Source organism: Phaseolus vulgaris, chromosome 1 (assembly GCF_051622355.1).
Source record: "Phaseolus vulgaris cultivar YP4 chromosome 1, ASM5162235v1, whole genome shotgun sequence".
Taxonomy (NCBI): domain Eukaryota; kingdom Viridiplantae; phylum Streptophyta; class Magnoliopsida; order Fabales; family Fabaceae; genus Phaseolus; species Phaseolus vulgaris.
In genome coordinates, this window is record NC_143498.1 from 38,016,794 (window position 1) to 38,088,882 (window position 72,089).

The 72,089-nt window shown below is 33.5% G+C and overlaps 1 protein-coding gene across 2 annotated transcripts; it reads left to right on the top strand.

Moving 5' to 3' along the window:
* The first annotated feature begins 18,189 nt into the window (after positions 1-18,189).
* Positions 18,190-47,631, top strand: LOC137813970 (ferredoxin-dependent glutamate synthase, chloroplastic). 2 transcript variants are annotated; one of them, XM_068616477.1, is made up of 33 exons: positions 18,190-18,857; positions 20,501-20,813; positions 23,812-24,254; positions 24,335-24,466; positions 24,706-24,804; positions 26,134-26,204; positions 26,848-26,944; positions 27,512-27,604; positions 29,230-29,375; positions 31,474-31,633; positions 33,114-33,224; positions 33,329-33,544; positions 35,732-35,889; positions 38,752-38,881; positions 39,494-39,552; positions 39,712-39,817; positions 40,496-40,592; positions 40,723-40,838; positions 40,923-41,120; positions 41,276-41,386; positions 42,173-42,412; positions 42,499-42,597; positions 42,714-42,809; positions 42,905-43,102; positions 43,190-43,264; positions 43,420-43,548; positions 43,648-43,746; positions 45,124-45,266; positions 45,347-45,440; positions 45,835-46,073; positions 46,363-46,441; positions 46,865-46,948; positions 47,082-47,631. In XM_068616477.1, the coding sequence occupies exons 1-33, from the start codon at positions 18,588-18,590 to the stop codon at positions 47,241-47,243; spliced, it is 4,863 nt and encodes a 1,620-aa protein (XP_068472578.1). In that variant the 5' UTR covers positions 18,190-18,587; the 3' UTR covers positions 47,244-47,631. The 2 variants fall into 2 exon arrangements, with proteins under 2 accessions (XP_068472578.1, XP_068472577.1); XM_068616476.1 differs by having other exon boundaries at positions 18,386-18,857; positions 20,486-20,813.
* The last annotated feature ends 24,458 nt before the right edge of the window (positions 47,632-72,089 follow it).

Sequence of the window (72,089 nt, forward strand, 5' to 3'; positions counted from 1 at the left end):
AACATACTCTATGAAAGATTCTGATCGGTCAATATTGTAGATCTCGCTGCCAGGAGTCCAATGGTGGACTCCAATCGTCAAACAGATGAGCGAGGAGATCGAGATTTTAGAGAGAAGGCAGAGGAAAGGAAAAAAGAGTTTTTAGAGAGATGATAGTTCTTTTTAAAATGAAACCTGAATAACTAAATTTCTATTTATATAGCCTTTTCACTTTAATAATAAAATATTCAGGTGCCACTTTAATTGTACCATTTCTACTCTAAGACTATTTTTCTCGGTCCTTACACAACCTTAGGTCTATGGCTTTCAAAACATTTTCCAATACAATGATAATTAAACAAGTATAGATAATTAAACCATGCAACACAAAGCACAAAGATAGAAAAAAAGAATAAGATAAGAAATATATTAAAACACATAATATTACATTCATTACATGCAATCCCAATAGATATGAGATTTATTATTCCAAGACATTTGGAGCACAAAAAGTGAGCAAGAAAATGTAAAGCTTGAAGTTGAACGTCCATTTGTTGCTTTCCACATCTCATACATATGCACTAAGCTCCCCACCAATGAAAAGTTGCTTCCATAGTAACAAAATCTTCCTTTTTTTTCTTATGTCCATAAAAACGAAGTTTGGATTTTTAAAGGATTTTCACTTAACAACATATTCATCTTGCTGGAAGAAAAATAAAAATTTGTTGTTCACTTCATGTACTAGTAGCTTAGCAAGACTCTCCTATAATGACTTCCTTCATCTCAAGTTTTCAAGCTCTCATTTTTTTACAAAAAAAAATATGAAAAAATAACTACTAGTTTAGTCAACAATGAATCTAGATGATTTGGTTATAATAGCTCACAAAATTAAGAAAAACTCATTTTCTAAATGTAAATAAAGAGGTTTAAAAAGTATTATGATATAAGTAATCACCATATATGTCAACCATGATCATTCACTCACTACCACCGTTGCACTACTAAACAACTACACCCAATAACAACTTATCACTGCATCATACCACTATCACCTTCTACTGATATTTACTACTAACCACCTAACACATCAAAACTTCCATAAACTACCACAATTTTTAAACCTTTCACTACACACCATCATTTATGTTCCCCAACCAAACCACTACAAACTATCTTCATGACACCCACAACCACCATATTTATACCATGTCCAATGAATGAAAACAATTCCTTTACTAACCAATACTCCCGCAAAAGAAATACTTATAGAGGGAGTTTTCATAACTAGTTACATATGTTAAAATTTCGGTGGGAGAAATTTTACCACCAAGCACACAATAAAGTTATAAGTTGTTGCATAGTCTTACCTACACAATATTTGGTTTTTTTCTTAGATGGAACACTAGGAATCATATATGATTTTACATTCATGTTACAAAGATGAGATGAATGCACTTCTCATACATCTTCGTAGCTATACTCGAGGATTGTTCTTTAATATTTTAGCATTTTGCAAGCACAATTTGATTACAAAAATTCATTATAAGACCTAGTAAAATCACTTTTCTATTGTTCAATAATTTCCATGAGATTGATCTAATTGAATTTAATGTCACGAGAATTTTGGATTTTACAAACATTGGTGGTTCTCATTGAATCCCTAAAAGTTGGAAATTTGAATATACAATCTAATTACTCATTTCTATCTTATGAAAAATATTGAATATGAAAAGTGATTTCACTAGCATTTAGTAGATTTTTTTAATCAATTTGTGCTTGTAAAGTGCTTTAGGGGACATTCTTCTATGTTCATTGATATGAGTGTCCATTAAGTAGCATGGTTGTCTAGTATTTAACATTGCCATCTAGTACTTTTGGCATCTTTCGTTTGATTCGCCTATTCTTCATTTGCTTAGCACTTGGAGCATATTCACATATTCTTGTTTTGAGCTTTTACGCATTTAGAATCTTCAAACTATGTATGCTCTTGATTTCTTATGTTTAAGAAACTTCATCAGATTTACACTTGGTAAACTCATTAGATAAACCAAAACTTGGTATTTCTTTTTATTGTCAAAACCTTGGATGATAGTTTAGGTAGACGTTTGGATGTAAACTTGCACTTAATCTTGTATAAATAATTTATGCCTTAACAAATGAGTCACATATAACTAAGATATCATTGATCAATCTTTTAGAAACCCTTTGAAGCTCTAAGAGGGTTAATTGTGCATCTATATCATGGTAAAAGGAAGGGAAAGTTTAGTAATAATGAGGTGACAACTAAATTGTGTCTTTCAAGCAAGATTTTTCAAATTAAAATGGAAGAAAATGATGTTAGGATAATCCAAGAAGAAATGAGATTAATTAAAATGATGTGGATGATTATATTACGGGACAATATGGTACCCAACAAACACATATCTAACATGACCATACCCAATTGTTACCTAACATATCCTATCTTAAAGGACAAGTTTTTAGTGTACATAAATGGGATCATTTATACTAAAATTCATCATTTTATCATTGATGAGCCAAATAAAAACCCAAGAACCTTAGGATCCCTTATTTTCATCACTATCTTGGGTCAGTATCATAAGGAAGCAACAAACCCAAATGTAAAGATCAAACTAAGTATTGATGTCAGTTATGTCATAAGTATTGCATCAACACTGATAAACACCCTCAAATGTAGCCTAAGGAATAAAAGCCTCAAGGACATCACCATCTTCGCCAGTTGAGACAACATAGAACCTGATCCTTGAGAGATTATATTTCTTATATGCAAACCTCCAGATATGTTTCATGCTCATGGACATATCCAAAGCAATTTAGCTAGTGTACTCACAATGGGACAAGTGAAAAAATCATCTTGATGAGAAAATGTGAAATTGAAAGCACACATATTTCAAAGATAAAAATATTTTGTGTTGTTCATTAAACTCTTATGTTGCATATATTTACATTAAATTTACCTGCTTTTGAAATGAATCATTTTTCTATGCATAAGAAATCGAAAAGAACTTTTTATGTCATTTAAAAAAAAATTATCTCAATCTTTAACATTTCGCAAAAAAACAGGAGAATAAAATAAAAGAATTAAAAAAATAGAAGCAGACTCGCTTGAGCAACAAAATCTCACTCAAATTAGAAGAAGTCAATTGTTTATGCAGGTACCTTGTTTGAATGGTAATCTAATGCTTAAGGAATGAGCGTCAATGTTTGAGCTCTAATTACCATATTCAAACACGTTATGAAAGCGGAATACATCTCACTTGATTCATGACACAATGCTTTTAAGTGGGGATCCTAAAATTCAATTCAAATTATGGAGGCAAATATCGTTCTCAACCATAAAAATGTAACACTCAAGTAAGGAGGGCTACCTTTAGATCCAAGAAAACATAACATTTGAGTTCTCATGCAACACTAGTGTTGTCCTTATTCTTCATTAAGAAACAAACACCTCACTTAAGTATCCAACTAAAAGTTCAAGCCAGGAATGAATGACAGGACACTATAAACAAAACTTGTTATTTTTGGAGAACACATATCACAGAGTTAGCATAAATACTAGATTAGTTTTCCTTTTCTCTTGTAATATTAGTAATGGGAAGTTAATGTCATGGCTTTATGCTTAACAAATATCAAAGAAAGTAGCAGAAGATTTGAGGAAGAATTCTTCTACTTACTTTGGTAATAATTCTTTGAATATAAGTTACTATTTTTTGAGATTAAATGTATTATTCTTTCTTAATTGATTATGAAAGTAATTTATTGTGTTTTCTATTTTGATGTTAATAATTTATTTATTTTTTTAATGTCTATATCTATGTGATAAATCTAATATTCTTAATTTCAATTTTTAAAGATAGATTTTGGAAAATATTTAAAATTATATTTAATTAAATTCATTTCAATATATTAAATTTTAATAAATATATTTTAATATATTCATTTATTTTCATTTTAATGTCTTAAGTCAGGAGAGAAACCCATAAATCTTCATGTTTTAAGAAAATATTTAAAAAGTAATTCTTAAAATTAGACTGATTAAATTCACTTAATATAACAAGATAATAAGAATAGATTTTAATATATTAATTACTTATAAATATACACATAACTGATATATTAGAACCATGATAGAAATGGATAAGTGATTTTCTATGAAAACAATAGCTACTACTTATAAAAAAGAATCTATAAAACAAATTGATACTTCTATATTAAGAAGACTATTTTTTTCAAAACTCTTCTTAAATATTACCAAAATGGGTATGATTTTATAAAATAAAAAATATTGCATTACTGCAAAAAGGTGTTTAGACTACATTTTTTAAAGTCTTTAGGTGACAGTTAATTTATACAGACAGTTGTCTAAAGTAATTTAATATAGATGACAGACTTGAAAAACCGTCACCTATTTATATCCCATAGCGACAATTACTTGATCAATAGTTGCCTAATGTGAATCATATAAAAAGAACTCAGAAAGCATAGACTTACAATATGCAAATCCATAAATTATAGTGATTTTTATCCTTTATTCACCTTTTAGTGTGTGTAACAACACAAAGACCAAGTGCAACATACAAAGTCATATTTTGGGAACTTATATACTCATACTAATCTAACAACATAAACACAATAAGGAAACACCACAAAAACAATCAAATGTACCAACGAATTATTATCCACAAATTTGAATTCGTAGGTAAATTAATCATTATCTACGCATATTACTCACAAATTTGAATTTGTATATAAATTCAACATTATCTAGGAAATATTACATACGAATTTGAATTCGTAGATAAATTCAGCATTACCCACGAATCTCTACCCGTAAGTAAATTTTACATTACCTACGATTTTATACATGTAGGTAAATTCAATATTATTATTGATATTAATAATTTTAATAATATTAATTATATGTGTAATATTAATAATATTATTATAATATAAATAATAATCATAACTAATATTCATAAATAATAATCATAAATAATAAGAAAAGATAAAAAGAATAATGAAAAAAATTGTAGAAAGATATGCAATATTACTTTCGAAATTGCCCACAGACTAGAGTTGGTAGGTAATACTTACATACTAAAATTGGTAGGTATTACCTACGGATTAGAGTTAGTAGGTATTACCTACGGACTGAAGTTAGTGAATATTACCTACTGAATAAAGTTGGTAGGTATGTATATTATTATCCACTCATTCACTTCCTCCATTATCACACCATTTTAGATCTTCCTCATCTCCTTGTAACTCTCATATTGTACCAATCTTGTCGCACGTGGCTTCCAATCTTTGTCTACTCTGACACTCCATCCCACTTGGGGTCCCCCATTACAGTCCACATCTACTCCATCATCAGTACATGTCTCTAGTGCTCCATCGGTTCATGTGCTCTCCCCTGGTATGTTAGTACAACCTATCGCGCCTACTACGTACCACGATATCCCTGATGAGGAGGTGCAACAAGATGGTAGTGGGAGGATAATCATACGACCAGTGGGTAAAGGGTAAGTTTATGATCACATTGAACTTTATTATGAATTATTTACTATACTTAATGTTTAACATTTTGTTTGCATGCTTTGTAGGTGGACACCTAATCATTATGCTATTAAGGCAATTGGGCATGCAATTAGGTGACAGTTTAGGGGTCATTACCATCACTAATACGAAACACCCGAGGAAGTCAAACTTAAATGGTGCAATGAATTTAAGGTGATATTAATATAACATTTTCACTCATTTCGATTTAAGCATTTATTGATCATCAAACTTTATTTAAATTTGTTGTTCTATTTACAAACTCAAGTGATTTAGGCCCCTCATGATGAGTGAAAAATTAGAAAAGTGTACGAGTTAAATGCAAGATAACGCCTTTGTGATATGCTTGGTAAAGCTAGGGTCAAAGCGACTAAACCTAGCTGGATTGGTGAACAAGCATGGATTTGTCTCTTAAACTATTGGGATTTTAAAAAGTTTAAAGAGAAATCAATCCAAAATAAATTGAATAGGTCATCGACTCGAGGTAGGGCATTGCACTCTACTAGTCGTAAATCACACCTCGACATTGCATTAGGCCTAGTAAGTATATATATTTCATTACATAAGCCTAAATTCAGTAGATAATACTAATGTTAGTAACTTTTTCATTTATTTCAAGAACGTAAATTTGGTCGATCGGTTGAACTCAGTGAGTTATTCATGGCCACACACACTAAGAAGGATTGGGTTTGGGTAGATAGTCGTGCCCGACAGAATTACATAAGTTATTGCTCTACTTTTGTGTACATGAGTTATATTTCTAATTTAGTATTGCCTCACTTACAATTTCCAAAATGCACTAAGAAACCTATCATGAGCAATTGAAAACGCTCCAACTAGACAACTCTGAAGGATCACCTTCCAACCTCTAACACATCAATCTAGCAACAAAACTTCAATGCTGGAAGGATGTTGCTAGAGGCAAAAGTAGACGTCAATGTTATGACACTGTAGATTTGGCTACCAACATTCGCCATGGAGTGTCTTCCCTACCCCAACCTTCATTACTTACTCCTTTCAGTGATTACTTACCTTATAATAAACAACTTCATCAACAAGTGTTGCAAGCAAATGAAAGAGTTGATCAAGCAAATCAAAGAGCCGATGAAGCAAATAAAAAATATGAAATGTTGGAGGATAAAATAAAGTTCATGGAGCAAAAATTAGTTATAATGGTGGAGTGAAAATAGGGTGACACCTCAACAGGAACAAGTCAGGTTCACCCTCGCTATGCTCCGAACTTTGATGATCAACCCCTGCCTTGAGTTCATTTTTTTGTTGGTAAAATTAACTAATATGCATATCTTCATTTTAATTGACTAATTCATAATTTTATGTGTCAAGTTCATAATCTAAAAAATGTAAACCATTGTGTAAATAAACCAATTTGGGTCTGTGCTTTGAGGGAAATTTGGAAATGAGAAAATAATAGATAATATGTAGAGTGAGACTAAAGTGGGTGATGAAGATGAAAACAAGGGTTATTGAGATTATTTATGCACCCTTTTTTAGTAGGAAACTATTATGAATAAGACTGATGGTGATAGAACTATCTTTTCTCATAAAATTTTCATGCTTTGGATGACCCTGTGTATTGTGGTAATTGCATATGTAGTAATTAAAATTTCATTTTAATTGTAAAATGACATTTGGAATGGTTGTTGAACAAATTTATAGCTGGTAGTAAATAAAATTTCATTTTGATTGGAAATTGATATTTTGATTGGTTGTTGAAAATAATTACAATTGTTATAAATGAAATTCCATATTAATTTCAAAATGAGATTTTGATTAACTCTTGGAAAAAATTACAGGTCTTGTAGTTGAAATCAAATATTGATTTCAAAATGGTGACTACTTGATACAACCCAACTCCACAAGCAGATGACTAGGGACACCACGAACACTTTACAATTAGGTCAAAAATCTCAACATCCAAGACAAGGCCCCACCAAACATAAGAACGACCTTAGCAAAAGAAAAACTGAACATAGGCCAGAGCATCATATGTTCTTTCTTCTGGTAAATATTTTTACAAGACAAGTTTATGTAAATAATTTTGTCTCTTTTGGGGGTCCAAATAGAAGAATAAGCTAGATTAGGGTGTACTTAGTAAATTGGGCTTGTGTCAAACTCACCTTTCATGACATGTGCATGTAGGTTTAGGGTCTCTTTGACCTACCTTCTAGAAGGTTTCTCATAAATTACGTCCCTACCCCTCTCAATCGTTCTCCTCAAGTCACTTTTTCCTATATAAAAGGTGTTTTGTCTCATGTATTTTATACATTGAATTTTGAATAGAAAAGAAACTCTATCAGAGTGTTTAGTGAGCTAAGTCTCCTATAATTTGGGTCTTATCTTGAGTGCACTACATATTTGTCTTGTTTAAGTTTAGTCATCATTATACTTCCATTTTGGTTTAGCTTTCTTTCTTTAAACTTTTCTTGCTTGTCTTTAAACTTTTCTTAAAGTTTTGTTGGAGTTCTTTGTATGAGCAAGTGTTAAGAGCTTTAACCTTTTTTCACTTGAAGTGTTGCTACCAAGTGTAGACCCTTTGGGGAAAATTACAAAACCTTTCTTGAGTGAAGTTAACATTTTTCCATCCTTTACCAAATAATGATAAATGCCTAATTTCAATAATATTTCATATTAAAATATAGGCACTTATGATGATTTATTGCTAATTTACATATAAAATAATCCATAATTTATGAATTTATACATTTATACATTTTTTATGATCTTTATTTGAATAAGAGCATTTTATTCCTAAATTTGGTGTTAATTGCAGGTTTCTAGGAAAGATTGGAGATTTGGGTTAAAGAATAATTATTTGAGCTAAAAAGACTAAGCTAGAAGGTCCCAAAATAGAGAAAAGCGCCGAAAAAAACCAATTTCGCAACAGGAGTATCTCGCTTGAGCGAGAATGCGTCAAACAGATTGGGTCTTGTTTATGTTTTATCACTTAGCCCATTAGCGTGACATAGGAAGCAACCTAACTCTAGAAAATTAGGTTAAATAAGGAGCTAGAGACTCAACCGTAGTGTGCCAGATTGAGAATAAACACCATTGTATGAATTGTAACCCAATTGGGAGAATGGAAGGTGCTAGAAGTATGTGTGGTTAATTCTACCCTTTGGGATTGGGAGTAATCTACTCAAACTCTTATGTATTGAAGTGATATCTTATATATTAAAATATCCAAATCTTGATTGATTATTGGTATTGTTGTTTTACTTCTAAATTTTTGTGACAAATTGAGAATCTTAAATCTGACCCAGAGGTATTTTTAGGGTTCTTACCTAAACCGCAATACTCAACATATTTGAGTGCTAGATATAGACTTGAAATGTTAATTGTCATTAACGTCTAATTGTAATTTCTAAGTTGTTTTTATAAGTATGCAAGAGATCGATACAAATGAATTTTCTACCGGCATCAGTTTCAATCAAAGAACTTAATATTGACATTCTAATCAAAATACATGAGAGTGAGAGAGATGAAACCTAATCCCTATTTTTCCAATTGAAGCAAACACTTTTTGATTTGTTTTCGTGTTAATTCTTGCCATTATAACAATTCTCAACCAAATTTTATTATACTGTCTTTATATTTAGCGAATCTTGTACTTGATAATTCACTGGTCCTTGTGGGATTGATATTCGTCCTTAAGGACAATTATTATTTCTGACAAACGTGGTGCATTTGTCGTAGAGAGTCATCAAATAGCCGAGTGATACACATGAATGAGTGCATTATTTGTTGTTAAAAACTAATTGTTTAATTTTTTTTGTGCGCAAATATGCATAATTTATCTTCAGGAGAATCTTCCAAACCACAATCTCCTCAAAAGGCGCGTTTTTTGGGGGAGCTTGAGGATACCAAAAGGAGTTTGGTCCACAAGGAAGAGGAAATGTGGCAACTAATGAAAAGGATGCAAAGGCTAGAGGATACACAAGTGAGACAAAATCGCGAGAGGATATGAGATCCTAGAGCAAATACAAGGCATTCATGCACTATGGAAGTCAAGAAGAAGAAGAAGATTGGAGAGTGCACAATTTTGAAGCTAGGAACCATCATCACCAATCAAAGAAGACCCTACCTTTTGTAAAATTACCTAGTTTTAATGGGGATAGTGACTCAAATGTATATCTAGGATGGAAGCTAAAGTAGATCGAATTTTTAATTTGTATGAGGTAGAAGAGGACCAAAAGGTTAAGTTAGTTTCCCTAGAATTTGAGGACTATGTCATGCAATGGTGACATCAAACTATAATGGACATTGGGCTAAAGAGGAGGTCAATCGTGGTCTCTTGGCATGATTTAAAGTTATGCATGCGCTCGCGGTTTGTTCCTCCTCATTATAGGAATAAACTCTTATTGAAGCTTCAACGGCTTCACCAAGGATCTAGGAGTGTAGATGAGTATTTCAAAGATCTAGAAGTAACTTTGACTAAAATTAATATGCATGAAAGTGAAAAGTCAACGATTGCTAGATTTGTAAGTGGATTACACAAGAAATACAAGATGTTGTAGAATTATATAAGTATACTTCTTTGGAAAAATTGGTTCACCAAGCCATCAAGGTTGAATCACAAATTTTGAAGAAAAAATATTTTAAAATACTCATAATGATGGTTTTTACAAATCATCTTAGAAGGACCAACACAAATTTCAAAACCAAGACTCTGCTTCCAATTTCTCAAAAGAAACAACCCCACATCATAAAAATTTTAAACCTTCTACTTCTACTTCTAAATCACCCACCAAAACCTCAAGTAAAAAATGTTTTAAATGTTTAGGTTTGGGGCACATTGATGCTAATTGCCCAAGTAAAAGAATAATTATAGTTAAAAAAGGGATAGTCATAAGTGACCATAGTTCCCAAAAATTTAGAACTAGCTCCCTTTTCTTCTTCAAAAGCTCCAAGTCAGGACGAGTGTGAAATGGCATGTGAAGGTGATTTATTAGTAGTAAGGTGCATGTTAGGGAAACTTTAAAAACCTTTTTATGAAAGTCAAAGGAAAAATATTTTCCATACCCGGTGCCTTATTAATAACAAATTATGTTCCTTGATAATTGATGGGGGGGTAGTTGTACAAATGTGGCAAGTACAAGAGTGGTGGAGAAACTTGGATTACCTAACATTTCTCATACTCAACCCTACAAATTGCAATGGCTAAGTGAAGATGGTGAAATAATTGTTAATAAACAAGTCCTCATATCTTTCTCAATTGGCAAATATAGAGATGAGGTGTAATGTGATGTTGTGCCCATGGAAGCAACCCATATTCTTTTAGGAAGGGCATAGCAATATGATAGGAAAACTTTACATGAGGGCCTAACTAACAAGATTTCTTTTCACTTCCAAGGCCATAAGATCATATTGAAACCTCTATCTCCAAAAGAGGTAAATAAAGACTAAATAAAAATGAAACAAAAAAGAAAATCTCAAAAAGATGACGAAAATAACAAAATGGGGCTCATCACCTCACCAAATGTGGTGAAAACCGTAATGTTAATCCATCCAAAAATAGATATATTTTTGTTTATCTATTCATAGCTCTAATTACATGCAACATTTGTTAGAGAAATGTTGAAATATTTTTCAAAATTCTTCTAAAGGTTTACACCTTATAAGAAGCTTTTCACACCAAATTCCCTTTGATCCTACTCATTCTCGACAAACATTACATGTAACTAGAACCATTCCACCCAAACTCCTAAAATTCAATGAACATAAGTTTGCTCCACAACTCATATAAAGAAATCAAGTGAACAAACTAACTATGATACTTAAAGAAGTTCTAAATTCGAGGTCGAATTCTTTCCAACTTGGAGGGCATGATACAACTCAACTCAACAAGCAGATGATTAAGGACACCACGAACATTTCACAATTAGGTCAGTCATCTCAACATCCAAGACAAGGCCCTCACTAGAGCATCAAATGTTCTTTCTTCTGGTCTTTTTACAAGACAAGTTTATGTAAATAATTTTGGCTCTTTCTGGGGGGCCAAATAGAAGAATAAGCTAGAGTAGGATGTACTTAGTAAATTGGGTTTGTGCGAAACCCACCTTTCATGACATGTGCACCTAGGTTTAAGGTTTCTTTGACCTACCTTCTAGAAGGTTTCTCATAAATTACGGTCTTGCCCTTCTCACTCTTGCTCCCCAAGTCATTTTCTCCTATATAAAGGGTGTTTTGTCTCATGTATTTTACACATTGAATTTTGAATAGAAAAGAAACTTTGTAGAATTTGGGTCTTATCTTGAGTGCACTACACTTCAAGTGACTGATTTGTATCACTGATCTTGGAGTATCCCACCCTCTAAGTCTCATGACAACATCTCATCTTCATAAGCTTTCTTCATCTCTTCACCTTTTTCCTTCATTTTCTTTGCGCCACTTTTCTTCCATTCCTTATGTTATTTGTTCTCTTTTCCTTACATGTTTTTCATTTCCGCCATCATCATCTAAATCATCATATAATTGTGTTTTCATTTCGTCTTTTTCATAAGCTTTCTTCATCTCTTCACCTTTTTCCTTCATTTTCTTTGCGCCACTTTTCTTCCATTCCTTATGTTATTTGTTCTCTTTTCCTTGCATGTTTTTCATCTCCGCCATCATCATCTAAATCATCATATAATTGTGTTTTCCTCTTTGTCCTCTAGAAGTAAACCTTCACACTTACTTAACCACTTGGTTAAATTCGTGTCCAATGAGAATCTTCTTTGGGTTTTTCACCATATTCTGCCTAAAACAATAACTCATAAACAAAGTGCAACCCATAAAATGTGTAATCTTAAAATCAATTCGCATCACTACTATTATGGTAAGTACAAGTGATGAAGTGTCAATTATTGCAAAGACATGTAGAGTAATGTAATTGTAGACTTAGTCGTTTGTTTTAAAATACTTCTTTAGTTTCTCATGTACAAGTGAAAGTTAAGATTGTTTCTGAATGACTGTCACGCGAAGGCAAAATTCAATCATTAGCAAAATTTTGATGAAAGTTATTATATCAGAATATCTATATATAGTTAGCAAAATTCAGTTTTATATACAATTAACTCATGAGGAGAATGAGTAACATTAATAACTGAAAACAACAACCAGAAATAGAAAACATGATCAAAACAATCCCTACACTCCATGTTATCCAGTAATGCCTTAATTATCCAGTAATGAATTATCCATGTTTTGGTTTTAGATGAACACAACTTAGAGGGTAATCAATTCGACGATAATAATGTCTTAAATGCTATGATTAACTCTTTCTATTTTTTAGAAGTTTTGTATGAAATATATTTTAATAAATTTATCCAAATTAGCAGCATTGAGATTAATTGCATAGAAAGGACGTGCTTCTTCGAATAACACAATCATATTTAGTTTACAAATTATCCTACTTAAGTAAGCTATAGACTTTTTTTATTTATTTTAAAAAGGTCTATTAATTATTGGCCCGTGTGCCAATGTCATACTACTACGACGTGAGTATTGAAAAATGATTGGTGGTCTCAATGTTATGTAATTTTTAACTGAGTTTAATTAATTTTTGTTGTAAATTATTATTATTTTATTAAATGAGTTATGAAAGTTGGTTGAAATCTTAGACACTTCATGATTTCAGATTATGTAATATTTCTCTTAAATTGTCATGAGTTAAATCACATATCCTTAAAATCGAAAGACCTTAGCAATAACAATAGAAATTGAATCCACATAAAAAATATGACCAAACTCCAAATTCTAATATGTCTATTATTTAATTGCGAGATTAAATTTTCCAATAACATTGAGTTAGCATGAAAACCATAGAGATATTTCGTAATATTAATGGAAGGATATATATATATATATATATATATATATATATATATATATATATAGCTTTTAAAATGTGGTTTGTGTGGATAAGGTTATGTAGAGGCAAAAGTGTGGCACGTGAAACTCATGAATGTGTTGAGATATTAGCAAAAACCAAGCACAGGAGAATCCCTAGAAATGAATAGGTACAGAAACTGGAAAAGGACAGGATCATGTGAATGTGTATGCATTGTTGTGTTCAAATATAACCAAAGGACAAATCAGTTGGCTTTAGGATGCTGGAAAAGCCGCTGTCTATAAACAATTTTTTGTTATCAATTTAGAAGGGAAGCATGTCCACAACATCACTTTGTTAATGCTTATGTTGTCGTCATTTTTACATTTTTAGTTAAATTTGTATACGTATATATAGTATATAAATAAAAATGTGTTACAAACAAGAAATATGGCATATTCTCTTCTTATTAAGCAATTTGTGGTTCTTTTGATGAAATATGGAATTTCTCCCCTTTTTTCTATTTATAGTCATCATATTCATAATAGCTGCTTTGGTATTTAATTCGAAAGCATCCTCATTCCACAAAAGTATAAGACAATTGGATCAGCATAGAAAAACGTGGACCCTTTCCAAGTCTCTAAAATCACTTAAATACTTTTGAAGAACAAAAAGAGAGTTGCGCTGTTTCCCTTTGCATCCGGTTCCAGTCAAAAGTGATTTCAAAAAAGAAACTCTCATACTACTTTTCATTCAAATAGTACTATTGTTTACATCTTTTTCTATTTCCCTAACGTCTCATTTTTCTCCATCCAATTATTAAAACCATACTTCATCTTACTTTTTTTTTATTTAAAATATCATATAAAAGAGGATTTGTTTTAGTCCTTTTCAATGGAAAAAATAGTAAAAAACTAAAGAGCAAATTAATAAAATACCAAATTTGAATTAAGATGATCAATGCTAAAAACTTTGGAAAGTAATATAAAATAAAACGTCTATTAGTGACTTATATCCTGAAAGTCTTTTGACCTTAATCAATATTTTCATTCCAAATCATTAACAAATTATCAATTTGATTAAAAGTATAAATTAACCAGGAATATTCTATATTACATGCACTAACCTTTTGCCGCATAGTCACTTCTGGAATTTAGCCATGATTGTCCTTTTATTGGTGTTTTATAAGTTCATCAACCACTTTCATTTCTTTATTGGGTTTGAAACTACATCACCCTACGTAACTTGTATAAAGAAACACAAATTATTGAAACTATACTAATGCCGATACAAAAAAAAAAACACATTCAACACTTAACCATTGCATCATATACAAATTTGTGGTTATAATTAATTATTTTTATAATGATGATAATAATAATAATTATTATTATTAAAATTAATAATAATATCAATTATAGTAATAATATTATCAATATTAATAATAATATTATCAATATTAATATTATTAATAATAATAATAATATTAACAATATTAATATTAATATTAATTAATCATATTAAAAATATTAATAATAATTAATAATAATGATAATAATTAATATTAATATTAATAACCATAATACTAATATTAATAATAACAATAATAATATTAATAATAATATTAATATTGTTAATAATATTATTAATAATGATATTAATAATATTAATATATGTTTACTTCTCTCTTCTCTTCACTGGTTAAACAATTATTTTTATTTTGTCTTTAAATTTGCGACTTGAGTTCACGATTTAAGTTTAGGGTTTAGGGTTTAGTTCATATTCTATTTAACTCCATATGAAGTCAACTATTCTTATGATTTTTGTCTAAAGCTTATAGTCATTTTAAATATAAATTTAAATATACACATAATATAAATATAAATATTTATAAAAGAAGGGTAAAAAATAAATAAATAAAATTATTCTTTTCCAATACCACTCTTGCACTTGTGGATATATTTGTTTGCGTATACATTACAATCATCATAGTTCATAATACAAACATTGAAATAAAATTTTAATATACAGTATGTATGTATATATATAAATAATCTAATTTATTTTTCAATCAAACATAGACAAACTATATTCATGTATCAATCACATAATCCAATTTCATTCCATTACAAATATACAAGAACCATATAGATCACATGAATTTATACATCAAGAACATTCCACAACCATATAGAACACACATGGATCTATACATAAAAAACATTCCACAACCATATAGAACACACATAGATCTATACATCAAGTATATTTAACAAGTGGAATATCGAAATATCAATTGACGTTTTTCCGAAGATATGTATTAATTATGTCCTACTATATACTAATACTTGATATAATTCAGTACTCAAATTTACAAGGGGATCTGAGAATCAAGATATCATGGTAAGTTCAATACAACTCAAGTCATGCATTTACATGTGTTAGGTGTGCAAGAACTTCCACATCAGCTTCTCACCACCGGATGTCTTAGTTTATGTGACTTAGACTATCAATGAAACTATATGATCTCTGTCAGAACATAAATGTCAATACTTAATACACAAATCAACAAAAATTATAATAAAAAAGTGAGAAAAAGATATTTTGATACAAATAATTATAATGACGGTTAAATATATATATATAATATTTTTATTTACCGTTAATTTAAATTGATTTTAAAATGTTTAGTTGCTCTGTATTTTTTTATTTAAATTTCAAATTAAGTTTAGTTAAATATTTTTTTTTATCTTAGTGATTTTGATTTCTTGTAAAATCAATATTAATAAATTAAATGAAAATTATATAAAAATCAGTTATTCTTTAAATTAATGTAATTTTATGAAAGATTATTAAGAAAAGAAACTCAAATATTATTTTCAATTTTATAAATTAATTACTTCATAATTAATCATTTTTAATTTGAATTCATACCCATTCTTATTAAAATTAAACTAAACATATTTATGTAATTTATGATATTACTTAATTAATTTAACTTTCTTTTATCATATCAATGAAATATATGGCAAACTTTTTAACATTTTACTTTTAGTTGTACTCTTCATTATCTTCTCCTCAATCTAAACAAACTCTAACACAAACTAAACATCCTCTAACACATTTTCTTTTGTATTTTTTTTTCCATTCCTAAAAGGTTTTATTTTTTTTTATAGTTTTTTTCTTTGTATTTTAGTCCTTAAAGGAAATTTGATTCTAGTAACCATAATATTTTTTAATCTTTTCAAATTTTGAAATTACTATTTACAGTCCAGAATATTTGAGATAATTAACTTACTTAGAAGAAAAATAAATTGTTACTTTAATGTAACATTTACTTCTGGTAACATTCTTTTTAAAAACTAATTATGTATATTTTGATTCAAAATAATTTAGGCAATTAACAACTATATATTATTTATTTTTTAAAATAAATGTTCCATTTATTTTAATCATAACTCTAGGTAGGTATGTAACATTCATTTTATAAATTTATAAAATATTTTAGAAATATCAAATATTGATATTGTATCACATAAAGAATATTATCTACCTGACCTTTCACTAAAACACGTAAATCTTTAAGGACCATAGCAAGAACAAATTTTTTCAATTTTTAAAATTAAAAAATAAAATAAAATAAATAAAATTAAAATTCATTTAAAAAAAAAGATTAAAACCGTATTGACATATAAAAAATATATGTAGATTCTCATATATCATAAGGTAGAAAATATAAAATAACTGAACTTATCTGTATAGACTAAATTTCACACAACTTTTTTAATGTAAAACTATTTGAAAATACAACTAAAACTAAAGTATTCTTTTTATATATATACTTTAATACTATGATGAAATAAAAAGTCCTATATACACATAATCTGATAGATTAATAACTCTTTTTCTTCATACACTTAAGAATCCTTAATAAAAATATTTTAATAATTTTTTATATAATTTAATTACACACTTTTGTTAAAACAGTCCTATCAAAATCGTATGCAACTCCTCACATAGTCAACATATAATTTTTCTGTTACTATTATTCCCCTCCCACACGTCAATAGACAAAATGTGATCTAACAGTAACCGGGAAATACCGGTTGTTCCCGCGCTGTTACTTTTGTCAACGGAATAGGAAGTTGCCGGTTAACGTTTGATAGGAATCTTGTGACGTCATCCTTCTTTTTCTTAAATAAATATAAATTTAAGTATAGATTGAAATATAACACTGAAAATGTGTGATGGACAGAGATTCTCCGATCCAGAGGTCTTCCATTAAGAAAATAATCTGGTGCACCCGATATCATATTGTGTACATAAATCACCTTATAATATGAATGATCATACTTATGATATCATATCATACAGACTAAAACTATTACAATAAATCTTGCTGCAATAATTTCATTATTTTATTTTTATGTCTTTACAAAATTATTTCTTTATTCAACTAAATTAAGATTGAATTCTGACTTTTTACATTTCTTTGTCTTTTGTAATTCTCTCTTCCCACCAAATATTAACCTTTCCAACTAAACCAAGTGGTAAACTGATTTAATATTATTTAAAAATTGAATAAACTTACACTATTTTTACCGTGACGTAAAGTTTTATGTATTTTGAAAAAAAACACAAGATCATAGTATTTGTTGATAAGATGAGATTTACAATATAAAGAAAATATAAAAATATATTTAAAACATTATTTCTTCATTTAATGGTAATAAACTATAAAGGAAAAGAAAGTCAAATTATAGAAAACCCTTTAATTATTATTATGAGAGTTTTGTTTTGTGGACAGTTGAGGGAATAAAATAAACCTCCTGATTAGGAATTTGAATTGAATGGGAAAAGGCGAAGTGGGAGCGAGAATCACGTCTATCCAGTAAGAAGGGAATCTTGGAAGATGGGTGTTCCACGCGCGCGCACAGGAGGTAACCGTGGGACCTAGCACAGAGTGCAGAAACCCAGCAGGGAGAGTGGCGCGGAGAGAGTGCGGATGCATTTGAGATGAGGTCCACAGAGGAAGAGAGGAGAGTGAGGTTTGGGAGTTGGTGGTGTGTGTGTGACTCAGACAGTTCCCGTGTGACTCAGCCTCTTCCTGACCTCTCCCTCTTCTCCCTTTTATCTTAATTCTCACTCACCCACTCCATTCCATTTCTATCCTCCACACACTCACTCTCATCACTCTCTTGCCATGGCGCTGCACTCCGTCTCTTCCGTTCCGCACCTGCTGCGCCTCTCTGAGCCATTTCCTTCCCTCCACAACGCTCATGTCCTCCTCGACCTCGCTCCTCTCCGCCGCAAACCTAAGCGCCGCACTCGCAAATTGAAAGCGTTTCCCTCGCCCTCGCCCTCCCCGCTATCTCATTCCACCGTCAAAGCTGTTCTCCATCTTGACCGCTCCTCCTCCGACAACCGTCTCCATGCTTCGCCTGTTTCCTTTTCTTCCGATTCCAAACCGCAGGTCTGCTTTTGCTTTCCTGTACCATTTTTTTATTGCTTTTCTGTTTCGTAATCTTTCATGAGATGAGAAGTTGTGGATCGGAAGATTGAACGGTGGAGGAAAACGCTGTCGGATTGTTCTACAGTCAATCGCGTCAACGTGTAGACAATATCGCGAGAGAATGAAAATCAGAAGTTAACGCATGAGAACTCTAAGGAACTTTATACAAGCTCATTTGGCTGATATGATTATTCACGATCATTTTGATTTTTGATATGAAGGTTTCTCAGTACTTTACGCTATAAGCAGGGAAGTTTCTAAAGCAAAATGGCACGGTTATTTCGTTGGCAGGAGAATGTTTTGTGTAGCGAATTTCCTAGACCTAATTGCTGTTCATTTGGAAGAGGAAAAGTGTTTTGTTGGAACTCTTGATTTCTTTTTACCTAGAGATAACTTCAGAGAACTTGGGATAAAAAGGACATTCCAAAAGTGATTCCGTCTTCATCTGGAAAGAGAATTTGTATAACCAGAAAACTGGAGGCAAGAGAACAAGTCCTCAACTGAATGTTTTTAATAGAATCCCTGTAAAAAACTCCTTAAAGCAAACAACCAAATAGACATCAATCACGAAGGCCAAGGCAAGGAATAGAGGTTTCCTTTACCCAATTAGTAACAGTCAGCTGCCAGGCTCTAGAGCTTACCACTGATGAAGTTTTTTAATTAATTAATTAATTAATTTTATATATATATTAGTATGGAATGCATTCTACATCAGGTTCCCCCGATTGCATTTGTTAGAAATGTATTGGAGATGTTAATCATATCATATATAGAATAAAAGCAAGCCACCAAGCTGAGTGTTATTTTTTAAACGTACTCTTGTTTGTTCTTTCAATTTTGTTTAAATGATGGTTTAGCAAATGTACAAAGCTGAGTGTTATTTTTTAAACGTACTCTTGTTTGTTCTTTCAATTTTGTTTAAATGATGGTTTAGCAAATGTACAGCAAAACAAGTGTCGAAGAGAGTGTCATTTCATGAATGGGTACAATTCCTTATTGACTTTGGAGGTCAAAATCAAATCCATATGCAGGATGGTAGCAATTGGTTGTACGTGAATGTACCCTTTTTTGTTTGTTTTTCAATGTGCTTTTTTGGTATTATACCCTTGGTTGGAAACCACATTGGACCACAGGTCTACAAATAATCTTAGTCGAGTTGGCTTGATCCATTTAAGAGTAAAAACCTCTCCCAATACATATTTTGTCCATTCACAAGATACAACCAAGATCCTTATCCTTACCCACATGAACCAACATTTGTTGTCTACTTTCAATTTTGTTTAAATGCTGCTTTAGCAATGGAATCTGGTTTAAGTGTGAATATGGTTTAACTATTCTATGAAAAACGTTATAAATTCTAAATAAACTTAAATATAGAATGTGTGTTACATCTTTTTCTTGTTGTATTTCAGTTTTTAATTTGCAGTTTGATTTGCAATTAATTTAAAGGGTGACTCTGGCCTGATGCATAGAATTCCAACAATTGTGGAGTCAGATTTATTTTAGAACATAATTTTTCAAATGCTTTGCTAATCAACTTTTAAATATTTTGTAATGTGATCTACACGATAACATGTTGAGTATCCTAGTCACTTGTTGGGCAGGTTGCAAACTTGGAGGACATATTATCAGAGAGAGGAGCCTGTGGGGTTGGATTCATTGCCAATTTGGAGAATAAGGGATCACATGAGATTGTCAAGGATGCTTTAAATGCTTTAAGTTGCATGGAACATCGTGGTGGTTGTGGAGCTGATAATGACTCCGGTGATGGTTCAGGGCTGATGAGTGCAGTTCCATGGGATCTACTTGACAATTGGGCCAACAAGCAAGGGATTGCTTCCTTTGATAAGTTGCACACTGGTGTTGGAATGGTTTTCTTACCCAAAGATGCACAACATCTCAATGAGGCGAAGAAAGGTCAATGTGTTCTTGTTTTGAATTTTTGATGATTAATTGAGGCCCAATTACGTCTTTTGATTGTGGTTTCCCTAAGAAAATTATGCTTAATTGTTTGTAAATTTTGTTGACTCCTTTTGCAAATTAATGTTGCATGATGTTCTCCCCGTTTTGTATAGCAAAAATTTTCTTATTTCTTATAGGAAAAAAAATCTAAGTTTTACATTGGTTATAGGGTATATATAACTGACAAAAACCTTAATCTTATGAGTCTATTTTGTAGGGTTGAATTGTACTAAACTCATTATGAGATGGTATCAAAGTCTATCTCATCCCTTACGGAAAGAGTTGCCTACCATATTATCCACACACCTAGGCATTGGTGTTGGATTGTGAGGAAATGTATTGGGAAAAACCCATTGACTAGAAATAGAGCTTGAAAAGATTATATAAGTAGGGGACCTCATCTTATAAGTTGGTTTGTGAGATTGATTCATATTCAAACTCATATTATAAGATTTCTCATTGATTGAGCATACTATTCTCTAGTTTGCTTAGTCATTGATGACATGTCATACAAGTTTATTGTTAAAGATATGTTGAAAGTCAAAATGACAATCAATCTTCAATATGCTTCGTCCTTTCAAATCATATCTTTTAACACTCCCCTTCAAGTTGGAACTTATGTATCATATGAATCAAGCTTGTTAAAAGTGGTCAGAGAGTAGAACTACTACTTAAAACAAAAATGGTTACATGACATAGCAATTGTTGGAAAGTGAAAAATGCTCAAAGGCCATGACAATTGTCAGGAAGCAAGAATGATCAAAGAACATTGATATTTCTTAGGCGTGATTTTCTCTTTTTTAAATGTAACAATTAATCTTTAATTTTGTATTTTCAAATCATATCTTTTACACCTATGAACCACAAGCTTTGTAGAACTTGTAGTTGAAGCATGTTTCAATTAAGACACTGAATAAAACAAATGAGAAGAGTACATACATTGTAAAATCTTTGTTGTTGCATCATAATTTGTGTAGTACAGCGTATGCTGTTTGATATCACTTTACTTTGTGTATCTTTGTATTTCCGTATCATTACTGTATTGAAGAGAAGCTGACCTTATATAGGAGCTTTATTTCCATTGTTAAACATGTAATTGTTTTAAATCTTATGTTTATCATGTGTGGTGCTTTGTAGAGCCCTTTGCTATGGAATTTTAGTATGGATTCCTCAAAAGTATAAATCATGAAATCAGTCATAACCTTAGTTTAATCAAAACCATTTCAAATGATGAAACTCTCAACATCATACTTAAATTCCAACCATATACGCCAAATAACTGGAAGCTGAGAGCTAAAAGCTTTTTGTTGTCCGTGGAAGTCTATATCCTTTGAAATTAGTGAACAAGAGCTTCTGAATATCCTTGAGACAAACCCAATATTAATTGAAAATGTGTAAGTCTCTCCAGAGAATGGAAGCTTCTTAACAACGGAAAGCCCTTGAGATTAGCAATATTTGCACCTGTACCCTGCTTATTTTAGAACTAAAGCCCACCTGCCTAGCACCTTACTTTGTTACTTTTAACAATAAGGGACCAATGTCTAATTTTTAAAAGTAAAGGGTTTTACTCTATTGGAGATCCCTCATCGATTAAAGATATGACTAAATTATAATATATAATCTCATATTGTAAGTTGGTTTTGTGAGGTTGAATTAAACTTAAAATCCACTTTCTAGTATTTGAAACCTATCCAAGCAAGATTTGTTGAGCCGATCATGCCACTCTCTATTGGACCACCTAAAAATACCTATTCCAAGTTTGAAATGTCTAGTTCTTGGCGTGAGGGGATGTGTTGGAAATCCCACATCAACTAAAGATATTACCAAATTATAATATATAATATATAATTGGGTGTAAATATCAACCTATAAGTTAGTTTTGTAATGTTGAAGTAAACTTAAAGTCTGTTTTCTAAGATGGTATCAAAGTCCATTCTAGCAAGGTTTGTTGGACCTATTGTGTCACCTGTTATTAGGCTAGTTATTATGCCACTATCGAATCACTCACAAATATTTAGTCTCATGTTAGAGATGTCTTGTTCTTGTTATGAGAGTGTGTTGGAAATCCTACATTAACGAGATATATGACCAAATTATACATCTAGTAAGCCAATTTTGTGAGGTTGAGTGAAACAGTGAAAATCTGAAAATAAGATTTCTAATAAAATAAAATATACCAAAAGTTTTTACAATAGGCCCATTATGCAAGTGTATAGTTGGAAAGGAAAAAGAGGGCAACAAAATGATAATGAGCCTTGATATAAAGGCCTGCAAGTGTATGAAAGTAGAAATAAAAAGGTTGAACAAAGAAGAATTGGTTGGGGGAGGGGTACAAAGGGAAATCATGTTTATTGCTCAAGTGTGATATTCTCTTTGCCCAATTATTCATTGCTTTAGCCCATGACTGCTTCTTTATAGAATAGGCAACACATATGAGCATAATAAAATTCTAAGTAATAAAAAGTTGAGTTGAAAGGGTAAATGTTTTAGAAAACGATGTGGGGAAATGCTCTTTCCCGTATATATATTGAAGGCTATATACAAATCATGTCATGAACAGTTTTGATGGAGTAAGCATATATTTGCAGACATGCTAAGGTTTGTTAACCTCTCATTTAGATTCAAATGTTCAAGGTGGTTAATGTTTAAGTTTAGGGATGTCTATATGAAATTTCTCCGTTTATTTTGTTTCTCTATTTTTTTAATTCTGAGGACTTTTACTACCCTTCATTCTTATTACTAGTTACTCTTTGAAGAAAAAGAAGCTTGTACATGACCATGCAAACATGCTTTGGCAACACTAGTGGTGTATCTTGTCTTCATAAATACGTTGTGTGCATGATAAATGGTCAATTGTGTTATATTAGTTTACATTCTCTTGAATGGGCCAATGTGAGTTTTTCACTCTAATACCATGTTTATGTTCTGACATGTATTTTAATTTTTTGTTTAGTTATCGTAAATACTTTTCAGCAAGAAGGTCTTGAGGTTCTTGGTTGGAGGCCTGTTCCTGTAAATACTTCTGTTGTAGGTTATTATGCAAAGGAGACCATGCCCAATATACAGCAGGTATTTGTTAAGATTGTGAAAGAAGAAAATGTTGATGACATTGAACGAGAACTGTACATCTGTCGGAAATTGATTGAAAAAGCAGTAAGCTCAGAAAGTTGGGGAAATGAGCTTTATTTCTGTTCTTTATCCAATCAAACCATAGTTTACAAAGGGATGCTTCGCTCAGAAGTGCTGGGGTTATTTTATTCCGATCTTCAAAATGATCTTTACAAGTCCCCTTTTGCCATTTATCATCGAAGGTACAGCACAAATACTAGTCCCAGATGGCCTCTTGCACAACCAATGAGGCTTCTTGGTCATAATGGAGAAATCAACACCATACAGGTTGAGTTTTAATGGCATTTAAAAGGGCTATAAATTTTTTCTTTTGATTGATTTATGAAATTTCCACATATTTTGCGCAGGGGAACTTGAATTGGATGCAATCACGAGAACCATCATTGAAGTCACCTGTATGGAGAGGTCGTGAAAATGAAATTCGTCCTTATGGAAATCCTAAGGCATCAGACTCAGCAAATCTTGACAGTACTGCAGAGGTATGTCAATAATGGAATATAAAATTATTAATCCCTTCTGCTTGAGGATCTCGATAATAATGATTCATTTTGGAATTTATTGTTGAAAAATTTAAAATATATGATCCTTTTACACTTATGGTTCCTATACTTGTAATGCTATCTTTTATTTCAAATTATTTTTCATAATCCAATTTTTAAAATTTCAATATATCAAAGTTATATTTATATCTTGATATGAATGGTCTACTATGGTTCAGTTATTGATAAGAAGTGGAAGAAGTCCTGAGGAAGCCATGATGATTCTTGTTCCAGAGGCTTATAAAAATCATCCAACTCTGACAATCAAATATCCTGAGGTATTTGTTTTATGTAGCTGACGTGTTAAATCTCATGGTTGTGAATCCTGGCTTGTTATTGCATGTTCTGTCAACTTTATTTTTCCAAATAAGAAAAGCAAGTTCTGTCAGTTTTTCATTTACTGTAAATCATAGTTTCTATTATTGCTTTTTGTTTCTCAAATAATACAAAAATCTGCAGAGAGATGCATGATTGAAGAACAATTTTGGTTGCTTGAAATTTATTACTATTTATTTATAATGTGAGTTATTAATGGAAATACAAAATTTAAGGAAGTTTTATATATTTGGATAAAATGTGTTTTAGCAATTTTTGGTCAAAATTGGTCTTAATTCCTATATTTTAGAAATGGAGATTTCAGTTTTTGTATCTTTGATAGTTGATAAATTTTGTCCCTCTGTATTGTTCTTAGGAAGTATACTTTGGTGAGGGACAGAATTCATCAATTATAAAAAATATAAGGACCAAACTCATTGTTTTAATGTATAGGGATTAAAACTAAGTTTTTACTGAAAATTGAGGGACCTAAATCATACTTTTTCTCTATAGCTTTTGTTCTGTATGCTGACAATCTAAATAGGGTTGAAACCCACTTAATATTTGGCAAGGTTTTGATTTTATGACTCCCAATTTGTGTTGTGCTGTATCTTGTCTCTTTTCAGTTCTCGGTATGATCCCATTAAGTTTTGATGAGATAGAAAGAAAGGGAGAAGTAATTGTAGACAGTTAGAATTAAAACAGTGATGTGGTTAGTTAGAGGGAATCATTTACTGGGGATTGATTGAGAGGAAATGATTCATTAAATGAATTAGAGTAATTGAATGAAAGGGGTAATCCTTTGTGAAAAGAAAACCCTTGGAGAGGAGTTCCATCTCCCGATCTCAGTTGTTGAATAAAATTATTCATTTCCTTTGTTTCTATCAATTTCTCATTTCTCTTTTTCTGTATTCATAACTAACAACCTTGATTTTTTCTTTATTAAAAATCTGAATATCTTGATTTTTCAAATGATCAACATTTGAAGTAAAGGACAAGTTATGAAAGTAAAACCAAAGTTAAATAAAATTTACCTACCCATTATGATGTAAATTCATAACTGAATCTAAGAAGTAAAAAGGACTTAGTAACTATTAGAATGACTTATCTAGAGTGTTTTTGGCCCTTGTCCCCTTAAGATGAATGCTTTCAGTTCTTATTCCTCATGCCTGCTCTTAAAAGTGCAGTCTGTCATGTTTGTTGCATCTTATCTTTTATTTCTTACAATCTTTTGAACCAATTATTTTCAAATTCTGCATGGAAGTGTCCTTACTGTTGCTTTTACTTCTTAGGCGATTGACTTCTATGACTACTACAAGGGTCAGATGGAAGCTTGGGATGGACCAGCCTTGCTTTTGTTCAGGTATGAATGCTTAAAAAATAATCCATGGGAACATGGTTGCGTTGTTCGTCTATCACTGTATCCTATTCATATCAAGTGACGGAAAAAAATTCAGTAGCACTAGTCTGCAAGGTGTGGTTACTAGAAACTGATAGCAAAACCAGAATTTAATGGTCCTAATCCATGTAACATATAAGCTTTGTGAAGGGGAGAAGGGTTAGGTGTCCCAGAAAAACTTTGCTATGTGATTATTGTTTTACTCTCATGTAGCAACTCTTCTTTAATGAACTAAATTTTCTTGATTACATATTGTTTTGTAATGTGATTCTTGATTGATTTTAATGGTTATTGGCTATAGTAGTGTTTAATGGGGTATCCAGTGTGAATATAATGTAGTAGTTAGGAAAAAAAATTATTCTTTGGATCTTTTTGTCATGCCATTTTTACATCATGTTAATATTTACCATTGTTTCTGCTTTTTTTAGAGAAAATCACTGTAGATCTGAATTTAATTATGGGCCGCTCATTTTCCTTGACAAACAGTTTTTCCATTGCTTAGTAAATTTACTTGTAGGACATAGGTATAAATAATACTTTTAGTTTTAATTTAACCAGAAGTTATCATTTTGTGGTGATTGCTGGTAATCCAATTGTTGTGTCACAGTGATGGGAAAACAGTTGGTGCATGCCTTGATCGAAATGGACTTAGACCTGCAAGGTATTGGCGAACATCAGACAATATGGTCTATGTTGCCTCTGAGGTGAAGTTCTGAACTTTTATCTCCTCTAATTAATATAATGTAGTAAGATCATGCTGTTCAGATGACAGTTTTACTCTATTTTCTAAATTTAGAAATTTTAGGTGAAGATATCTTTTGGCTCCATTTGAACTTGGAAAAGCAAAGATTTGTTCAACTTCATCTTACTAAATCTTCTATTATCTCACCTTGTGTCATTTTCTTTGGTGCATTAAAATTAAACTGTTATGTGCCTTTTGCTGGTGGCTTTCCAATTAATACCACATTAAGTATTTAGATTAAACAAAGATGAACAGTATTTCAGATATTAGTATCTGACCTTTCTTCTATTCTTTTGTTCGTGCACATGATCTTGCTTTGCCTCTGATGTTTTTACTTTATTGTATGACTCTTACTTAAGGATAATGATAAATATAAAACAATTTGGTCTGTTTAAAACATTTATTTGAAAATTGGCATATCCTGAACTTATGTGCAGTATGACAATCGCAGTTCTGAAGCCATAAGTTCAGTTTCATGACTTTCAATTATTGTATTTAAGATATTTTACATTGTGTCATTCATTTTTAGGTTGGTGTTGTGCCAGTGGATGAATCAAAGGTTATCTTGAAAGGCCGCTTAGGTCCAGGCATGATGATAACGGTTGATTTACCTGGTGGTCAGGTTTGTACTGCAGTGTTTTCTTATTTTACCTGAACTTGTTATGTTTTCTTCTGTTATCTGCTTGTTCTTGCATTATTAATATTGATTTAAATATTTTTCGAACTTAGAAATTTTCTTTTATTTGCTGCAATGTTCCGAGTTCCCTAGTGATATAAAGTCATTAATTGAACATTTTCTATTGATTATGAAATTTTGTTTATGAACCTAAATTTTCTTCTTATTCGATTGAATTTAGAGGGTCAGAGCTTAGAGAGAAAGAGAGAACTTGAAATGAAAACACTTATTCAAGAGAAATAGTTTACTCGTTCTGCATATCATTCATGTGAGATACACAGAGACACACTCTTACAGTGGGGTCTATTTCCTAGGCCATTATTTAGATACATTTTATCACGGGATACATGAACATACTGTTTCCTAACTAAGTGCATCAACTATTATTTTTTCCAGCATATTTGACAAAAATCCTCGGGGTTTGTAGCCCTATAGAAGAATAGGGAAAATATAGTGAAGAATATACTTATTAATAGCATCCCAACCTTGGGATGCTATAGGATGCAAAGAACAGAGCTGTTTTTTTGGCAACCCTTGCAGCTAACTATGTATGTATGTATGTATATAACTATAACTATAACCAACTCTAAAGTTAGTTATAATCTCAATTGTTGATTTTATAATTGGTGGCTTAGTTAAGTCCCCAATCCACCTTCTTTCTCTTTTTGCATGCACTTTGTTCTGTCAATTGTTTGCATATCCTCTATTCCTTTAGTTCTAATGGAAGTCTTCGGAAAGGTTTGTGTCCTTCATCTGCCTTTATTCTGTTTCATTCTTTATTTTGTGTGTGTCATAGGTCCTCATTCTGTTCTCCTGCTGACACCATCTGTTCAATATGAATGTTCTGTCTGATGTTTTCCTCCCAAATTTCATTGGATTGGACATCCTAATAGAGTTGTAGCATTCTACTTGGATGCTTACACTTAATTTCTTGATATCTGTTCAATGGTTAAGACTACATCATATGAGATTCAGTCGTATAAGAGATTTAAGAATTTCCTGTCAAAGCAAATGAATTAAAGTTTTACAAGTTTTCAAGAAATTCCATGTGAGTGTATCTTCTGTTTGACAATGTTATTGGTTGGTTACGTTGTTACAACTGTCAGTGTCTGTTCTGTTTTAGTGAAACTGTTTGTGAGACAGTTACCATAGTTTGTTTCGTATATTGTTAGTATAGCTGTTTTGGTTAGTTATAATATTAATAACTAACTTGTCTTGTAACTGAGCTTTGCTATATAGAGTTTTAGTATTCTTTTTGTATCTTTGAACTTTACACAATAAAATCATTGTATCAGGGTTTTCTATCATTCTACCCATAAAAAATTCACTAAGATCATTTTGTAATACTGTTATATAGCTAATTGATTAATAAAATCCATTTATAGTTTTACCTCAATTATGATAAAGTAATAATATATGGGGTGGAGGGTCATGGTCTGAATTTGAAATTGTGGTTGCCCATCCCTGTGTTCTTATAGTAATATTTTTAAATAGTTAATGTTTTGTTTGCTGTAAAAAGTAGTATATACTTTTGTGGCGTTATTTTACATTCCAAATGTTTTTTGTGGTAGGTCTATGAGAATATGGAGGTTAAAAAACGAGTAGCCTTATCAAAACCATATGGGAACTGGGTCAAGGAAAATTTGCGGTCTTTGAAGCCTGGGAACTTCCTTTCAACCTCTGTGATGGACAATGAGGCAGTATTAAGAAACCAACAGTGAGAGTTCTGTGCAGATATTACGTTTTTTATCCTTGATGACAAAATGTCTGTTTTTAAGTGTTTCTATTTATATATCCTATCAAATCCATTGCTTTACACACTGCTATTGCTAAGCATTCTATGTGATGAGGTTCTCTATTTTTCTTACTCTTTATGAGGGTCATGAATTGTGATTTAAACTCTTAGAATTTGGGCTTAGAGCTAAACAAACCTCACAATTGATCTGTAGGGTGAGGACCATTTGGGTTTTATGTAAGGTGACTGTAATTAAGGAATCTTTCCCTAGATAAACAATAAAATAAATTCCTTTTGGAGTGAAATATTCTTCCCTAGATATGATAGTTGAAACCTGGGGTGTCAGCCTAGCTGAGATGTCAGGTTTCATTGTGATGCCTAACATGAGTTTTATAAAAAAAAGAAATACTCTTCCCTAGGATGTAGGAAAAATGATCTTTATGTGTAAAATTTTATTTTTCAAGATTGAGAACTTGAACCCAAAGCAGCAGTCTTGGTGATGGATGTAAGAGTTGAGAATAGATTTGGGAGGAAATATGAAGATAGTATTTGAAGGATCAACTGGTGTCCAGTAAAGGCTGAAAACAGGAGTCTTCAGCGAAGAGTTATGGAGGAATGGTGTGGGAAAGCCTTAGGAAGTTCTTATACATGTGACAATATGGCCAAAGAGATCCAGGAAGGTGGCTAAAGAGACTCTTGATGGTGGTATGTAGGTGTGCTAGATAAAGTCCAGGTCAAAAGAAATTGTCATGAGGCATTGTCTTTGTGTACAAATGCAAAATATTGGGGGAAATGTAGTAGCTAAGATAGATGAATCCTTGGGCACCAGAGATGTGAGGGGTAATTGTAGGCTTGCTTAATGCAGGGAAAGAAAGGAGACTTGGCTGAAGTTTTGATGCAGTAAGGATGCAGAAGGTAAAGTCTGGGTAATAGAAGAAGTATTAGAGATGCCAAACGGAAAAGTAGTTGAATCAAATAACATAGCCATTGAGGTATGGAAGGATTTGGGTGAGAAAGGTATTAGTTTGCTTTGCTCAAAGTTAGATTACGGAATTGTGGTTGAAGAAAATGTTGGAAGAGTGGAGCAGTGTTCTTTATCTCTATTTATAAGAACAAGGTATATATTACAAAATTGCTCAAATTATATGGGGATAAAGTTCATGAATTATACTTTTGAATGAGACAATTTAATCTATAAGATAGTGGGCTCACATTGCGAGAAGTCCCTTCTCTAGCAGCTGAGTGTGAAATGTTTAAGCATTTCAACATTCCTAACTTAAAAAGGAAAATTTAGGAAACATACTTTGCCAGTAGTTACACAGTTTTAAGTATTTGGTGCCCATTATACAGAACGATTTAGAAATAGAAGTGGATGGGTGGAATGGAGGGGTGCTTTGGGAGCTATCTGTGGCAAAAAGGTGTATTTCTCAAGTTTAGAAGAAAAATTTATTGCATTTTGTAAGACTACCAATGTTGTATGGAACTGAATGTTGGGTGATGAAAAGCCATAAAGAGAAGAAACTTAATGATGCAAACATGAGAATGTTGCTTTTGTTGAGTGCGTATACTGGACAAAACATAATTAGGAATGAATGAAATGGAGAAAAAAATAGGGGTAGCACGTTTGGTAGAAAAGATGGTAGAAATCCGCCTTAGGTTGTTTACACCTGTGTACAGAAGACTTATAAAATACCTAGTGGGTAGAGTAGATCAAAATGCTGGCAGTCCCTTCTCTAGCAGCAGAGGGAGACTGAGAAAACCTGTAAGTGAAACTGTTAAGAATGATTTAGAAGTCAGTAGTTTGTCTATAGACATGACTTATTGTTGATAGGACATTATGGCATTGCCTAATTCATATAGCAAACCTCTCCTAGTGGGTTTTATTGTTGTTGCTATTATCTTTTGTTTTATCAAGATCAACTTTAGTGGATTGTAGCTGGTTTCCATAAGCTAATGCTGAATGTCCTATAAGCTAATGTTCTATACCATGTTGATAAGAAAGTGTTTGCTTTTTTACTGAAGCTTAGAATACAACATCCTATATGGCTGTTACTCTTCTGATCTTTGGTACTACCACCAGGGCATTTGGCTACTCTAGTGAAGATGTCCAGATGGTGATTGAAAGTATGGCTTCTCAAGGAAAGGAGCCCACATTTTGCATGGGAGATGATATTCCACTGGCAGCATTGTCTCAGAAACCTCACATGCTTTTTGATTATTTCAAGCAACGGTTTGCACAGGTAAGCTAGAGTACTTTCCTACAATTTCTTTTAGAATTGATTTGCTCTGTTATCCTACAGTTTTGCAATGGTAGTGGAAAGCTACTTATCTCATTTGTCTTGATCATGTTTACTGTAAAATGTGTTATTGTTTGTTCACAATGTCATGGGATGTATGTCATTGCATGATACTGTTTGTCTGTATTATTCATTGTATGTCACTGCGTAGGCTCTCTGCACTTCCCTATCTATTTGTGTGTTTCTATATTTCTGGACTCAAATCACTAATGCCAGATGAGCTGAGGTAATGTATTGGAAAGCTTTCTTGCTGTCATAGATTTATACACCTGTACTGTATCTCATTTGTTCTACGTGCATTTGTTTTGAGAATGGTGTGTTCTTTTCTTTCTTTCATTAGTTTCTCGGGGGTGGGGTGTGACACATGGGAAACTGTTCCGATGAAAGGTTATTCTATTATGCATCACTTAAATCATGATAGATGATCTTGTTGAAGTGAATTATGAACTAGAAAAGCCTTTGATATGATCACTAGGATTTGGATGCCTTGATTGTTAGGAATTTAGCACAATAGGAGAGTCCAACCCAAAAAAGAATAGGCCATTAGGTGGGAGAACCTTTAGGCTTAAGTGCCACATTAAGTAGCTTATCCTACTCAATGTGGGCTCCTAATTGACATTCAGGTATAGTTTATGGAGTGGAGTATGTCTTGTGCAGCGTCAAAGAATGATGATATAGATGACATGGACAAATTTCATATGCTTTGCTGATGCAGCCTAAGGTTGGTATGGGTTGGGTAGATATTTGAGATAAAGGGTATGTGGGGGAAATCCATCTCCTTGAGAAGAAATCAGATATTGTAAGACTTTTAATCCAGTGTTGAAAACTAACACAGGAATATATCTTTTGAATATACTTTACTGAATATTGTTCAGAGAAAAGAGAAATGACTATTTGTATACTCCACACAGGAATCTTGAACTGATTGGATTTGATATTCTAAATTTATGACCTTTGACTCACTTTTGGATTACCTCTAATTAATTGGACTCCCAAATATAAAGGTGCACCTTTTAGGCTTTATTAGTTTATCAAATACATAAAACCATGTACTCTTTAGCAGTTCTAGACATAAGCACATTTAGTTGACTTGATAAAATATCAATAGCACTTAATAATTATTTTTCTGCATCATTCCTGTATCTATAGAATATCCAAATTAGTGAGTAAGGTTGACCATATTTGTTTAAAACGACAAGTCTTGCATTCTGATTTTTGTTGCTTCTGTATACTTTATTCACCTTGACTGACTAAAGAAAGATGGCACTGCTGAGATAGGGTTTAATAAGCAGATTTACAGAACCGTAGTTGGAAATTGTGTTTGATGTTGTATAGTTGATATTTGCATGTAATTTTTTTTGATAATGTTCTTTCATTTACTCTAATGCCATCACCCAAATTTTCTTCGTTTTCCAAAGTACAGGTTACGAATCCTGCAATTGATCCTCTTCGAGAAGGATTGGTTATGTCTCTTGAAGTGAATATAGGGAAGAGAGGGAATTTATTGGAAATTGGGCCAGAGAATGCTTCACAGGTATCTTAGCATACATCTGTAATATTTAGTTTGTCATTGCCATATAACACCTGTGGTTTTGTTGTCTTTTCTTGCCCTCGAGATGATGGTGTGTTTTGGAGCAGGTTATGTTATCCAGTCCAGTATTGAATGAAGGGGAGCTTGAATCATTACTAAAAGACTCCCAATTAAAACCACAAGTATTACCTACATTTTTTGATATAACTAAGGGCATTGAAGGTTCGTTGGAGAAAGCATTAAATAAGCTTTGTGAAGCGGCAGATGAAGCTGTTAGAAATGGTTCCCAGTTGCTTGTTCTATCAGACCGTTCAGAAGCACTGGTTAGGACCATCTAATAGCACCTACTTCTTTCTACAAAATATGGTTGTTATATATAAGCAGTGCTGTTTTTCTCTTTTTGGTGAATAATAAAAGCAATGATTTGGTACATATATAATTAGATGACCACAAGACATGATATGCTATTGTTTGTGCAAGCGATGATGACAAGTCCTTTGCATTTTTTAATTTAATTTTCAATTCAAATTTTTGTTTTAAAGTCTTTTTCTCATATGCATTGTGGAGCTGTTTTTTTCTTTGTATATATGAAGTGATAAAGACCGTTGAATTTGTGAACTTCCTTTCCATTTATCAAGTGAGGCATTCCCCTTATAGTTATGAATCCTCGCTTAACTTTCCTTTTCCTTGACTAGGCACCTACCTAAAAGAGCTCTCCTTGTCAAATGGTGGAGACACTCGGGCACAACTCATCTTGTATCTTGGGCTCTGCAGGAATCTGATAGGAACTTGAGTGTGGGGACTTAGGCACCCCATAACACCTAAGTTCCTATTAGAATTCCATGATTCCTACTGCAACCTTGCTCGTATAAATGCTCTCCCAATCCAATCTCATAGCATTCATTAGAAATACCATATAATACATATTTCCTCTTTCATTACAAACATTTCACCCAAACACACTATTCTTTATACTATTACTACCAGCAAGTACAGACCCATGCTGCTTCCCCACACAATAACTAGGTTGTCATCATCATTCCTTTTCTTTTCACCTTAAAACTTATTTCTCTGCCATAACCTTCTACAACCTTAACCTGACTGTTACCTCCCACAATCTTAAAGTTCTCTTGCTGCTTCACAACTGAAGTGCTACTAATCTCATATAAGGCAGAGACATGGCCTAAAAGATGCCTAAACCTCATATAATCTACTTGGCTACTTGAGTTGTCCTCAATGATTGTTCATCTTTCCCAGACGGCTAGACCCTAACCATATATTTTTTCAATGTGCAAACAACCCATTATAAATCAAGAAGGAATATAATGAATTCCGTGTGTTGGGAACACATGTGTATACTTATTTATAATGAAAAAGAGATACAATAAGAACGAATAAAATCAATATCTAGTACCATTCCAAGGAGAGAGAAATCGAGACAAAATATGAGGAATTCGTGTGTTAGGTACACACCAGTATGCTTATTTATATTGAAAAAGATATACAATAATAATAAATAAAATCAATATCTAGTACCTGAAATATAACTTTTATCTTGGAAAATGTGATCTTACTGTAAAGAGAATAAAGGGAGTTGAATATCATATAATGGAAATGTTAGAAACACACTTTTTGGTCATATTTGTGAGTATGAGCATGTTTAGACAAACTTCTTCATAAACACTTACATGAGAGAAAAGTAAAAGAAAAATAAAATAAAATGATCTTCTCCATAAGCTAAAATTAGTTTATGCAGAAGCCAATTTGTACAAACTATATAGTTTCTCTAAATTCTTATTTGTGCATAAGTCTTTATTGCCGAACTAGTTCTCAATCCTTCCCCTTTGTGGTTACAGTAGCATGAAGTGAAACATTATAAAGTACAATGAATAGTGAATTTCCAGGATATTTGTGAGCCTAGGACTGATCAACTAACTAACGACTCTCTACCTTTTTTCCTATTTTTCGGCTACATGTCTTATTTCTCTAATTATTTGAGCCCTAACTAACCTACTGTAACTAACTACTACTATGGGGGTTCCCTAACAATATCTCAATAAATAACCTCGATCCACTATGCTTGGCGAAGCCACAAGAGATTTGACCTAATAATAGAAAGAATGTCAAAAAGTTTTATAATATTCCTTTCTTTATATGAGATCAATATTCTTCATGTTTATGTCCATCAAATTCCCATTTTTGATGAATATTGTAAATAGCTGGCAACTAGTTTTATTCATTTTGATTCCCTTTGTGAAGTTGGTTCTTTAGTTGACTTCATTTATACATATGTAAGGCCTATCTAGTGATAGGAGCTAATCTTTGGCTGTGCATTTGTGATATCAAGATTGTTTCATTTTTAAGTCTAAGTTTAACCCTCCACTATGATTGTATGGTCAAGATGACCTTTCATGAGAGCATGAATTCTTAAATGCTTCCTCTATTACATATAATACATTTTTGGATGTGTGTATCTGATCTAATAATGTGTTCCCTTCTTTTGTTCCTAGGAACCAACTCATCCGGCCATTCCAATTCTTCTTGCTGTTGGTACTGTTCATCAGCATCTAATCTTGAATGGCCTGCGAACATCAGCTTCAATTATAGCAGATACTGCCCAGTGCTTTAGCACTCATCAGTTTGCATGTTTAATAGGATATGGTGCAAGGTTATTTAATGTCCTCTTTCACATCTTTGTTAAATGTAGTGTTTTCATTTGTGGTTTCTTTGTTATTTTAATTTTATATTTGGAGTTTGTTAGGTGATCTAATTTTCATTTATTAGTCTCAATGTTGCTGGGCCTAGTATAGATTAAGGAATTTTATTTTCTGTTTTTATGACAATGTACAAATACTGTGTACCCATACATATAATTCATTATCTAATAATGATACAACCAAGGATATAATTAAGGAAATAAAATGCATGGAAATCCATAATTCCTAGAAATAAACTTTTTTCTATATTTGTATCTATATATAATTAAAGAATATGTGTAACACTCCCCCTCAAGAATAAGAATGTATTGCATTTGAGCCAAACTTGTTACTAATGTATTCAACATGTGAGATTTTGAGAGCTTTATTGAACATGTCTCTCAATTGGTGTTTAGAGCTAACAAAGTCATTGGTGATTTACTCTAAGATCACCTTCTCTCTAACTAAGTGTCAATAAATGTATTTGGTCCGCTCATGGAAGATCGAATATGAGGCAATGTGGATGACAACTTGATTTACAATATGTGTCTCTTTGTTTCTCTATTTGATCATATTCCCTCCAATAGGAACATTATATCCAAAAGTGGAGCTCATATCTAATGGTAGTCCTTCCCAATCAGCATTAGAATTAGAGACAATTTTGGCATTGCCTTTGTTTTCATATATAAAGCATTCTTCATATATATAACATGCCAATGACTATCACAAGTAGCATTAAGGAGTTGAATGACCATGCTATCAACAAAGATGATGTTTGGTCTAGTAAGGGTAAGGTAGTAAGTATGCCTACTAGACATTGATGTCCTTCTAGTTCTTCCAATTGCTCCCATTGATTTGAATGAAGCTTCATATTGACATCCATAGTTGTATCACTACAATAAAGCATGTTGGTCTTAGTAAAGATGTTCAATGCATACTTTCATTGGGAAATGGCAATGCCATATGGAGATTGAGCAACTTTAAGAAGTTTGAGCGGACCCAAAAATCTACTTTCTAAGATGGTATTAGAGTCTATCCTAATAAAGTTTGTTGGATCTATTGTAACACCTACAATTGTACCACCTACAAATATATCTCATGCTCAAGATGTCCAGTTTTCAAAGGGAGTGAGTGTGTTGAAGATTCTATGTTGACTAAAGATAAGGCCAAATTATAGCATATAAGTGATTTCAAATCTCACCTTCAAGCTGATTTTGTGAAGTTGAGTTAGACTTAAAATTCACTTTCTAAGGAGAAAGTAGACAGAGTTCAATAATCATAATTAAGGATAAACTCTTCAATAGGGTTATATTACAACATAATCAAATTTCGTTGCAAAGGAAAATAGGAAGGTTAGGTGGTAGTAACATTGCTAATAGGTCATATGGAGCCTATTGTTGGAGGATCAATAGGTGAGACTTTTGTTGAAAGTTATGTGTGCCCATGGTAGATGATTAGTGGAGGTAGAGTAGAGGCAATAGTTGGAGTCAGAACAATGGGTGGAGCATTATTAGGACCTTCTTTAATGGTGCAAAAAAAGAATAGGCTGGCCACTAGCAAAGATGGTAGCACACTGTAAGAAGTACATCACCCAAGAAGCAAAGAGGAACATTCTTGGGAAGGAGCGTGTGAATTGTGTCATCCAAATGGCAGTTGTTGCATTTGGAAACTCAATTCTTTTATGGTCTATGGGAGTTTAATGAAAGATACCCTACGAGCTTAGAAATGACTACAACTGAGAAGACATTGGTGGGTATTATAAGCATGCAAATTTTTAATTCAAGAGACAAACTAATTAGAAATTTCATTAATTTGAAAGAAAACATCAGATTGTTTTTTCATTAGAAAATAAAAAATACTCAACTACAATGAGAATAATCCATAAAAAGACACAAAATAAAAATAACCGTAGGTTGGACAAACTCAAATAGGACCTCAAATATCATCAAATAAAGGTGACAAAATAAAACAAAACACTAAAGATGACATTGACAAAATAAAACAACTTAGGTTTTATGTTACAGTTGTATTCTTACATTTGTCTTGAAGCCATTTTTTCATTTAAACCGTTGGAGGTCCCACATTGATTAGAGATAAAGACATTTCACAGTATATAAGTGGGTGCAAACCTCACAATATAAGTCAGTTTTACAAGATTGAGTTGGATTTAAAGTCCACTTCTTAATATGGTATGAGAGTCATTTTAGAGTCTATCATAGTGAGAGTTTGTTGGGTTTATCAGACCATTATCAGACTACCCATTATCAGACCGTTATTAGACTACCTATAAATATACAGTCCCACGCACAAGTTGGCAGTCTCGGTGCGAGGGGGTGTGTTGGAAATCCCACATCGACTAGAGATAAGGATATTTCACAGTATATAAGTGAGTGCAAACCTCACCTTATAAGCCGGTTTTATAAGGTTGGGTTGGGCTTAAAGTCCACTTCTTAATATAAACTTGAATAAATATAATTTTTCCCCACACTAAACAGTTGCTTACTGGTGTTAGTGAAATTAACTCAAATAGGATCTCAAATATCATCAAATAAAGGTGTCAAAATAAAAGAAAATACTAAAGATGACATTGACAAAATAAAAACAACCTAGGGTTTATGTTACAGTTGTATTCTTACATTTGTCACGAAGCCACTTTCTATTGAACTTGAATAAATCTAATTTTTTCCCCACACTAAACAATTGTGTACTGGTGTTATTGAAATTAATTCTACCTTGCAAGTTGGTGACAGCAATGGAAGATGGGAATCATGTGTAGATAAATCCATTTACCTTTTCTTATGCATAGTGTGATATATCTGTTTTGTTTGTTTCAGTGCTGTGTCTCCATACTTGGCATTGGAGACATGTCGGCAGTGGCGTTTGAGTAATAAAACTGTTAATCTGATGAGGAATGGAAAGATGCCGACTGTATCAATTGAACAGGCACAGAACAACTATTGCAAAGTTAGTCCTCTAATTCAAACCACTCTTTTGGCTTTATTTCAGATGCAAAAGTAATAAACTTAATTCTTTTTTCATTCCTCTTTGTATATCTATTTGTAATTATGATGGCTGTGTATATTCCCAGGTTATTTAATTTGTATTTTAATTAGGATAAACATAGGAGAGCTGGATCGGTTGAAAATGAAAATAGGACAAACACATTTTTACAGAAGGGGAAAAGTGAATCCAGATTCCAGAGGAGAATAATGTGAGATTGAAGATAAATAGATAAAACTTCACATAAACCAAGAAAGACCTGGTTACTTCATCTCAAATAGGAGTTAATCCGAAAAACTTGAAATAATTTGGTGGGTTTGTAGTACAAATACTAACCCCCCTTTATAGAGTAAACCTAAAACAAAATAGTGAAAATCTAAACATATTAAGGGAAATATAGTAAGTAGGTTACAAAATGAATTTTCCCTTCAAATTTTAACATTTGTAAACGTGGGAAAGTAAAATGAGTATAGTAATCTCATATATCTATTATTTTATGCTAATAATCTAGGTCAAATATGAGTATAGTACAAGTAATATTAGCATGTTTAATATGTGTTTTTGCATGCATTTCAGGCTGTAAAAGCAGGTCTTCTTAAAATTCTTTCCAAAATGGGCATCTCATTGCTTTCAAGGTAAGTGATAAATGAAATAAAGGGCAACTAATGCCAGAGACTGCTGGTATATTTTTTTTTTTCAATAAGTAGCTTATCTATTGTTTTAATAGTTTATTTTCTTTTCTTTCCTTACTGACATGCCTTTGGAAAATGTATTTTTCAATTCCTTGTTTATAGTTACTGTGGTGCACAAATATTTGAAGTCTATGGATTAGGAAAGGAAGTTGTTGATGTTGCATTCAGAGGAAGTGTGTCTAAAATTGGTGGATTGACTTTTGATGAGGTGAGGAACATTACTGACTAAAGCCTGAGAATGAAAATTCAAATTGTTTTGATACTATACTAGCAATATAAATTAGTTCATTGTGCCTAATAACACTTGATCGTCATTGTTGTTAGAGCTAGCTACACATCACCCAGTTCATTAGACCTTTCCTTTTTTTTCTTTCAACTTATTTGCTCTTTGAAACATTTATCCTATGTATCATTTTGTGAATTTATCAATGTTTCCGAAAAGAACATTGTCACATTTTCTGTAGTGCATTTTTTTACATGCATTGTATACACAATGCGCTTCAGTCTCTTAATAAAATTTTCAATTCAGTTTCCTTTGTATTCCTTTACTGAACATAATTCAGAAACTGTTGAAAGATTAGACAGTACAGTGTACAGTAATATGTACAGTACGAGGAAAGAATGAACTGACTTTTGTATCAGAGTGTTATCACACACAGTAGTTACTTTAACAGCTACACTTTTAATAATTGTACTGCATCTTTGACCTTATAAAATTTTACGTTTGTCAACACCCTGGGTACAATTATAAATTATTTCTTTTCCACAAGAACTTGTGAATGTGTTCAGGTACAGAGCATCAATTCGAGAGTGGACTTGTATTGGTGAATTTTCATTATAACGAATATCACTTACTTTGAAACTCTTCTCTTCTGATGCGGTGCAGGTGGCTAGAGAGACTTTGTCTTTCTGGGTGAAGGCATTCTCTGAAGATACAGCTAAAAGGTTGGAAAATTTTGGATTTATACAGTCCAGACCAGGAGGTATGAGTTCAGTGCTGATTCTCGTTTAAATTTAAGGAATCAGTTTTCTTTATCAATGGAGTTGCATTCTTAGACCATAGTATTGTTCTGGGTACTATATGAATTGACTTTTTGATTTACATTCTCAAAGGGGAGTATCATGCAAATAACCCAGAAATGTCAAAGTTGCTTCACAAAGCTGTTCGTCACAAAAGTCAAAGTGCCTTTTCAGTTTATCAGCAATATTTGGCTAATCGACCTGTGAATGTGAGTCCTGGAGATCCTATTTTCATGCTGTTAAAATTCATTTTATTATACAGCTTTATGAGAGATATCTATGGTTCATTTCAGGTTCTCCGTGATCTTCTTGAATTCAAGAGTGATCGTGCTCCAATTCCTGTGGGGAAGGTTGAACCTGCTTCATCAATTGTTCAACGGTTTTGCACTGGGGGCATGTCACTTGGAGCTATTTCCAGAGAAACTCATGAAGCAATTGCAATTGCCATGAACAGAATAGGTGGAAAATCAAATTCAGGGGAAGGTGGCGAGGTAATATAATAACTTTGATTCCATTCCAGTATAACTATGGGTATTATTAATACATTAATATTCAGTAACATGCAATTTTTATTTTTTTTGCATTTTTATTTCTAAACTAATTTGCATTTCAACTATGATCCAATGTATTCATGTATTGCATTCAGGATCCTGTTCGCTGGAAACCACTTACAGATGTTGTTGATGGTTACTCGTCAACTCTTCCACACCTTAAAGGTCTTCAAAATGGGGATACTGCTACCAGTGCCATAAAGCAGGTTAGTTCACTCAAAATTAAAGCATCTTAATCAACTTTTTTGACTATAGTAATGTTATTATTTCAATTGTGTAATGCTGGGAAATACGTTGGATGGACGTACTAAGCCATTTTGTTCTTTCTCTAATTAAAGTATTTTACCATTTTACAATATCTTTATAGCATATGCTATCTTGAAGCTAGTATTCCCTGCTGAATGTTGACATTTAATCAACATAATTATATACTTTGATCTGATTTGTTTAGCTGATACCTTGCATGTATGTGATTTTAATTTGATAGTCATGAATTAGTGCCAACTTTTCCAATTGCCAGTTCCCTGCAACTATGAACCATAAAAAGCCATTGTGAAGTAATTCTCTTTTTCTCCACTCACCCTAACCTAAGTATGGGAAATGTATTGTGTGTTCTTTTCTGTGAGTGCAATATGATTGTTGGGGCTGCCAACATATGATCTCCTTCCTTGCGCTATTAGCTTAAGAATCCAGATGCTGGAAGGAAATATTGCAACTAAATTTTTATGTAGATTAGGTCATATATCTTTTCTTACATTATATTCTTTGGAGGGTGTGATTTTCATTTTGTGGACGAAAGAAGTATTCGTTCCTTTAAAAATTCGTGAATACAAATTTAGTTCTTAATCTAATTGAATGGCTGACTAACCTCCATAGTCAATCAATCTGCCTGATTTAAATAGTATTTATTATAAAATTTCAGGTAAATGTTATAGTCATATAGAAATTGTGGTAGGAACTTATAATCTGATTAAACATTTTGTGTTTTCCAGGTTGCTTCAGGAAGGTTTGGTGTCACGCCAACATTCTTGGCAAATGCTGATCAGTTAGAAATCAAGATTGCACAAGGTGCAAAACCCGGTGAAGGTGGACAATTGCCTGGAAAAAAAGTTAGCATGTATATTGCTAGGTTGAGAAATTCTAAACCCGGAGTTCCTCTTATATCTCCACCTCCTCATCATGACATTTATTCTATTGAGGACCTTGCTCAATTGATCTTTGATCTTCATCAGGTGACACTCTTGCTTGCTTTATTCGTTTGTTTCGGTCGAATGAAATTTAGTAATTAGGTACTCAGGAAAAATCTATGGTTGAACAGGTGAATCCAAAGGCAAAGGTGTCCGTTAAACTGGTGGCTGAAGCTGGAATTGGCACTGTTGCATCTGGAGTTGCGAAGGGGAATGCTGACATTATACAGGTGCCTATTTTGACCTGTAACCCATTACATTTTTTTAGCTTCAATTTATATTTCTCGGATGTACATTTCTCCTTTGTGAAGCATAACATAACATATCATATGCGATCAATTTCCAGATTTCAGGACATGATGGGGGAACTGGAGCAAGTCCTATAAGTTCCATCAAGCATGCTGGAGGTCCTTGGGAACTTGGTCTTACAGAATCTCACCAGGTCATAATTGAATCTTGAAATTGTGTGATTAAAATATATTTTCATTATTTCTACCTAGTTATATGCTATTTGATTGTGGATGATTTTTCTAGCAGACACTGATTGAAAATGGACTTAGAGAAAGGGTTATTCTCAGAGTTGATGGTGGATTTAGAAGTGGAGTTGATGTCATGATGGCCGCAATAATGGGTGCTGATGAATATGGGTTTGGTTCAGTGGCAATGATTGCTACTGGATGTGTTATGGCCCGCATTTGCCACACCAATAATTGCCCAGTTGGTGTTGCCAGTCAGGTATTTAGAAGACTGATTTATTATTTAATGCTTAAATATAATCATTACTTGTCATTTGTCTAATATGAATTTATCATTGCATTTCAGAGGGAAGAGTTGCGGGCACGCTTTCCTGGTGTTCCTGGTGATCTTGTCAACTACTTTTTGTATGTAGCTGAGGAGGTATTTTGGGGCACTTTTGATATATTTCAAGTTCAACTAGTTTTCCTCTTTTCGGACTTATTGTTACTGATTTAATTTTCATTTACCACTTCGAAATTTGGATTATGTAATGATTTCTTCATCCTTTCTAGAATAAATATTATTTTTTTTATCAGCTAAGAGGCATATTGGCACAACTGGGTTATGAGAAGTTGGATGATGTTATTGGCCGGACTGATTTGTTGCAACCAAGAGACATATCTCTAGCAAAAACTCAGCATCTGGATCTGAGTTATATCCTCTCTGTACGAATTGTCTATATATCATATATATCTTTCCTTTCTTTTCCTTTGACTTGAGTTATCTGCATCTCTACTTTTGTGTGATTAACCTTTCATTTTCAGAGTGCTGGGTTATCTAAATGGAGCAGTACAGAAATTAGGAACCAGGAGCCTCATACCAATGGTCCTGTACTGGATGATGGTTTGCTAGCAGACCCAGAGGTAAAACAACTATAGATGTTATTAAAATTTAAAACCATTATTAGCGTCCTTTTTTTCAATATTTCTTCTTTATATTAGTTTGTATGTCAATCATATTCAGTGCTCAAAGGCTAGGACTCCGTCTAATTTCTAGTTAATTTTATCTATAAGCCTCATATGCTTAAAATCATCATATAATCTTAAGATTGTAGACAGACAGGATTATGACTTTCCAGAGTTTGCACTTGCCATCATTCTAAATTTTAGTTATACAAATTTTATTTTCTGTTATATTTCTATCTAGTATCACACGTGAAGAAAAATTCTGAACCTTTTGTCCTATTCCTCTTAAATAATTACTTTCACCAGGGTAAGAAGGTCCAGTAATTATTCAAATTTATTTCCCCTCTAATCTATCACAATTAATAATGGGGATTTTTTTTAATTGTATTTTAGTGTACACATTTTTTTACCTTTTTTGCCCTTTGCTCTCTCTCCATTAACCAATTTTTTAGTTTCTATAATCTGTAAGAAACTTCCCATAATGAGCAGTCATAATGAAAAATTAAAAGTATTTGTATTGTTATAATTATAACAATTAATAAAGAAGAAATTTATTTTTATGTACACACTTTATTACAATTGTGTTCTTTACATTTTGATAATTATTTACAACAATTAATAGTGGGGATTTTTTTTAACTGTTTTTACATTTTTTTACTTCTTTTTACCCTTTGCACTCTTCTCTCCATTAACCAATTCTTTAGTTTCCATAATATATAAAAAAAAACAACGGGCACACGTGATGAAAAATTAAAAGTTTTTTTTATTGTATAATTATAAAAATTAATAAAAAATAAATTATTTTTTATGTTAATAATTTATTACAATTGTATTTTTATATTTTGATAATTATTTTTCATTATGATAATAGTTGTATCAATTTTTTTAATTATAAAAGAATGGACATACAATAATGAAAAAGCGTGTATTTCTACTAGTATACATTAGAAGGTGTGCTATTTATCTTCTATTTTATATTTTTTTCCCTGGAGATGATTTCATAGTTCTCAATGTTTCTTTATTTAAACAAATGTTATTCTTTGATTAAAAAACACTTAACAATTAATGTCTCCTGAAGTTAATTTAATTCATAAAAAGTGTCAAAAAGGTGAAAATTGAGAGTCTGAAGTGTTGGATGGGGAAAGTATTCCTACTTCACTCTCTCATGGAGCCAAATTCCCAGCACCTCTAATTCTGAAACGTGCTTGTTTTTCCCTTTTTAATTAACTGTCTTATGTTTTTGAGAAAAATGGGAATGAGATGTGGAAAATGTTTGTATGTGCTTTATAGGAAAATATCACACAAGGCAGAAATATTAAATATGTTATTTCTCAGATTGCAGATGCCATTGAAAATGAAAAGGTGGTTAGTAAGACCGTAAAAATATATAACATTGATCGTGCTGTTTGTGGACGTATAGCTGGTGTCATCGCAAAGAAGTATGGTGACACCGGTTTTGCTGGACAATTGAATATAACGTAAGATGTCTTAATTTGCAGCTTAAAATCCAATATTTGTATTTAAATTAAGTTAACAAAGATGTTCTCCCTGCTTCCAGATTTACGGGAAGTGCTGGGCAGTCATTTGCTTGCTTTCTGACACCTGGAATGAACATTCGCTTGGTAGGAGAGGCTAATGATTATGTTGGGAAGGTATCTTGCTAAAACTCTTCTGCTTTGCGTTACCTAAGTCTGATTCAGGAAATTAAACATGAAATGTGTGACTATGATGAATTTATTTAGTGATGAAGAGTGTGGGACCTGGTTACTTGATTATTTTATCCTAGTCTTGTTCTATATTTAGCGAGGTACTGTACTCAATCAGTAAAATTCTTGACAAATTTCTTCTTTATTAAGCGAGGATATGATGCTATAGTTTTTTGCCAAGTGTAATTAAGTTGTGCACTATAGGGTTAGCTTGAATTAAGACCCCTTTTGTGACTATAATGAATGAAAATGTTTTTCTTGAGGTTTCTGTTCTGAATTGTTTTAGTTAGATACTAAATTGAGGCACATTGTTCTGATGTTTATTTGTGACTGTTGCCAGGGCATTGCTGGAGGTGAATTGGTTATCACTCCAGTTGACAAGACGGGGTTTCAACCTGAGGATGCAGCTATTGTAGGGAATACTTGCTTGTATGGGGCAACTGGTGGACAGGTCTTCGTTAGAGGGAGAGCTGGGGAAAGATTTGCCGTCAGAAACTCACTTGCTGAAGCTGTGGTTGAAGGCACGGGAGATCATTGTTGTGAGTACATGACAGGTGGCTGTGTGGTTGTCTTGGGAAAGTGAGTAATATTTCTTATCCAAGCCTTACCATTCTTTTCCTCTTCCCCACCCTGCTTTGTGTAATTAGGTTTGTTTGTTTGAACATTTCTTTTAAGAAAAAAGTACGTTTTTAATAAAATAATCACTTTAGAAATTTTTATGTTTGGGTAAACATATTTTAAAAAGAAGTTTTCTTTTATTCTGCTTCTGTTTCTCTACAATCACTTTTTCAAGCACAAACAAATAAATCTGTTATTTAGGAAAAATTTGTGGTATACTGAGGCTATCACTTATTTTATACGTTAATAGAGTGGGTAGAAATGTAGCTGCTGGAATGACTGGAGGATTGGCTTACATTCTTGATGAGGACGATACTCTCATTCCCAAGGTTTGTGCGAGAGTCCCATTTCACTGTACTTTCTGTTTTTCTATTACTAATGAGTGCATGCATGGCTATTGAAATTCTTTTCCTTATCTTGATTCCCTTATGATTTGGGAAGCATTTTCAACTGCTTAAAAACACCATTATACTGTACTACTGTTCGGAGATCTTCCTAAATCTCACAAGTGCCTTTGCATGAAACCCCAAAACTTCCTTTAAAACTTTACTTGTAAGTTCTAACTAATCTTATAGCAGTAGTTATTTAGTTTACCTGAAGTTTTCTTAACCACAGAAACGATTTTAGACCACCCATCCCCCTCGGAAAGAAATGCTTCTAAAACATAATCATAATATCTTGAAAGCCCTTTATTTGGTTGAAGGAGACCGTGGTATTGCTTTGTTATGCTAATATCTAAGATCCATCCACAGGTAAACAGAGAAATTGTAAAAATCCAACGGGTATCAGCCCCTGTGGGGCAGATGCAACTGAAGAGCCTGATTGAATCTCATGTTGTAAGTCCTCCTATTTAATTAACAAGAATTTATGCACGTAGAATCATGTAGGAAGAATTTTATTGTTGTTTTTAGAATTTGATTCAGTTGATTATGATAATGCACAAGTAAATTTGATCCTCTCTCTATGAAGGAAAAAACCGGTAGTACCAAAGGTGCGACTATTCTGAAGGATTGGGATAAGTATTTATCACTATTTTGGCAGCTGGTTCCACCTAGTGAAGAGGATACCCCTGAGGCAAATCCCAAGTATGACACAAGTAGCGCAGAGCAGATCAGTTTTCAGTCTGCTTAGGGTACCAATGGGAAGGTTAGATTGATTACGATAGGCTATGTCCCTGCTGTGTACAGGAAAGGGAGAGGCTAACAATAAGGTGGGATTAAACTATCGCTTCAAATCATGGTGCTGCATTGATTCTCAACATCATTTTTGCCAGCACTAAAACCCACCTCAAGCATTAGCCTTCTCTTACCTCAGTTTTTGTATAGCCCTGTCAAAGAAAACCTGTAAATAAAATGCACTTCATTCCAATCTTACGGACGCTGAAAATAAATTACTCGGTGAAGTCAAAATTTACCATCAAAATCTCTATTTAATAAAACATGATGTGATACTAACATTGGTCAAATATTGGCGGGTTTTGTTACATTGCTCATACAATACTTGAGATGAATTTTCAATAGCTTCCAAATCTTCACTTTTATCCCCACGTTATATCTACAATTGTTTGTTCCTCAATTATTTAAATATGGTTTAACCTATGTCAACATAACATCTTTTAATTTTGTTATAAACTTTAGTTTTTGAATAATTTAAAATTTCTGAAAATTTTCTCTTATTACTATTTAACAATGTATATTCAAATTCATCACATAATATAATATAATGGTAAATAACATATTTACACATACATGCCATTTTATAGGTAAAAACTGATTAGTAATATGTAATATACTATGAAAAAGTTATTTTATATTAGTTTTGAATCGTGTAAGAATAGAAAAAGCAGAGTGATAATTATAGGTTGTAACATATATATTTCTAAGTAAAATTTACTGTTTTACCATTTTTTAATATATTACAAAATTATAACTAATGTATGGGTAAATAAGTTATAAGTATTTGAGTAAATTATTTTTAATTGGAATGCAATATTAAACGTAAATTATTGAATGAAAAGTAAGAATACAATGCGTAATTATATTGTTTATATTAAATAATAAATATATCACTTGATCGAATTATGTACTTAAAATATAATCTAACTATTATTCTTTATTATCTTTATATTAATTAATATTTTTCTGTTTTAGCTCTTTATTAATTATAATTAATAATAAAGGCTAGAGAATCTATAAGGATTTTAAAAATAGCAATTATTTTAAAAGAAACAGAGAATTATATTTGCATGGCTAAAAATATATTTAAATTAAAAATATACAAAGAATCACTGACGTCACACTGTATTAAACCATCTGAGAACAATACAGAAGTAGAGCCTCTTGTACATGTGGGCGCTTAATTAACACTCTGAGAGTACGGAAAATTGTTCACCAAATTCATTGTCCTTTATTGAATATCAAAAAGAAACTTTTGCTCTTTTTGTTCTGGGATTCGGAGAAACATCGTTTATGTTTTCCACACCCTACATATTCCATGTTACGTTGTTCAATGTTCATTTCAATTCAATATTGACGTCTACAATCAAAACTATAATTACTTATTTTGGTGTGTTTCTACCAATTTCTCATCATGTTCCAATGGCCGAAACTTCCTTGTTCCCCCTCCAATTGTGTTACCTAATAAGGTAAGACAAACCTTATTGGTAAATCCTTCATTGAACCAAAATCAAGCTTTTTATGTATGGTGTAATAAATTTGTCACTTCCTCTACCTGTTTCCTTCAAGTTTCACCTAATGAATTTTAAACGTGAAAAACGATGCCCAGTCACACCAGTTCAAATAAAATCGAGAAAAATAAGGCCTAACGAATTTGTGAAATTTGCGCTATTTCTTCCCATTTGTGCTTTACCAACCGAATAGAATAAACTTTTTCACCAACCAATTACTATCCACCCATCATCTGCTTTGCATACATTTTTCTCATTCTCCGCAAAGATAATCTTATGAAAAGTTAATCATGAAATTTAACTAAGCAAAAGTAGAACGTACCAACTGTGATTACCGTTTGATATGGAATATGATAAATATTGTAAGGGAAATTGCTGAAAATGACAGAGTCAAATTAAGGTGTTAGACTTTAAGGAAAGGAGAGATGAAGATGATGATGATGAATGATAAGAAGGGTAAATGTGTGTAGTTGCAATCACGCTTCTCTTGCTTTTCTTTTTCTTTTTCTTTGAAAACAAAACAAAGCAACCAAATTCTATGTATTCCCACCAAATGTCGGCGTATGGTGTTGAAACCCGATTAACAAATGTTAAAACAATGAATTCTCTGAGTGCTTCTCTCTCTTTCTCTTGTTCTTTCTTTTAATTGATATTTGATCTTTTCTTTTCATTCATTTGTAATGAGAAAATTCTACATACTTTATTAAAAGATCGTAATATATAAGATAAGAATGAGGCTATATCAACATTTTTTTATTAGATACTTTAAAAAATATTTATAGAGGAGAATTATATGAACAAGTAATTTGCATAGAGTCAAATAATTCAGTTTTACTCTAATTTTAGTGAGAGTTAAAGACAATTTCAAAAATAATAGAGTATGAATAAAAAAAAATTACACTCTAATATTAAAAAAAAAATCATTTTACAATATTTTTTGAAATAAAATATTATACTATAATAAAATAATAACTTTTTTAAATACCAAGTGAATGAAAGTGAAGATACTTTTATACTCAAATAGAAAAAAAAACAACCACTCTATATACCCACATACATGTATGCACATACATACATGATTGTATAATATTATGAAACCAAATGCTGTGTTCTTTCTGGATAAAGTTATCACATTGCTCTGATTTCTGGGTTAAAGGTCGACTAATGAAAGAAATAAACATGAAAAGAAGAGACTATTCAGAACTCACACATTGATGAGTTATCACAAAGCATGCATGCAAAAGAAAATGGACCAAAAATAGCGAAGCATGCCTTGACAAAGTGAGTGAGCATATAGAGAATGGCATAGGTATAGGTAGCTACCAAGTAAAATTACAGAGATGAATCACTTCTGGGCCATGTTTGGAGGAGACAGCCAACATCACCAGAAGCAGCATTATCACAGCAGGCACCAACATCAGAATCATTGGCGGTGGCGGCAGAGGTGGCAGAATCAGTGGCAGAACCAAGATTGCTATGGTCAGCACCACCATAAACATGATTGATCTAACCCCAAAAAGCCTTCTCATAAATAATGCTAATGAGAAGCTTTTGAAACTCCTGTTGCACTGAATCAACCAAATGCTCATCGATCTACCCCAATCAAACTAAACAAAGCTTTGATCGCCCTCCTTCTTTGTGATCATCACAACCCTCATGGTGTTTTATTATTTTGAATTTGAGAAGACAAGAAAGATGAGATTTTGTGACTCCCTCTCTCTTTGATTTTCTTGTAGCACAGTGAGTGTCCTGATTCCACCAAAAGAGAGGTATTTTTGTAGTTATGGTAAAAGATGGCAGCCATCAATTTCGTTTTCTTTTCTCAGACTTTCCTACTTTTCTGGCATTCTCCAATACGGCAACCAAACTCCCTTTGATGGTAAAACCACTATCATGTGGATTTTCTTTGACTCAATTACTTGTAATTGCGAGTCTGCATCCTATTAATATAATTGATTTCTTTTGTCAATCTGCAAGTAACAAATATGATCACCAATTAACACAATTTAGGCAATTACCAGTTACCAAAATTGTGGTCTTATAACTTATAAGAGACTTGAGAGATACATTGCACCATTCAATAGAAAGAATTCACCTACCTGTTGCCTCTCCAGTAAAACGAAATTATACATGCTTAAAAATTATTTCTTTTCTTTGGAGTAATCAATTTTTTATTACAAAAGACAAAAGCAAAAACATGAACGAGGAAAGTGATTTCGGTTCTCCATTAATATAGTTATATTTATGGATTTTTTTGCTTCAGTTCTTAATTACTATACACAGATGAGAATGACAAGAAAATTAGTGTTTCCATTCACTTTGTACACACGTTAACACGACAACAAACGTAAACAATAATTTATAAACATTTTTATAGATACTTCTCTTGTTCGATATGTTTTTTATATGTTATGTTGTTATTTAAGAGTAGGGATTATTTATATATTTTCCTCTCTTAATATCAATGTGTTTTTTAAAATGAAATCGTAACGAAATTTTAAATTTAAAAACAGATAATATTTTAGATACGATAATCAATCTAAAAATATTATATCAATAAACTTAAAGTCAAACATTACTATAAATCAAAATAATATATATGATTTATTGGTAAATGTAATTTTTCGTTTTACTAAGTTATTGCAAGTCCTTGACATTAGAAAATGATATTCGCTTTATTATTTTCAGTATAAAGTTGTACTAAAAAAGATTATCCGTATTTTTTGTAAAGTAAATACTTATAATACCATAGATTATAAAAACATAAAATAACATTTTAAAATGAGAGTTTATTCAATCATGAAACCCAAAATATATGGACTATAACAAGCCTAGAAAATTGTTTTCTGCACTTTCATGTTTTCTAGCTGCACCCCAATATATTTTAAAATAGTAATATATTATATATCCCTGGTAGTTTTATTTCATGTTGAGTACAGACACTTGTCCATTGCTGAGAGTTTATGGTGAGTTGTTGGTTGCTGGTAATGGTGGTGCATTGTGATTGGTGCTGACCATAGTTACACGTTTACCCAATAAAGGTTCTAACACTAAAACACAATTATTCTATAATCGTTTTTAGATTAAAATATTATATTATAATAAAATAATAATTTTTAGATGTGAAGTAGTTGAAATTGGTATAAGTATGCTGTGTTTAAGGGAAAATGTGAGAGTTTTTAATTGAATAATCCAATAAAAAAGCACACCCCTAATCAACAATCTGAAACATCCGATCTGGGAGGCTATTAGCAACAATTCTGAATCATCTATTCCTGAACTTTCAAATGACACTTGCGTAATATAAGTACTCTAAAATTAAGAGTGCTATAGTTATGAATTGCATGTTTTTGGAATGACCAGAAAAGACCAGGAGGATGTAGCAAAAAAATGTTTTGGATTACACTTAAAAAAAAATAATTAAAAATTGGATTTATGATCGATTAGAAACAAAACTGTTGTGAGAAAAACTTAAACTCAAGTTTTGAGTCATCCAAAAATATTTAACCATTACACTAAACAAAATTTTATTGTATATTATAATAATTATTATACTTATTATAATTATACTTACCAATATAATAATTATAATAATAATTATTATTATTATTAATATTATTTATATTATAATAATATTATTCTTTATATTACTAACATTATTAATATTATTAAAATTAAAAATAATGTTAATATTATTAATTTTATTATTATTCATATTATAATATTATCAATGTATTATAATATTATTATTATTATATTATTATTGTTATTATAATATTACTATTATTTATTTTTATTATTAATGTATATTTTTATTTTTTATTATTATGTATTTAATATTTTATTATTATTATGTATTCAATATTTTAAAATATATAACTTTTGTCTTATATGTATTTAATATTATAATCATATTTAAGTTTTTTTTTAAAGTTAATTATTATAATTATACTTACCATTATAATAATTATAATAATAATAATTATTATTATTATTAAAATTATTTATATTATAATAATATTATTTATATTACTAACATTATTAATATTAATATTATTAAAATTACAAATAATATTAATATTATTATTATTCATATTATCAATAATAATATTAAAATTACAAATAATATTAATATTATTATTCATATTATCAATGTATTATAATATTATAATATTATTATTATATTATTATTGTATAATAACCAGCGAGAGCAAAAACGTGAGTGATCCTGTTTATTCACATTTTTTTTAAATGTATATCTGTATTTTATTATTATTATTATTATTTATTCAGTATTTTATTATTATTTATCCAATATTTTAAAATATATAATTTTTGTCCTCTATGTATTTAATATTATAATTATATTTAAATTTTTTTTAAAGTTATTTGAGATAAAATTGTAATTAATTGATAATGTAAAAATTACAACATACGTGAAAATTAATATTATATTTTAAAATATGTAACTTTTGTCCTCTATTTTGTTGAATCCATAATTTTGGTATTCTCATTTTAAAATAAACACATTTGGTGTTTCTATTCTGAAAATTCAAAATGTAGTTGAATTTTTGGTGAGAAAACTAAAAAGACAGAGAAAAGTGACTTACAAAACTAAAACAGTTGGACATAGATTGGTTTGAGTGTGTATTTCTAGTTATAGTTCAGTTCAATGATTCTCCACACCTGGTTTTTCACATCCACTGTTATCATCCTCACCAATATTCCATTCCAGCTTCACATATATGATGGTCTAGGGAGGAGCCAAGATTTATAAAATAATTGTTTTTTTCAAAATGTTATAATAGTGAGAATAAAAAGAAAAGTAGTTGTTAAAGTCACAATCTTCAAATAATATCTAGAACACAACATGACCATTGACTATAGTTTATGGTACATATATTGTATACAAATATTTTAATTGTAAATAACTCAAATATGTATATCCAAGGTAACGACACAAATCAACAATTTGTCAATGTGTAGATACCACTAGAATCAGCCTGGATAACTCCTCCTCATTAAAACCAGATGCAATACCAAAACTTTCTATAAGTTGTAAAAATGCATGAGCTTCCAAGGAATTCTCATTGCTAGCATCCATGTTAAGAGCATCGAATATGGGTCTCCATTCCTTAACAACTGTCTTTGATAACTTCAGAAATTACATTAGAAACACAATCTTAATTGCGGAGGAAATCACACAGACATACCATCAGCATGATACATGTTCGACGAAACCTTCTTGTATTTTTTTTCTCGACCATTCATAATTTCAAATACAACATGATATCGTTTCTCCTGAAGTCTCTACAGTGAAAAATTATTATCACCGATTACTTTTTATTATAGAAGATTTTTTTTTTAATTTTTAAAGGGAAGTAATGCTAAACTAATTATTAGAAAACAAACCTCTTATGATGCTCAAGAAGGTCTCCAACAAATTCTTCTTCCTAATAATTTACATCTGTATAAGCTAGACCCCTCGTTAGAGGGAAAAACCTTGCATACTCTGAAACAAAACTGAAACAAAACCAAAAACAATAAATTGTCAACTTCTTTTGTTCCTTGAAAAAAGAAGGCAACCTTGGAGAGATGTTCCAGAACATACCGCAAACACCAAAAAGCCACTACAAAAAACCATGAACATCCACAACGAATCAACAACAAAAAAGACAACACTAATTTTCACTCAACAGAAGATAAAAACAAGAAAAAGGGATTTTGCCAAGTGGGAATTTTTTAGAGAAACCCCAAACCCCAAATACCGAAAGGGAGAAATGGAGTCCCAATAAAACCACAAATGAATGAGAATTTGAAAAATAAAAGAGAGAGAAAAGGAACAATACGAACATCAACAGAGAAAAAGAGCATGTGCCAATACGATCGTAAGTTCTTTGATTGAACTAACTAAAATGGTAAGAAATGACGAAATCAAATGGAAAACTGATTAGTAAATCAAATAGAAAATGACTACTTATATCAAATGAAAAACTACTCCCTCGCTTATTCAAACTACGAAAAATTGTGGTATATCAAATGGAAAACTATACTAATGGAGTAATGAACAAATGAGCAAATGATTTTTATCCTTTTCAGATTCAAATTCGCTCCTCATTTGGTAACCACGCTCCTCATTTATTAACGTTTAGTAAAATGGTTGGTAACAATTGAAAAAAAATAATCTAAATAAAATTAAAAAACTGCCTGCGTTTTAAAATTATAAAATAATTAAAAAATAAAATATTAATAAGAATAAAATAAAAATAAATTTGTAAAATATCTCACAATCTATTTCAATTAAGAGAAAAAAAAGAAAGAAATGAAACCCGGAAAATCATATTTGGAAGTAACCGCTTACATTTTAAAAATTTGCTAAATTTCAGAAGTTTTCAAAACTACTCACGTTTGACACGGTTTGTGATAAAAAAAGGACGAAATATAATAATATATAAAGATAAAATGAGAAAAAAATATATATACAAAAAGATGAATCCCTTTATAGGTATAGATATTTTTATATTATTAATATTATTAGTATTATTAATATTATTAATATTATTAGTATTATTAATATTATTAATATTATTAGTATTTTTAATATTACTAATATTATTTATAGTAGTAATATTATTCATAGTATTAATAAAATTGATGTTATTAATATTATTTGTACTTACCAAAGCGCTCAGAGCTCAATGCTCGCTGGTTAGAGCTCAACATTTGTCTCAAGCAGGTCAACTCGGCTTTGGGCTAGGTTGACGAAGCCATATGGTTAGGCTCAAGATATGTGTTAATTCTTTCCTATATGCTTAACGTAACCCCCTATATACAAGGTCCAGATGGTCAATAAGGGGTAGTAATGGACCTAGGGGTGTGCTTAGTGCGTATGGGTCTAGCACGAGAAAAATGTTTCCTCCAAACCTAAGCCCATGTGTCCTAGGGCACAATGAGTAGGTCGCATGTATGATATGTAGCGCCTCGCCGAGGGCGCCTACGTGAAACATATTTGACCCCTGATGTTGGTACATGAGTTGGTACCCTAGCGGTTATTCTGTTAAGATTTGATGCACTCTAGAGAGGTAAGGATTTTGTTTAGCTACAACGCTAAAGAAAGTGTGCCCTAAACAGAATATCTTCCTAACGCATAGGCTTTCAGTTGAGAGAAGACTCTTGTGATAGAAAGTTGTTACAAGAGGTAGGCTATATAAAAGGGACTTGAGATCCTAGGTAAAGGGACGTTATTTCTAAGACTGAAACTAGTTAATTCTTGTTTCTTATAAGCCTTGTACTGACTTGATCGTCGGAGTGCAATCAACAGGTAGGGCCCCATATGTCTCAACGGAGCTGCGTTCCAGCATTCCAAAGGGAAGGACAAATTCCACTAGAGATAGACGGAGCCGGAGCTTGGGATCAGAGTCAACCGTCGACCAGGTTTAACCGGCAAGAACATTTGGTGGCCACAGTGGGGCCGGATAAAACCAGGTCCCACCCACAATTTTGTTAAAGCTCTTTAGTGAAATGAGGAACACGAGACAAGGTCCAGCAGGACCAGAAGGAAACGATAATCCCACCCTGCAACAGCTAATGGAGACGATTAATGCCCTTCAGGAGACGGTGGCGGCATCCAAGGCCAACCAGGACAGGCTCATGGCGGAGGTTCGAGCTGAACAGGTGCTTAGGCAAGACCAGTTTAGGGCGGAGCTAGATGTGCCACGAGCAAGCAACGAAGAACTACGTAAAGCCAATGAAGAATTGCGTAGAGACCTACAGCGGCTAGGAGAACGCTCCATGGGAGAACGGAGTCCAACGACTCAAGAAAGGGCTTGCCTCATGCCTTTTTCACACGCTATTATGGACGTTGTTGTACTGACTAACTTCATGACGTCCAAGATCGTCTTCACGGGTACAGAAGACCTAGAGGCCCATCTCACAGCGCTAATGCTCAAATGATGATTTCGGGAGGAACAAACGCCATGCACTGTAAGTTGTTCATGGGCACGTTCACTTCCTTCAACCAGTTTTTTGCTTTGTTCAAGGAACAATTCATAGTCAATCGAGCTCGACCACCTATCCCTTTTGACCTCTTCGAGGTGAAACAGAGGCAGGGAGAGCCTTTGAAGGACTTCTTGAAGAAGTTTGAGGCGTTTGTGGTAAAACTCCAAACTCAGGATGAGACTTTGGGCAAGGGATTATGTCAGGGCCATTCAGTGATTCACTGATCAGAAACTGGGCAAGGAATTTTGGATAGATTAGACGACGAGTTGTTGCCCACATCACCGTAGAGGAAGTTGTGACAGTCAAGCGCGGGAGCTCGTACACAGGGCAGGCTAAACCCAAAGAGAGCAGTCGAGCCCAACCAATGAGAGTGCATGAGGTTGTGACCGGGAAGAGGTCTGACACCTGGCAAGCACCTTATGCGCCGAGAAAGAACCAAACTAGGTCAAGGGCGAAGGATGACTTGCCTTTTCAACCTAAGTTCAAAATGTCTTACAAGGAATTGATGGCTTTGCCAGGTATGGCAGACCAGCTGAGGTTCCTCCACAAAGTCTGATAGGAATTTGGGGCCACGAAAGGAGATCTGGTGTGATTTCCACAAAGCCTTCGAACATGACGTGGAACACTATATAGCTCTCGACTACCATCTAGCAGGGTTGGTGAAGGATGGTTTCTTGAAGGAGTACCTTGAAGGGAACCAGGACCAGCCGAAGGAGGATCTACAACCAGCGGACCAGAGGCACGAGGTGCCTGTCCATGGCGAGATTAATACAATCTCGGGAGGATTTTCTAGAGGTGGTTGCACCGCCTCTCAACGTAAGAGGTACGCAAGGGAGGTGATGACAGTAGAAGCACGAGAGTCTGATCAGTCGGTCGAGCCCGACCTCTACTTCACCAAGGATGACTTGAGAGATGTAATCCCACACGAGGACGATCCAGTGGTGATCTCGGTCGTGGGAAGAAGAGTACACAAGATCCTCATCGACCATGGCAGCTCAGCCGACGTGATGTTCTGGGGGACCTTCAACAAATTGCAGTTGTCGCCTGATCAGTTAAGACCTTACGACGGTTGCTTGTATGGTTTCGTGGGGGACCAAGTTGAAGTAAGGGGCCATGTGGAGTTAAGGACGACCTTCTCAGATTAAACCTCATCTCGTACGACCAGTATTAGGTACTTAGTTGTTAATGTAGCTTCAGCTTATAACATACTTTTGGGTAGACCTGCCTTGAACAGGTTAGGCGCGGTGGCCTCAACGAGGCACATGAAGATGAAGTTGCCCTCCCTTGAGAGAGGGGTAATTGTCATCAAGTCTGATCAGAAGGCGGCAAGGAAGTGTTATGAGAACAATCTGAAAAACAAGAGAGGTATATGTGTGGTCGTCAACCAGCCACAGGAGCCTAAGGGAATCACTCGTGTAGAGATCGCCAGCAAGAGGCGACTTGAGCCTACATATGAGGTTCAGGAGAAAGAAATTGCGGGAAAAAAGTTCAAGCTCAGAACATCATTGGGCTAGAAGCTGCAAAATGACATCGTCGAGGTAATAGCAAGGCACTTAAACACTTTCGTGTGGTCCGTCTCTGATATGCCTAGCATCGACCCTAGTTTCTTGTGCCACCGGTTCATGATGGACACGAAGGTCTTGCCCGTAATTCAAAGGAAAAGGAAGTTTAATGAGGAGAGACGTATGGTTATTTGGGAAGACACCCAGAAGTTGCTCAGTGCTGGCCACCTAAGGGAGATCCAGTACCCTGAGTGGCTAGCAAACGTTGTGTTGGTCAAAAAAGCCCACGGGAAGTGGAAGATGTGTGTTGACATCACCAACTTAAACAAGGCATGTTGTAAGGATTCATAGCTGTTGCCCAACATCGACGCCTTAGTGGACAACGCCTCGGGTTGCCGACTTCTTAGTTTCTTGGACGCATTCTCGGGGTACAACCATATCCGTATGCACCCCCACGACGAGAGTAAGACTGTGTTCATGATCGAGCTCTCCAGTTACTGTTACAAGGTCATGCCCTTTGGGATGAAGAACGTCGGGGCGACTTACCAGAGGTTGATGGATAGGATTTTGGCCCCTATGATAGGGCGAAATGTGCAGGCATATGTGGATGACATGGTCGTCACTTCACCAGAGAAGGATCAGCATGTGGCTGATTTTGGAGGAGCTATTTGCCACGATAGTCAAGTATGACTTGATGTTGAATCTCGAAAAATGTGTATTCGTTGTAGAGGCAGGGAAGTTTTTAGGGTTCTTGCTCACTGAGCAGGGGATAGAAGCGAACCCTGATAAAAATCATAGGGATGAGGAGCCCTGCCACTGTAAAAGAAGTACAATAGTTGACTGGGCTAATGGTTGCCCTGTCTCGATTCTTGTCAGCAGGAGCGGATAAGGGATATCCTTATTTGCAATGTCTAAAGAAGAACAATCGCTTCGTGTGGACTAGCGAGTGTGAGGAGGCGTTTCTCAAGCTGAAGGAGTACTTGGCCAGCCCGCCTGTTCTTTGCAAGCCATTACGAGGTACTCCCCCCTGCCTCTACTTTGCGGTGATAGATCGAAAGATCAGCTCGGTCCTACTACAGGAACACGATCAGGTTTAGAAGTCGATATACTTCGTGAGTAAGGTGTTGCAGGGGCCCGAGGTGCGCTACCAAGACATCGAGAAAGTAGCCCTAGCAGTTGTATTTGCAGCTCTGCGGCTCCGCCACTATTTCCAGAGCTTCACACTGGTTGTCATGATCAACCTTGCCATACGAAAGGTCCTCCAGAAACCTGACGTAGTAGGTCGGATGGTACGCTGGGAAGTCGAGTTGTCCGAGTTTGATGTGCAGCATGAACCTAGGGGACCTATCAAGGGCCAGGTTTATGCTGACTTTGTGGTGGAACTCTCCTCAGAAGTCCCTCAGGTAGACGGGGGGGATTTCCAATGGGTTCTTTTCGTGGATGGCTCTTCTAACCAGCAGGGTAGTGGGGCTGATATAATCCTGGAGGGACCAAATGGATTGCTAATCGAGCAGACCCTCAAATTTTCTTTTTCAAGGCCAGCAACAACCAGGCTGAGTATGAGGTGTTGGTAGCTGAGATGTTGTTGGCCAAGGAGTTGGGTGCTCGGAGTTTGCTGGTGAAAAGCGACTCGCTGCTAGTCACCGGGCAGGTAACAGATGAGTACCAGGCCAAGGATCAGCAGATGGCCTCGTACTTGAAGTATGTCATGCTCTTGAAGAAGACCTTTCGCTGCGTTTGAATTAGTGCATGTCCCAAGGGAACAAAACGCGCGAGCAGACCTGCTGACCAAGCTCGCCAGCTCAGACAAGGGAGGCCGCCAGAGATCGGTTATTCAATAAACCCTGAAGTCACCCAGAACCACCACAGGTTGTGTAGGAGAAGTCCAACAGATGGAGACTTTGGAGGGTGGAAGAAGAGGGCACCGATTGTTGACGCAAGAAACGTTGAAGGCATCCAAGGTAAGTGCTTACGACTTGTCGAGAGAGGAATTGTTGGACGTTTGTTAGATCGACGTAGGCGAAACCTGAATGACACCGTATAAGCATTACCTTGCTGATGGAATGCTCCCAGCAGGGCCTGCGGAGGCTAAAGTGATTAAGAAGAACTCGGGCAGGTACACCCTAGTAGATGGGAAGCTGTTTAGACATGGCTACACACACCCTATCCTCACTTGCGTGAGCAAAGACCAGTGTACGCGCATCATGGCAGAACTCCATGAAGGAATCTATAAGAGTCATGTTGGGGGACGAGCTCTCTCCTTGAAGGCTATTCGGGCGGAGTATTATTGGCCGACCATGACGGAAGACTGTATGAAGTACGCACAACGATGCGATCAATGTCAGAAGCATGCAGATTGGCATCATGCACCCCAAGAGGAGTTGCGGTCCATACATAGCCCTTGGTCTTTCCACACATGGGGAATAAACATCTTAGCCCTTTCCCACTAGCGATTCGTCAAATGAAGTACATAGTGGTGGCCATTTAATACTTTACCAAGTGGTAGAAGTTGAACCAGTGGCACAGATATCTGCCCACAAGGTTTAGCACTTCGTGTAGAAGAACATTGTTTGTCGTTTTGGGATTACAAAATGTTTGGTGTCTGACAATGACACCCAATTCGCAAGCCAGCAGTTGGGCAAGCTGTGTACAGAGCTCGGTATCAAGCAGGTGTTCGCCTCGGTAGAGCTCTCCCAGACAAACAGACAGGTTGAGTCCGCCAACAGAGTCTTGCTCAAAGGTCTAAAGAAGAGGTTAAAGAAGGCTAAGGGGACCTGGGCTGATGAGGTACCTCGAATCTTGTGGGCCTACCACACCACTCCACAATCTACCACGAAGGAAACACCTTTTAGCCTGGTATATGGATCAGACGCCATGATCCCTATGGAAATCTAGGAGAGCTCGTCGCGGTTCTAGAACTTCGTAATAGAAGAGTCTAACGAAGGGAGAAAGGTGAACTTAAACTTACTGGACGAGGTGCGAGAGCAAGCACGCCTCTAAGTTGAAGCCCTCAAGAGAAAGGTGGAGCAGAAACAAAGGTCTAAGCTTAGACCTCGACAGTTCCAAGCTACCGACCTGGTGATGCAAAAAGCTCACCCCTACCAGTTGGAGAACAATCTGTCCCAAGTGGATCGACCCATTTTGTGTGGTAGAGGCACTTGGAAACGGAACATACAGGCTTGAGACTTTGGAGGGTGGAGCTATACCCCGAACGTGGAATGGGGCCATCCTCAAGTTTTATTTCAGTTAATGTATTTTTTTCAATCTTTATGAACAATTTGAATAATTAAGGGGACGCTTTTTTTTCCTTACCAGGGTTTTTTTAAATGAGGTCGCCCAATGAAAACTATTCTTGGAAAAATGTTTTGCCAGGATACTTCATTAATACATAAGAAGGTGACTTTACCGGTAAGTTATCCGAGTAAGCGCAAAGTGTGCATGATTGACAACTAAACGAGGTCACCTATTTCCCTGGTAAGTCTCCAAGGCTTAGGTGGCTTGACGATCAAACTATTCAGATATCCTCTCAGTAAGACACTGAGTCTTGACGCGCTGAATAGGGTTAAGATTATCTACCCAAGGGCGGGTAGACTTGATAGAATATATGACCTTAAACGAGAGGGGGGTGAATTGTTTAAGAGGGATTTTCACAAACTTTGAAGCTATAATGAAAATCAATGCTGAATTACGGAGAAAAGAATCAAGGAAACAAATACCCAAAATTGTTTTAAGATGATATCAGAAAAACAATCAGTTGTTTTGTCGAAACAATCGATTGTTTTTATCAGCAGTTTATAAAAACAACTTAAAACATATATATGTGAGATCAGGGAAAGAGAGAATCACACAAACAGATTTATACTGGTTCACTCTTACACCAAGAGCTACATCTAGTCTCCAAAAACCACTGGGTAATCCACTATGCAATCAAAACCAGATTACAAACATCACACACCAAAGTAGTGACCTTGAACCCCTCAAGAAACACACTACTTTTGGCAAACCACACCAAGAATGTTGATCTTGAACACCTCAAGAACACACAACACTCCTTGGAACCACAACTACAGAAATACAGTAATCAAGGAAGAAGGGAATACAATACACCTGGGTATTACAAAGCTTAAAGTTCAGAATTACAACCCAATCCTATTCCACACACTTAAGAATGATCCAAAGCTCTTTCAAATCTTGGAAAAACTGTTTTGATAAACTCTTTCTGTTACTCCAAGATTAAGAGCGTAAAACCACCTTTATATAGACCAACTAAGTGGTCAAAATCATTTAATAAATGAGCCAAGTTAGTTAGGATCATTTAAAACATATTAAAACTACTTAACAAAATTCTGTTAAGGTTTTCAGGAAAACAATCGATTGTTTTGTCGAAACAATCGATTGATTTGGTTTGACAGCAAAGTCAACCAAGTCAAACAACTTTCAACCTTTTTCAAAAACTACTAAGGTAAAACAACCTGTTGTTTCAAACAACCTATTGAAATTTTGACAGCTTTTTAGAAAACACATATTTTCAAAAGGTTAAGGATTCAAATGAACTTGGATCATCTTAAGGAGTGAATTAACAAGTTTCAAACAACTAGACAACACACACACACCTAGCAGCAAGGTCTTCAAGCTTTTCTCTTGTATTTGGAGACATTAAAACATCTTGTTCAACAAGACTGGCCTCCCTCGGGGTCAAGGAGTAGACTTCGTGTGTAAGCCAACACCATACTCCACAATCTTTCCCAAACCTAGTTGGGAGAAGTCCATTTCTGGGTAGATCCTCGAGGCCTGGGCAACGGTGTCTTCAAAGTCTACCATGAAGGACTTGGCGGCATCATCAATAAGAGCTTCCCTTTCTCTCACCTGCTCCTCATCCTTTCGGAGTAGCTCTTCGTACTTCCTCGCCAACTCCTCTTTCAATCTCTCTACTTCAGCTTGGAGCTTCGTGTTCTTATTAGATAATTCTAGGGCTTCCTTAGACTTCTCAGTCAGGAGAGCTCTAAACTCTTCTTGCGCCTAGTGGAATTTGGTTGCTTCATGCTCGAGACCATCCACCTGCTGTGAGAGCTCGACAACCTTATGGGAATCCTCTTTAGCTGAGCCTTTCCACCCACTTAGTTTGGAGATGGCTAGGCAGTTCACAGCCAAGGCTTACCCCAGTTTCCTTGTTGCTTGCTCCACCAGCTGGTCCTCATCCAAGCTCTCAAGTTTCTCTTTGGCTTGGGCAGTTAACAAGGTCTTCTCGAGGAAGGTAGGGGCATCCAAGTAGGATCCCAAAGTCCTCCCACTGGCACACTTGCACCCACGCTCTCCTGCACGACTATATCTTGAGAAGGAGGAGGGCTACTTTCGCTTCCTCTTGAAGATTGTCCCTGAGTAGGTTTCTTCATCATCGGAGTGGGAGACCTCAGCAACAACCTTGATCTTTAGATCCTTAGAGGAGAAGCTTGGGCAGCAGCCTTCATCTTCTTGGCCCTAGCCGCCTAGTCCTTCTTGCTAAGTCTGAGCATATGAGAACAGAGGTGGATTAGCAAGCAAGCACACAAGTTGATATCAGTAGAAGCAAGAGAATGAAAGATACCAATGTACAGCTTAAGTTAGTGGCGGTGTCAAAAACCACTTTTAAGCTGGAGAGGAAGAGGCACACCTCTCGTTCCCGTTGGGGCATCTCATCCAAGCACCTGGCGCCTTAGAATCTTGGCTTCTCAGTCTAATATAAGGGGAACCCATCGAGAAGAGTTGGGTCCCTCTTGTTACAGCGAATTTTTAAGAATTTGCCTTTGAAGTGTTTCTAAGATTGCTGGAAGAGTGATAGCAAGGCTCTCCCAGCTACCCAATTGAAGGATGCCCACAACTGGCGACCAAGGCGCGCTTGGCTTCAAAAGAGTGCAAGAAAACCTTCACTGATGACAGATTGCCAAAGTGAGTGCAGAGGATGGAGAAAACCCGAACAAATGCCCATTTATTTGGATGTAGCTGGGCTGGGACGACATTTATTTCGGTGATAAGCTTTTTTTGAAATTATATAGGGGAAGGCAAAGAAGAACTTTTTTAAAGACAATGATGTAGAAGTTACAAAAAGGATCACCTGGGTCCAAGTATTCATCGCAACAGACTCGCTCATCCTCCCTACAAGGCACTACCTTAAGACCCCTATCATTTTCCCTACCCATGATACACTTTTTGGGACACTCACGCTTCATATAACGCACTATTTCCTCAGATGAGGTGTAAATGGAGGTTTCTCCTAAGAGGGTATCAGAGGCCCAAGGGTACATGGATTGGTAATCCATCACTCAGTATATCTAAACAAGAAAAACAAACAAGCAAGGTACAGACACACATTCAGGCAATAAGAACAACGCACATTCAAGAGAAATAATGAAGCCAGCAAAAAATAGCAATCAGAATCGAATGAATGCAAAAACAATCCTAGAAAAGTTGATACAATTATAATGAAAGCATTAAATGGTATCAGTGCATGATCATGAATGGGGGGGGTACCTTGTTTCGAAGAATGAGGCAAGGAGAAGAGGTTGCCCAGGATAAAGAAGGAAGTTCAAAGAATTTGAGTAAAGGTGTGAAGGCTTTGTAGAAGGAAATGGAACAGTGAGAAAACGACGAAGTTTCGAACGTTATAAAACCCACTGTTGGGAAGGGTAAGCGACAATATATCCTGGCTGTCGATGAAAGGCCACGTGTGCGCCTGTGATGGAGTGTGGTGAAACGTATACTCAAAAACGCTTCGTGTGTCGCGCCACGAGTGCCACTACCCACAAGACTTGTAAGGCACCAAGGGAGAGTAGATAGCCTCTTCGTAGAAGCAGTTTCAGCTCGAGCCTGGGGGGCTTGTGTACTGACCAGATCGCTCAAAGCTCAGTGCTCGCAGGTCGGAGCTCAACATTTGTCTCAGGCAGGTCAGCTCGGCTTTGGGCCAGGTTGGCGAAGCCATATGGTTGGGCTCAAGATATGTGTTAACTCTTTCTTATATGCTTAACGTAACCCCTTATGCATAAGGCCCAGGCAGTCAACAACGGGTAGTAATGGACCTAGGGGTGTCCTTAGTGCGTATGGGTATAGCACAAGCAAAATGTTTCCTTCAAACCTAAGCCTATGTGTGCTAGGGCATAATGAGTAGGTCGAATGTATGATATGTAGCGTCTCGCCGAGGGCGCCTACGTGAAACAGATTGGACCTCTGATGCTGGTACATGAGTTTGTGTAGCGGTTATTCTATTAAGATTTGATGCACTCTAGAGAGGTAAGGATTCTATTCAGCTGTGGTGCTATAGAAAGTGTACCCTAAACATAATATCTTCCTAATGCATAGGCTTTTAGTTGAGAGAAGACTCTCGTGATAGAAAGTTATTACAAGAGGTAGGCTATATATAAAAGGACTTGAGATCCCAGGTAAAGGGACGTTGTTTCTAAGACTGAAACTAGTTACTTCTTTTTTCTTATAAGCCTTGTACTGACTTGATCGTCGGAGTGCAATCAACGGAGCGGCGTTCCAGCATTCCAAAGGGAATAACAGATTCCACCAGAGATAGACGGAGCCAGAGCTTGGGATCGGAGTCAACCGGTGACCAGGTTTAACCGGCAAGAACATTATTAATATTATTCATATTATTTACATTATTAATATTGTTAATATGTTAATATTATTAACATTGTTGACATTATTAATATTATTAATATTAATAATATTTTATTAGTTTTTTAATATTATAATATTAATATTATGAATATCCAATAACTTCACTACGCAGGTAATACTCATCAATTTGAGTTTGTATAGGTATTATCTACCAATTGGAGTTCGTAGGTAATATCTACCAACTTGAATCCTAAGTAATATTCACCAACTCTAGTTCCTGAGTAAATCCACAAGTAATCTTGTATACTTTTTTTCAATTTTTTTCATTATTCATTTTATCTTTTATTATTCGTTATGATTATTATTTATAATTATTAATAGAATAATTATATTATTAATATTCTTTATATTATTGATATTATATAAACAATCTTAATAATATTAAATTAATATTAATGATTTCAATAATATTATTTATATTATTAATTTTATTTTTATTATTGATAATATTAATATTATAAAAATATTTTTTAAATTATTAATATTATCAATATTGTTAATATCATATGATTAATATTATTAATATTGTTAATGTTATTAATTATTAATGTTAATATTATTAATTTTACTAATATTATAATAATATTAATATTATTAATAATTTAATATAAATATTTATATTAATAATAATATTAAATTTATATACGGATAGATTTGTGAATAAATTTATTGGTAATATAAAATTTATCTATAGGTAGAGATCCGTGAATAATAATTTATGGATAGTGTTGACTATACCTATAGATTAATATTTGTGGGTAGTATTGCATAGGTAATGTTGAATTTACCTACAGATTTATATTCATGAGTAATATCCGAAAATAATACTGAATTTACATATAGATTCAAATCTGTCGAAAATAATTCGTTGATAAATCTATTTTTTTTTAGTGTTACCTTTTTCAAAAGTCATGAAAATTGTTTTTTTTTATTATTATAACTTTTTTCACACACATATAATATACATTGAGTATTGAAGTTAGTTATCATATAAAATAAGCATGTTTTCGAGTTTTTTTTTTCTTATATTTAGAATAGTTACTTATAATTATGTTATAACGTATTTCTGAAGGTTATTTTTACGAGGAATGACTTACTAAAGGGGTGTACAAGAAATTGTCTTTATGTTTGACTTTGTCGTTATTATAGTAAAGTTAGGTACATCAATTAAGAGACAAAGAAAAAAGAAATATATTTTGTTAGATTGTGAAAATGCAAGATGTAACATCCCTATTTTTACCCATATTTAATAAAATAATATGCATGCAATATTTAATTAACATATAAACATATACAACTATCTCATATTGTATCCCAAAATATATCTTTCTTCTTAGGGATTTTAATATATACACAAAAGTTTAAAAAAACAAAACATCCAAAATAAAAAGCATCTCATCATCTGGTTGTTCACTGATAAGCTCTATTACCTACAACCTCATTTGCTCCGTGTAAATTAACACGATCATCACATATTAAAGAAAACAAACACAAAACAACGCATATGGTAAGCTAGCTATTTAAAAAAAAATTATAATATAAATTGAAATTATGATAACAAGCCTAATCCATCAAATTCTCATAATTTGCACAAAATCATCAAGTGTCTATCACATTCATCATTCACATTACTCATGTGAGATTTCTATTGACTTGCAAATTCAAACACTTGACTCTATTTTTAGAAGACTCGTGTATTGAAATTAGCATCTAAAGCCATGCACCTTGTCATACTACTCGTTATGAAATCCACACAGTCATGCGCATAAACATCTCAATATCTCGTCATCTTATAATCTCACATGACAGGGTAAATCCATATGATATACTCTGATCAGTTTTTTCAAACCTCAGTCAAATGAACCTCCTTTGACTCTCACCAACTGAATAAATTCATCTATACGATTCCATTATATCAGTAAAGTCAGGAACATCTCATTCACATGATACTCACAAATCAATACACCCTAATAATAATCTCAACACGGTATTTCCTATCTTTAAAATACTATGTCTTGATCATACTTTCACCTCATTGCATACTTGATTTAACACATCAATACATCACCCAATCACATTATATTCTAAACTTTCTAAACAATCTAAATATATCTCAAAACTCAAATAAATTGGACTCACTTTGGGAGTCCAAATAGAAGAATAAGCTAGAGTAGTGTTCACTTAGCATAAATTAGGGTGTACTTAGAATAAATTGGACTTGTGCCAAGCCCACCTTTCATGACAAGTGTGTTGAAGAAGAGCTTTGATGACTCCAAATCTCCATGGATTGCTTGAAGGCTGATTGTAGCTTAGTTGGGTGTGTTCTAGGGTAGTTTGATTTTGTTAATTCACTCTTAGTTTGAATTCAAAGCTGGTTTATGAAGAAGCAGAAAAACAACTAGTTGTTTTATCATTTCAATTGGTTGTTTCATACTTAAGGTTTTTGAAACTGATTTTAGCATATTTGAATTTGGTTGACTTTGCTATCAAACCAATTCAATCGGTTATTTCGACAAAACAACTTACTAGTTTTTTAATTGTCCTAAAAGAATTCGGTTAAGTTAGTTAAATCTACTTTAAATTATTTGAAACTGATTTGACTTTTATAATAAATGTTTTCAACTGCTAATTGGAGTATAAATGTTATGTTTTACGCTCCTAGCATTAACTTTACAACATCAGTTTGTGAAATCAAGTTTGCTCCAAGATTGCTTAAGGCTTTGGATATTTCTTTGGTGTACTTTGATTTGATTTGTACCAGGTGTGATCAATCCTATTTCTTTCTTCATTTATAATTCTGTAAGTACTGGTGTTCACAGAGTCAGAGGGTGTTCTGATTTGTGGTGTGATTGTGGTGTGCCAAAGGAAGTGTGTGTTCTTGAGGGGATCAAGATCACTTCTTTGGTTGTTGTGTGTTTGTAATCTGGTTTTTTATTACTTAGTGGATACCCAGAGGTTTTTGGGAACTGGATGTAGCTCTTGGTGTAAGAGTGAACTAGTATAAAACTGTTTGTGTGATTCTTTCTCTCCCTAAATTCTTTTATATTTGTTTTAGTTGTTTTTATTCACTGTTGATAAAAACAACCGGTTGAATCGTAAAAACAACCGGTTGAATTTCTAGTATTCAACTAAAACTGTTTTATAACTTGTGTTCTCTCATTCCTTTGGCTGTGATTCTTCTTTGGCTTTCTTCATACCTTCAAAATTTGTGAAAAATGTTTAAAAACAATTCACCCCCCTCTTGTTTAAGGCCGTCAATTCTAAAAATTGTCATTAAGAGCTAGGTTCTTTAAAGATATTCAAGTTGATCAAAACAACAAAAATAACTCATCCAACAGGTATGATAACAAGAAATCTGCTGAGTTTAACACTAACAAATATACATGCTTTGGGTGTGGTGAACAGAGGCATATAAAAACTGAGATTCCTAATAAAGAAAGTTAGGAAAACAAATCTAACAAGAAGATTGATAAGAAGACAAAATCAAAGAAAGCCTACATTGCTTGGGATGACAATGATGTTTCTTCCTCAAGCTCATCTTTAAGTGAAGAAGAAGAAGCAAAATCGTGTTTTATGACCAAGCAATAAAATGAAACAAGCAGTGTAAGTTCTAGCTCCTCTATTCATAGTGAAATTTATAGTCAACTTCTCAATGCTTTTAAAGAAACACATGAAGAAGCTAACAAACTGGCTCTTTCAAACAATCGGTTAAGAGGGTTGAATAATTGGCTGGAAAAGAGAGTCAAAGTCTTGGAAGAAGAATTGAAAAACTTGAAAAATGATTTTGAAAATCTGAAACAGTCTAAAAAAAGATCTTTTTGCAAGAGTGACTCAAATGTTTGTGAATATTGTGAATCTCTTGAAAAGAAGATTCACTATCTTGTGAAAATTGTGGATAAGCTTTCAAAAGGAAAATCAAATTTTGAAACTGTCCTAGCATCTCAAAATTGTGTTTTTGGGAGATCTGGACTGGGGGTTTAATCCACAAAGCAAGAAAAGTGGTGTTACAAAGCCTTATTCAACTATCAGGAAATTTCAACCGGTTGAAAATCGAAACAATCGGTTGTTACTTGCTTTTATTGTATGAAAAGAGACAATTCTGTTAGGTACTGCAAAATTAAGAAATTTTATGTTCCTAAAGGTGTTATGAAATGGATTCCTAAGAATCCTAAGGCTTCAACAGATCTAATTAATGCTCATGGACCCAAGTTTTTAAGAGGACCAAATCTTGGTGCTTGATTTTTGTCTTATGCAGGATTCCTTGTTAAGAAAAACATCACATGTGTTTTATTGATAGTGCTTGCTCCAAGCATATAACATATGGGGTCAACAACAAAGGCACTCTTGAGAATCATAAAAAAGCTTGGTTAAAAGAAATGTGTTGTAGTGAAGATCAATCAAGGTGATATTTGTTCTTATTGTCAGAAATGTGAATCTTACTCAAGGTCTTGTCAAATATGCATTTTTTTTAAATCAGTCATAAAATGATGTATCTTTCTTTGGTTTACTTTATTCAAAGATGTTTATGTATGTCAATCACTGGTGGCTTGAAAGTAAAGGGGATTTTATTAATAACTTGAGCATTACATAAATTGAAAGATCTTTTGTTCTCTTAACCCTGGAATAATATTCTCTTTCACTTGTTTTCTGAAAAATCTCATATGATTTTCTCTTGCGCCATTTCTTTTAATTATGAAATTTTATAATTGTTGTCATAGAAAAACAACTAATTGTTTCCCCTCTAACAACAAATTGGATTCTTTTCTCTATGCATTGTTTCTGTTGCAGATTCTTTCTCCAAGTTGTTACGAGTCAAATTTCATTTATCATGGGTTTGATTTCACTCTGAAAGGAAGTTACATGGGTCATAAATGGAATATATTCCATATCTTCTTGGAAAATTAAGAGCTTTTATGACTAGCCAAAGTCTACATGTGCTTTCCATGTAATTTTTGTGCTTTGACTGTCATAAAGCTGTCATCCTCTGCACATTTTCTCTGTATGGAATAGAACAACCCATTAAATGCAAAATTGTGCACTGTTTTTATCTCTATATAAACAACTTATTTTGTTATTCTTCCTCACAAGAACAATCCTTTACTTTTTGTGTGCTATCTTTATTGTGTGTGTTGTCCTTTGATCTTTTCCACGGATTCCACACCTCCTTCTTCCAAGTGGATGAAAACCAGGGGAGTAAAGAGAGGAGGACGTTTGGAGAGTTGGTTTTCAGGTGAAACGAGAAGATAGACAAATATCTTCATGAAACTAGTAGAAAATTGATCAACACTCCAAAGATCATATCCTTTAACTAGTTTAAGGATCAATAGCTCTTGGAAGTGAGGAGTCTTCTTAAAGATCAATTGCTGAAGAGGTTTTTTGGGATGACTGGGAACATATACCCAAATCTAGAAAGAGTTTTCTACACCAATTTTCAAATTGTGGGTAACAATATTTGCTCTCGTGTGAGGGGGGTAGATATGGAGATTACACAAGATGTATGGACTGCAATAACTGGATTGAAGGATGTGGTCTGAGGATCAACGGGGGCAACATTGGTGTTGTTGATGAATTTAATAAAATTCAATTCTACAAGAGTTGTTTGAAAGATCCTCATTCTAGAGTGAGAAACAAATGTTATATGCTTGGAGCAACCACTGTCAATAAACCACATGTGATGTTTTTCTTAACAAGGAATCCTGTATAAGACAAAAATCTAGCACCAAGATTTGGTCCACTTAAAAACTTGGATCCATGAGCATTAATTAGATTTGTTGAAGCCTTGGGATTCTTAGGAATCCATTTCATAACACCTTTAGGAACATATAATTTCTTAATTTTGCAGTACCTTACAGAATTGTCTCTTTTCATACAATAAAAGCAAGTAACAACCGATTGTTTCGATTTTCAATCGGTTGAAATTTCCTGATAGTTGAATAAGGCTTTGTAACACCACTTTTCTTGCTTTGTGGATTAAACCCCAGTCCAGATCTCCCAAAAACACAATTTTGAGATGCTAGGACAGTTTCAGAATTTGATTTTCCTTTTGAAAGCTTATCCATAGTTTTCACAAGATAGTGAATCTTCTTTTCAAGAGATTCACAATTTTCACAAACATTTGAGTCACTCTTGCAA

Bases quoted from the DNA above. Each gene is read 5' to 3' on its own strand.
- LOC137813970 (XM_068616476.1), top strand. From the start codon at position 18,588: ATGGCGCTGCACTCCGTCTCTTCCGTTCCGCACCTGCTGCGCCTCTCT. The intron at 26,205-26,847 runs GTATGAATGCTT...GTTGTGTCACAG, and splicing joins CCAGCCTTGCTTTTGTTCAG to TGATGGGAAAACAGTTGGTG. The intron at 45,441-45,834 runs GTATCTTGCTAA...GACTGTTGCCAG, and splicing joins CTAATGATTATGTTGGGAAG to GGCATTGCTGGAGGTGAATT.